The following is a 71,503-nucleotide window of genomic DNA, read 5'->3' on the forward strand; positions in this document are numbered from 1 at the left end:
GATTATCTTTTTTAGATGGAACACTGGCAGCTCTGTAGAAACTCCAGAAGGACAGCAATCTTACCCACATTGTCTGCCAATAAATCTCCAGCAGTTAGCACAAGGCCAGAGATACATAGTAAACCCTCAATATTTACTATTTACATTAATTAACCATTCTGTTCTATTCGTAGTCATGGGGAAAAGGATAAACTGAACTAATGATTGCAGTAAAGGAGAGGACAAACTTGAGACCCACTCAAAGAAAGTAGAACTCAGTGATTGTCTGGATGGGGAGATATGGAAAAAGTTAGGAATCACTTCAAGATTTGTGAGCTAGATTAATGGTTGGACTGCTGGGCCTTTAAATAGAAAGTAAACCGATTTCAAAGATAATGTTTAAGTCCATTGTGGTCACAAAGAATTTGAGGGCAGATGAGTGTTTATACCCAACAAGCAAATGGATCTGTGGGTGTGTTGCTCTCCCAAGTTTTGGCTGCTGCAGAGATCTAGGAGTTATTAGCATATGAGCACTAGACAGAACCATAAGAATAGTTTTTTAATGATAGAGAACCACTCAGGGAAAGAATGTAAAGTGAGAAGAGCAGTAGGCTGAGGATTACTGGACAGCTCTGAGGAAAATCAACATTTAAGGAAGAAAAGCCCTTAAAGAAGCCAGGAAAAGAATAATCATAATGATACAAAGAGAATTTTAAGAGTTTGGGGGTCCAAGAAGTCAAAGGCGTCCCAGACAGAGCAGGAGAAAAATGTAGAACAAAATTCAAATTCACAAAAAAAGACCAGACTTACCGGTCTGACAAAGACTGGAGGAACCCCCAGGACTATGGCGCCTGGACATTTTTGCTAAACCAGAACTGAAACTACTCCCGAAGTCCAATAACACACGTGAGGAACATGCTTCTTAGTTCAATCTAATATACAAGACCAAATAGACAACTCCTGTCTGAAAGCAAGACAAGAAGGCAGGAAGGGACAGGAACTGGACGGACGGACACAGTGAACCGGGGGTAGAAAGGGGGAACGTACCGTCACATTGTCAGATTGCAACCAATAGTCACAACATAATATGTGTATAAATTTTTGAATGAGAAATTAACTTGAGCTGTAAACTTTAACCTAAAGCACAATAAAATTAAAAAAAAAAGTCGAGAGCATAATTTTGAGGAGGAGATGATCAATAGATGGCATTCCATTTAAGTGAGTACAGTATCAGTTGCTGGATTTAGCAATCTGGTCATCCTGATGTTTTAAGTTGGCAACAGAGGTACAAACCAGACTGCTAATCATTAAAGAATGATTGAGAGGGTGGAAGAGATGAAATAGACTACTTCACATTAGGTAGCCCATCTACAGCTTGTCCAAAATAACAAGAACAAAATGGAAAGACGAGAGCCAAATACGACAGTGCTCTAGGCATAGGCATGGAACATTGGTGGAATTATATCCATTGTGAAGTCAGCAGAGATTTGCTGGGCTTGCAAATGGAAGTGGTTATAATTCCCAAAAGAATTTTTTAAGACCAGATCTGTGAAATAAAGTGTGCTATTGGATGTCCGATTAAATGAAACAAAGATTCCCCATAGGCAACCTTAGGGGCATGTTAACATTTGCTCTCAATCATAAGAATTGATAGTGAAAATGCGCTCTACATGGAGCATGACATAACGCACCATTCACCTATTTGAAAAACATCAAATACATAAATCAGTGTCCAAAAGGAGCTGTGCAAAACAGGCAGTATATGGCCAAGAAATTTGTGGGTAGCTCTGTGCCTCCAGCACTAGTTTATCCACTAACCTCAATACATTCATAAAAGATAAAACTTAGGGTCAATTAGAAGCAGCATTTCTGGGGCACAGATCGGATAATTTTATAATGTATCTGTCGTATTTGTCAGTAAAATATCCCACTGTTATTTATTAAGTACGACTTAATAATATTTCAGATTTAGTATCTTTTTCACTTAGTTTTTTAAAGCTATTTATTTGCAACAATTTATAGTAAATGTTTCCAAAAATGCAATATTACATACAGACCAAAACCCAAACCAAACCCAGTGCTGTCAATTCCGACTCATAGCGACCCTATAGGACAGAGTAGAACTGCCCCATAGAGTTTCCAAGGAGCGCCTGGTGGATTTGAATTGCCAACCCTTTGGTTAGCAGCCGTAGCACCTAACCACTACGCCACCAGGGTTTCCATTTTATATGGAAAGTTAATTACAAAATTTCGTATGGCACTTTTTCTAGTAGTTAGCAATATATATTTGAGAATAAGGAACCACTGACAATTTATCCATTCAAAAATTCATATTTACTCCTCACTATGTTTATGTGCCACTATGTGCCATATTGGAGCCCTGGTGGTGCAGTGGTTAAGAGTTCGGCTGCTATCCAAAAGGTCAGCAGTTCAAATCCACCAGCCACTTCTTGGAAACCCTATGGGGCAGTTCTACCCTGTTCTATAGGGTCACTATTTAAGTCAGAGTCAACTGAACAGCAATGGATTTGGTTGGTTTTTTTGCATGTGCCATATTAAGAAGCCTTGGTGGTGCAAGGTTAAGCGCTTAGCTGCTAACCTGAAGGTCTGTTGTTTGAACCCACCAATGGCTCTGCAGAAGAAAAGACCTGGTAATCTGCTCCTGTAAATACTACAGCCTAGGAAACCCTATGGAGAAATTCTACTCTGCCACATGGGGTCACTATGAGTCAAATATCAACTTGTCAACACCTAACAACAACATGTGCCATATTGCTATGTGCAAAAGTATACTAGATGAGCTATGGAGATACAAGGAGGAAAATGACATGTTCCTTACTATCTCGTTTATCATCTGTTGGGAAAACAGTTAAAAAATATGTTACTACATATAAAAATAGAGCAAATAATTGTGGGAGGTCAAAGGAAGAACTGAAAGAGGGGACCAAAGGAACAATGAAAAATTTTAATGATAAACATTTAAATGCTAAATACCAAAAGTGTTGGGAGAACACATGGAATTTGCTTTTTAACTGTAGAGAACATTTGTTAATTGTGCCCCCACCATTCCTATGGAGCATTCTCAGCCCTGTGTTTGGGTGGAGTTGCCTCATAAGCAGTTCCTAGGATAGGCCATGACTGGCTTAAGTATTATCTATACTCTTAAAGATTGGTTCAAGAATGAACACAAGATAGAGATGGCTGTTAGGACTTCTGGGGGGGGGGGGAAGGCTTCCTATTGTAGAGCTTCATAACAGGACTGTCTTTTCAGCTAGACAAGGATGAGAAAGGACAAAGCCCCAGGATCTGTTAGCAGCCGTCTTTCACCAAAGAGAAAAGAACTTGCCTCAAACAGGAATCAGGACTAAAGTCTCAGAGAAGAAACTATTCTGCAGGGTTAACAGCCTACAAGAGCCACTGCCTCATCTACCCTGAGACCAGAACTAGATGGTGCCCGGCCACCACTACCTACTATTCTGATAAGGGCCACAACAGATGGACCCAGACAGATCAGGAGAAAAACATGGAACAGAACTCAAATTCTTAAAAGTTCAGACTTTCTGAACCAGTTGAGAACAGAGGATTCTCTGAGACTATTGCTCCGAGATGCTCTTTAAACTTTGAACCTAACTATCCACTGAGGTCACCTTTTAGTGAAAAAACACGTTGGCATATGAAATAAAGGATACTGCCCATGAGAATGGTGCTCCATTAAAAAACCATCTATATGAGACCAAAAGGTTAACAATTGCTCTAAAGCAAAGATGAGAAGGGGGCAAGAAAACTCGAGTAGTAGAAATGGAACAACCACAATACAAAGAGAATGCTAACACATTGTGAAAAATGTAACAATTTGTATAGAAATTGTCAAATGGGAATCAACTTTGCTGTGTAAACCTTCATCAAAAAAGCAGTATTATTTGTTAAAAAGAAAAAGAAAAGGAATCAGCACTGAAGAGACAATGTAGAAAGATGGAAAGACTTGAGCCCTGGTCACATCATGGAGCCCTGAATCAAGTCATACTTCATGGTTATGTGAGCAAACAAATTCCTTTTAATCTTGCAACCTAGAGAGTAGGCCTTAGATATCTATTTAGAAATTGATATAAATAAAATCTGTTGTTGTTTTCAGGTGCCAGTGAGTTAGTTCCAACTCATAGCAACAACAGAAGGAAACACTGCACAGTCCTGCGCCATCCTCACAATTGTAGCTATGTTTCAGCCCACTATTGCAGCCACTGTGTCAATCCATCTAATCGAAGGTCTTCCTCTTTTTGGCTGACCCTCTTCCTTACCAAGCACGATGTCCCTCTCCAGGGACTGGTCCCTCCTGATAACATGTCCAAAGTACGTGAGACAAAGTCTTGTCATCCTTGCTTCCAAGAAGCACTCCAGCTGTACTTATTTCAAGACAGATTTGTTTGTTCTTTTGGAAGTCCATGGTATATTCAATATATTTTGCCAACACCATAATTCAAAGACATCAATTCTTCTTTGGTCTTCCTTATTTATTATCCAGCTTTCATATGTATATGAGGTAATTGAATACAGCATGGCTTGGATCAAGGGCACCTTAGTCCTCAAGGTGACACCTTCGCTTTTTAACACTTCAAAGAGGTCTTTTGCAGCAGTTTTGCCCAATGCAAAATTAGTTCACTAATGCCTACGATATTGATCTTTATGTGTTCCACTTCATTTTGGATGACTTCCAGTTTCCCTAGATTCATACTTTGTACATTCCATGCTTTAATTAATGGATGTTCCCAGCTGTTCCTCCTCATTTTGAGTCATGCCATTAAGGCTGACTCTACTTTGAAGAGGTAGCTCTTCCCCAGTCATATTTTGAGGGCCTCATCTTCCAGCAGTATATGAATGTTCCACTGCTATTTGTAAGATTTTCACTGGCCAATTTTTCAGAAGTAGACTGCCAGGTTCTTCTTCCTACTCTGTCTTAGTTTGGAAGATTCACTGAAACCTGTTCACCATGGGAGACCTGCTGGCATTTGATATACTGGTAGCATAGCTTCCAGCATCACAGAACATGTGAGCCAGCACAGTATGACAAACCGACAGACACATGGCGGAAATGAAACCTAGGGGAATACATTTCTCTGAACTTCTCCCCCACCCTCCAAAATAACAAGCATTTTCAAAATCAACATAAACATACCAAATGATGGGCAAGGCTATAAAATATATCCAATATCATACTACACATAGAGATGTCAAACAAAACAGTACTTCCTAGAACAAATCTAGATGTGTTTGGTAAATAGCATGAGTTAACAGTTTATCATTTAAAGGACTTAGTGCCCCAACTTTCATGTAGTTTTGTCTACTATGAGTGAAGAGAATCTGAGGAGAAGTTAACACATAATATAACAAGCTAAGGGTCAAGCCCTGAGGAGGCTTTTTAAAACAAGATACAATGAATGAAGTTACTTGATGTGAATTGACACTGACTCCAAAGTACGCAGAACAAATGAAAATTCAAGAAGGTCAATTATGAAATTATCAAATAATTGGAAATTACTAGTATTAGGATATCTTTTCATCTCTTTTAATTATAAAAATTTTCATCTTTGATTATATTATACTGTAAAAGAAAATCTGTAAGAATGCACACATAGCTTCTTGGATCAAGTAGACACATAAGACTATGTTGGCATCTCCTGTCTGGAGGGGAGATGAGGGGGCAGAGAGGGCCAAAAGCTGACCAAATGGACTCGAAAACGGAGAGTGGAGGGAAGGAGTGTGCTGTCTCGGTGAGGGGAGAGCAATTAGGAGTATATACCAAAGTGTATATAAATTTTTGTATGAGAGACTGACCTGATTTGTAAACTTTCACTTAAAGCACAATAAAGATCAATTTAAAAAAAACAAAATGAAATACATTGTTGGAACCCCCCCCCCAAAAAAAAGAATGCACATGTAGGTAACATGTGAATACTACAAAACAGCTTTCTTAGCCTAAAAGTCAACAGGCCATCACTAATGAAGATGATTTTTAAACCTGAGAATGCAGGGAGTAAGGAAAGAAAACCAAAAAAAAAAAAACAAGAACAAAAACCAAATCCTTTGCCATAGAGTCAATTCTGACTCACAGTAGTCCCATAGGGTTTCCAAGGCTATATCTCTACAGAAGTCTCTCAGAGCCACTGGTGGTTTCGAACCGATGACCTTTCAGTTAGCAGTCAACTGCTTTAATCACTGCACCACCAGGGCTCCTTAGGGAAAGAAAGTTCTACTTAATTTAGTGATCTCTTACCACAGATCTGAAAACCATTTTTGCATCAATTTTTTAAATTACTCTTTTAAATTTTGAAATGTATTTTACATGATTATAAAGATTGCAAAGATGGTATAGAGAGGTTCCTTATAACCATCACTCGATTTCTCCCAGTTGTTACATTTTATATAGTTTTGGTACAATATCAAATCCAGGAATTTTACATTGGAACAATGTATGTATACAATTCTGTGTATTTGTGTAACTACCACCAAGATCAAGATACAGAATTATTCATCAACACAAAGATGTCTCCTCTTTGATCCGTTTATGGTCACACACACCTATACATCTACACAAGTTTCCTGTAACAATACTCACACTTCCTAGTAACACGGCTGTTTTCATTTTCTATTTGCATCTGGTCTAGTCTATTCCATTTCTTGAATTGTGGTCATGACCTTCAATTTTTAAAAACACAGCAATAAAACTGAAGCTCTAGCTTATTTTCTTAATTTGAGATCTTGATTTAAAAAAAATTATTTACGGTGAATTTTCTTTTCATAGTTGCTCATTTTTGGTGATTTTCAATTTGGTTCCAGCATCCCATAGCTTTCCCTAAGGTCTCTCCCTAGTCTTCCAGGGTTTAAACTCACAGAGCGTTTTGCAGATTCTGGTAACAAATTTACTATTCCAACACAAAGGCACAGATTTGCAAACTGGGTGCTATGGATTGAATTGGGCCCCTCAAAAAATGTGCATCAACTCAGCTAGGCCATGATTCCTAGCATTGGGTAACTGTCCACCATTTTGTGATCTGATGTGATTATCCTGTGTTGTAAATCCTAACTTCTATGATGTTAATGAGGCAGGATTAGAGGCAGTTATATTAATGACTAGGATTAGAATTAAGATATATTTTGAGTCAATCTCTTTTGAGATATAAAACAAAAGAGAGCAAAGACAAGGACCAGGAGTGGAGCTCATCCTTTGGACCTGGGGTCCCTCTGCTAAGAAGTTCCTAGACCAGTGATGACTGATGACAATGGACCCTCCCCCAGACCTGACAGAGAAAGGAAGACCTCCCCTGGACTTGAAGCCCGAAATTCTGACTTCTAGCCTCACAGACTAGGAGAGAATAAACTTCTGTTAAAGCCATCACTTGTGTTACTTCTGTTACAGCAGCACTAAATAACTAAGATACTGCGATTCCATTTAATTCACCATGAGATTTATAATGGATGCATAGGGTTTTTTCAGTCAGCTGTTTACATTCTAGTAAGTCTTCTACTAAGAAAAAATACATTCATGTTGCACGGTAAATGCAAATACGAAAAAAAGGTGAAAGTCTATGACCGCTTACGTCGCCCTTCTGCACAACTGAAATGTCTACTCTTGCCCTCAGGGATCAATTCCTGCCTTTTACAATACTGAAGAACACTAACAAAATCACTACTCTCGACACCCCTCCTTTTCCAAAAACCAGAGAAGGGGGTATGTTACTTCTAACACTTGAAATTACCTCCTGAGTTAATGCTAATTTTCTTATATTCAATTCTTGTGGGATATCAGGAGGACTTTCAACTTTCAGACAATAAGTATAATTTAGCTTGGATTTTGCAAATATTTAACAACGTGGTAACAGCGTTTTTTTCTTACTCAGCGTGCCGTCCTCATTTTAGGCTGAGTCAAAAATGCAAAGTCATGAGGCTCCGCTTCCAACTTTATTCCCAGCACATACTACCTGTAATACTGTCTCTTCTGGATAGGCCCGAGCTAGTTATTAATAAACCTCGGGTATCCGATCACTTCCTGGCATCCCAACAGTTGTGGCCGTTATGCTGAATGACCTCAGGCCTAATTTGATATGAGAAAAAAACGACCACCCTTCAGCTCAGAAGAAAAACAGAATCGCTTAGAATTGAGGTTCAGCCGTGGAAACGTCACAGTCTTCCCCGTCCCCGCAGCCCGAGCCTCAGCAGCCCCGACTGGGTTTTTTCCCGGGCCGCCAGCTGCCCTGAAGTCCGCTCCATTTCCGCAGCAGGGCTGCTGGCCGACGCGGAGGGCTCCGGCCTCGCGCGCCTCACCGAGCGGCCCCGCGGCTCCGACCCGGCCCGAGGCCCGGGCTCAGCCTGAGCAGGACGCGCGCACCTCCGCGCCCACGCGCCGCGCCCAGCCGCCTCCGCCGCCCGCCGGGCCCAGCGCCGGACGCTCCACCCCCCACACGCCGGCGGCGGCCATGGCGGCCAGGCAGGTCCCGGCGTTGGCGGGCGCCGCGCTCGGGAAGCGGCCTCTCGCCGCCTTGCCATCAAAACCTCCCTGGGCCGGAGCAGGGTTCCGCCGGCACTTCGGCTTAATGCAGCGCTCCGCTTCCGAAGGAGAACGCGGCGGCGCCGGGCGCCACTCGCAGCGGAGGCCGCAGGGGGCGGTGAGGTGCCCGGCGCGGGAAGAGTTAACGGCGGAGGAGCTGCGGATCGCGGAAGTGCACGCGGCCGCTTGCGCGGTGAGCCCCCTCCTGCCCGCCCCTCGCCGCTCGACAGCAGGCGGGGCTGGTGCGCCTGCGCGTGCTCGGCGGTCCGGGGACCGGAGGCCGCCCGGCGGAGTGAGCAGAGGTTGCTCGGCGCGGGGAGAGGCCGCCCGGCGGAGGGAGCAGAGGTTGCTCGGCGCGGGGAGAGGCCGCCCGGCGGAGGGAGCAGAGGTTGACTGGCGTCGGCTCAGTCCCGCTTCCACAACTTCGTGCTCCCACCGTTTCGCTTGGAAACTGGCCGTAGTTTCGTATTCCGGAGGAAAAAAAAAAAAAAAAACCGGTTGCCGTGGAGTCAGTTCCCACTCCTAGGTTACGGATTATCTGTCCCCAGTGTGACTCGTTTCAGATCAGCGTCCGAGCTCAACTCTGCCCCTAGGGTGGGACCCCTCTTCACTCCACAGTGTGGGTGTGTTTGGGTGGGAGTGGTTAAAGAACTGATGAGGGGAAGGAGTAGCAGCTGAGACGTTTCAAGAACAATGTGTTTTGTGTTTATTTGAATTACAAGTTAAACATTTTGCCATCCGGTGATTCCACCATGAAAACAAAAACATTTATTCATAAACCATTGTCAAAGTCATTTTAATTTTTGCTTTTCACCCTGTCTTCCTTTCCTGTCCACTCAGCAGATCACGATTACAAGGGAAACTAATCAGGTGTTTACATTCTTCGCAGACACTATTGAACTATGTTTTCTAATGTTTTGTGGCTTTGACAATTGTTTATTAGCGGCAATATCTAAACTTACATATTCCTTCGCAGTTTCTAACACCCCCGACCACATTAGCTAAAAGGTAGTGTATTTTTATTTGTGTTACCTTCACAAAAGGAACAATGCAATATAAAGAGAAAAGTAAATTCAATAATATACAGAAACCGATATGAAATTAACCTATTTGATAAGGTGTGTGTGTGTGTGTGTGTGTGATACCAGTACTTGAGGACTAGTGTTACCTGGTGTGGCTTGAGCCAAAAGGGTAGAGACGAAAACCTTGGAAGTTAGTTTAAGTTGACTTGTTCTTTATTGACAGTAGGCCCTGAGAATCCACTTTCTGATCCGTTCTAGTACTTAGGAGAATAAAGATTCATCAGGAAATGACTGGCAACTTTTTCTTGCTCTCGTTTATACTCTCCTTTTTAAAACGACGTGTGTAATTAGTTTCCATACTTCACATTTGACTTTGGATATAAGCAAAAAGTTTTTGTCTTTTTGGAGCAAACAACAGCGGCACCCAGGTTCAACCAGCCTGGGAAGGGAAAGGAGCTTCCTGCTCACTCGGAGTCCACAGCGGTTTCGTCAGTGTCAGCATCACGGGTTAGATGACTGTCCAGGAGACCATAAGTAAACCCAATAACATGCTTTTTTTTTTCTTTCTCAACAAATCAGACTCCTCACAACGGTCCTTCTTCCATGCCTCGAGGCAAATCACACTCTTACTTTCTCCCTGGTGCTGATGTGCTTCACTGAACATCTTGCTCTCCAGTCAAACTTGTCAGCGCTCTAGCACATCTCTGCTGCCACCACTACAGGAGGCTCGTCTACCGAGGACAGATTAAGTTGGTGTGGGCCGCCAACAAGCTCAGAGATGCTCAGTCAACACAGAAAGCCAGAGAGTAGGCGCAAGCGCAGGAGCAATCTGTTAGGCTTTCAGGTTGCCAGATAATTGCCCTCAGAAGACTCCTAGAAGGTATGAAAGGTGAAAAGAAAGCAGCTACAGAGCTCCCAGGGTTTGTTTTTGTTTTTCTTCCAAGTTCCAAAACAGGCTTTTTAAATTAAGAAGTGAGGTCCCAACAATTGGTCATTTAATGCTCCTCTGCTTCTGTGATCCCAAAGGATTTCTGAGGCCCCTTAGCCCAGCCTTGGGACTTGCTTGCTGGGTTTCTGCTGCCCTGGTCTACCTTTGCTGAAATGCCTTTGAGTGGACCTAGACTTGAACTTTTATCTGCACTTTTGCCCCCACACTTTATTCACGAAGCATAGAAGGTTAACTCCTCAACCAGAATAAAATATCGAGCGGTTAAAAAAGACAATCTGAAGAAGTTATTCCTGGCACACACAAAAATGTGTATCAGAAGACATGCAAATTTCATCTGTATTTAAATGAAACGTTCTATACATGTGTATTTACATGAAAAGTGCATCGTAGTGATGCACGTAGTTACTGCATGGTGAACCAGTATTAAAGGCCCAGAGAAAGTTTCTGTACAAAAACTCAAGGCTAAGTAATGTCACCCGCATAGCCCAACTCTACAACGGGGGAGGCTGCGTGTTTATTTATACCTTCACACAAAGTACTTGGATACTTTTTTTTTTTTTCTAATGTAGGTAGAGCATGTTTCCTTGACATCTGAACCGATATTGTGAAAGTTACTTTTGATCAAACTTGTGAAACCAGTGTTAATATGTTAAAACAATACTTTTTTTTTTTTGGCTTAAAAACAACCAACAATACTAAAAAAAAAAATAGTATAAAATATGCAGTGGAGTAACACGTCGTGAATGTAAAGTGTTCAATAATAGCAGAGGTAATACCTTTTCTATAAGAACTGTTGTTTTCATTAGCACCTTTTCGGTAAGTTTAAATCATTATCCACATATTTTAAGTACTGAAATTGCAACTGCAACTTCTAAGTGAAAGTTCATTTTCAGCCTTTTAAGCTCTTAAAATCATTTAAGTCGCCTGTTATTAAGCTCGTTACCTGGAAACCGAATGGAAAACACCAGAGCAGTGGCTCCGTGGTTACTGGGTCTAGAGGAGTTCTTGTTTTTTCCATCAACTTCTCATTTTTCTCAAACTGTATATTTTCTCCTCCTGTCATAGGAAGTTGGATCGTGCATAGTGTCGGAGTGCATTCAGTCTTTAATTGCAAGTGCCACTAAAATTGCAGGGAATAAGTTTAATACTTTTTAAAGCAACATTTACAGTATTTTATGAGTAGAAATGTGAGGAGATATGATGACTATTGAGATTAATGAATTGTTTGATTTTATTACCCTTCAGGCTGGCCAGCTAAACTATGTGGATCCAGCTTCTGGCTACACGGTGCTCACGCAGCTCGCCCACGTGCGGAGAGGGGAGTGCTGTGGCTCCGCCTGCAGACACGTGAGTGGCGAAGTCTCGCGTCACAGCAGCGGCTGGCGGTGCCTCTGTAACTTCGTAAATACCTGTTATTTGAAAAACCAGTCAAATAAAAAAGCTAAATAGACCTGGAATGCATTTTTCACAAGCTAGTTTAGCCCAGGACAATGAAGGCCTTAGGGCCAACAGAGGACTTTTAAAGTTAATGGAATATTGTAACGTTTCACCCTGAGCATCAGTTCCTGGAAATACGATGATTTGAAATTCACGGGAGCTCTTTATTACCAGGAAACTTTTCATGAGGTTTCACTAGGCAAGCACAAAGACGGCAGGAAAAAAATTCCAAAGTGTTGCAGACTAGATCCCAGAAGGCATTTTCTTCATTGTCAGCTGGATAGAAATTTGCCAAGCATTGAGAGATGGGTGTCCTTTAGAGGATAATGATTTTCTTTGTTTTCTTCTCTATCTTCCTTTCTCTTTTTTGTAGTCTGCCTTTAAAATACCTGTGAAACTTGATTACCCCAAAATTAATGCTGCACATTTCCTAAAATGTCTATTTCAATATACACATCTCTGTATTCATTAATAAAGATGAATTAACTAATCCTTGCCTATTTTGATCAAAGAATTAATGGGAAAATATTCTTACCTATTACTTTTTTAAGGCACAGTGGTAAGGAAAATTGTTATAGGGATAAAATTATAACCATTCAACAACCTCTCTTTAAAGAGCAGTTTGACTGCTTAGGTGATTTTAAAACATAATTCCTTTTCCTGCTCCTGTGGGTAACACTGACTACCTTTTTGTAAAGGCATCTGTGAAAAGGCTTTTCTTCATCACGTTTCTAAGAATCAATCAGCAACAAGAAAGCGTATGTTTGGGGCAAGGAGAAGGTTGTTATCTCCTTTAACTGACCCACTTTATGGCTAAGAAATTGACACTAAATACATTCATTGACTGTAGGCAGTATTGGAAAAAAAAATAAGCCTTCATTTTTGTGTATGTCCTTACCTGTGCCATTAGCTGTTTCTAATCAAATACATAAGAGCTTTGCATAAATTGAGGATTTGGGGATTTTCTAAGGGTGGGTGTTTTGACAGTAAAATTCTTAAAGTTGGAAGTATGCATTTAGGAAGTGGTTCTTGAACCCTAATGAGGACCATTTGCCTGAGGTTGCCATTATTCTCTTCTTAGTCTGAAGGACTCCATAGATCAAATGATCTGTATAACATTATTAACAGTCTTTTTTCCAAGGTGATCGTTTAATAGTTCAATAATAATTTGTTTTATTTCTTCTGCAGTGCCCGTATGGTCAAGTAAATGTTAAAGATCCATCTAAAAAGAAGCAATTCAATTCATATTTTTATGTTTGACAACAGATTTCATCTCTGTCCTCTGTATAATTGAACCTGTATTTTTAAAACTTAAAACCCTGATCCAGAGCTACTCTCCATGCTGTCAGTACGTAAGCATCAGTTTGACCCTAAACACCTATGTTAAAAGAACATCAATAAAATTAAAAAGCTAGCAAGTGTTGGCGTGTTTCTAAAGTGCCACATTGATAGTTATTTCCCTTTCTTTTTGCCTCATTATCAGGCACATATGTTGAAGAAAATAACGATTGTCCCGTTAAATAAAGAGTAGCATTCAGGTCACATTAGTAGCTCCTGATTTTTCTCAGAGCCTCAGTTCTCCTACGGTTTTCTCACCAGTGTTATCAATCCAAGGGACGTTGCTGGCAACTAGAGGAGTTTGAATACATTCTTTATTTTATTTATATCTTGAGCTCTATAGAGATTGATATAATCCTATATTGTGTAGCATATGAGTGCCCAAGTAGTGCCATCCTGCGCCAAGAAATATTCTCATCTTCCATCTGTTCTCTCAATAAAAACTTTAAATCATTCTAACAAAATCACTCAGGCCACTGAAGATGCCTCATGTTGACCACTCTTCCTTCTCTCCCCCACCTTTCCCTCCTCCATTTATTTTGGTACTTCCCAGTCAAATCTGTCTTGCAGCATCTTGTTAGTGTCATCCCCACTCAGTTCACTTCAGTGATGTCCTGGGCGTCAGTCTCCAAGCCAGGTCAGGAGCTTGTGGGAACTCTTCTTTCCACAACTTCTTGGTTTCCTTCTGAGGACAGCGGTCCCCAGGGGCTGCTGTTCCACCCAGCAAACTTGTCCCTTGACAGTGGAAGCAGTTCAGTAAAACAAGCCTGCTGCCCACTTGGAAGGCTGCTTTTGCCCAGAGCTGACCCTTAGCCTTTTCCCTCAGCCGAATCCAGGAGTTCTGAACATCTCAGGGGTTTGCCCCAGGCTTTGCCCGTGGCCCAAATAAAGGCTTCAGAGATCTGAACCAATGAAAATGTCCTGTTGCCCAACTTTAATTCAAAATAAAATTCAAGGCTTCAAAATAAAAGCCTTTCTAAACCCTGAAATAAGTGAAAGCAAGCCAGTAAGGTTCTAAGTTTCCCCTTGATTGTGGCTTCTGTTTTTTTTTTTTTTTGTAATGTCAAATTGCTTCCAAAAGGCATTGGCATTTTTGGTGCTCCAGCTTTGCTGGTGCTCTAACCATGGTGCCCTAAGCAAACTGCTGGTGGGCCCTGAGGTGTTAGCAGCCTCCTTGGTTGTAAAAGAGCAGTCTCTCTGGCCTGGTATTGTCCTACCCAGAAATTATCCTGAGGAGAGAGCTAAGAGAGGAGGCTAGCATTGTGATCCTGGAGGCGGTGAGCCTTTCCAGAAAGGTGTGAGGACCCCTGGGAGCCAGTTGCCTTTCCATCTTAGGGACAAGAATCAACCCATGAGCTCCAAGTTTTCAACTGTTTGAAGGTTACCAAGGCTATTTTCTGAGTAGGGGCTGGATGGTGCTTTGTTTCACAACCCCAGGAGGAAGGAGAGAAAAAAAAGTGGTGGTGGGGGAGCTTTAACAGACCATCTTTCAGGAGAAACCAGGGGTGGAGGACAGGAAGCTTACTCTGAAATTGGGCGCCTGATGTAAGGCAGTTTCCAGAAAGTCTCTTGGCAAGTGGAAATAGCTCGTGGGATGCCTCTCAGGATTCCTAAAGGCTGCTCTTTCCTCTTCCCAGGGCACTTCTTACTGTAGGAAGGGGCCCAGGGAAAAAAGATCCCGGACATCCATCATGGAGAACCCTTGTGTGGGGGGGGAGGGTGATTGTGATTCTTCCTAGCAGAACTTCAAGCCTTGCTGGCAACAGCCGGTGGGCAAAGGAGCCACAAGAGGCGGGAAGGGCTCTGTCCTTCCTCTTTCCTGCACCTGGAGCCCCGGAGCCGAGGTCTGAAGTTCTCCGCCGCCGTGGTTCTGGACAGATGCATGTGAATCGCACGTCAGGGGTGGCTGCGGGGCGGGCGCTCCCACATTAAACACAATACGGGTATATAAATGGGCCTTGCTGCAAGAGCTTTAAGCTATATCGTCTTGGCACATTGTAAAGTAAAAATTCGGGTTTCTTACTGGGTGCGTGTATGCAAACGTATGTGGATGCCAAGAAATGGAGACTTTTCAATTTACATCAACTCTGGTGCTGCTCGACTTTAAAGATTCCTGGAGACTCCTTCTGTCCCAAGGCGCAATAAATCAAATGAGAGCTTCTAATGCAGAACCACCCAGCGGCAACTGGGGAAACTTGGTGGGGCAGGTACTTAGGGGGAAGGGAGAACCGAAGCCCGCGGTGTTGGCTCTTCCCACGGCTGGAGAAGGGCCCTGCAGCCCTAGCGGCAGGTGGATCCTGATGCACAAGTCCCTCTCTTTACAAGTCGCACCGGCCCCTCTGATTTGTGAGCAAGGAAGGCCGTTTTTCTTTCTTTTCTCTTTTTTGAGTAAAACTTGGGGTTCCAAACCGGGTGTGTTTGGGAACCGGGAAGAAGAGGCGCTTAGGGACCGCGCGCCAGTCTTTGTTCCAACGCAGCGCCCCTTTCAGGGCTTTCGCAAAGTCTGTTGCGCACTCACGGTTCTACGGCCAGGAGCCGGCGGGGGCTAGAATTCTTCTCCAGACGAGGCTGGGGGAGGGGAGAGGAAAGCTCACTACCAGACGAACAGCAGTTGGCTCGTGGCCTCCCTGCCACACAGTCCCTTGCCAGCCCGGAATTAACTTCCGACTCCATTCCTTGACATAACTGCAATTTCATCTTCTCCGCATTGGAGCAATAACCTTGAGTTTGTGGACTGGATGTCTGTCTATGGTGCAGGATTTAAAACGTGCTGCTTCTGTCTTAAGTACTATAAAACATTAAAAGGTGTTTCCCTTCCCCCAGGAAAAGAAAGTCAGTGGTCCGATATTTAAGTGTGTGTGTGTTGGGAGGGGGGGGGGGTTCAGCACCCTTTTGCAAGCCTCTGTGGGGAGCCAGATATTTGGGATAAAGCTATGGGTTGTTCCTGGGACGCCAAGCCTGCTTTGGCGTGAGGAGCGCCCCTCTGGCTTTGGGACGACTCTAGCCCACGTAAAGGGATTCGAGGTTGGGCTCGGTGAAGCAAGGCCCCTATACTCGCGTCCCTCTGTTCTGAGACTATAAGCGTAAAATAGAGTGTCAACCCAGGAATCAAGGACTGTAAAGGCCTTAGGAGATACGTGATGACCGCATCCTCTCACCCGAAATTTTTATTCTAAAGTGTGATCTTCAGTGTGCGCTTCAGTGCGCGCGCGCCAGTGTGTGTGTGTGTAATGCACGATTCTATCGAATACCTAAGATCATTCGTGATTCAAAAGAGGTTTCAAAAACCGCAACTTGGAACAGAGATAAGTGAGAGGACCCAAGCGTTTTTAAGCCGGTATCGCCGTCCATCCATTCGTTGGCCTCGAGGGCTAGCTTAGAAGCTGAACCCGAACGCTTGTCGGGTCTCGAAAAGAGAAGCAGCCAAGGAGGCCGGGATGGGAAGGGGAAAGTTAAAGGTCAGGGTGGCTAAAAGGTAAATCCGTGGGACTGGTTGGCAAAGGACTCTACCCCAGGGCTCTCTGAACCACAATCCAGGATTTGGGTGAAAAGAAGAAGCCTGCAGACTCAGATCCACAATTCCTGGTCGATTCCTGACCACCACTCAAACCTTGTAGCGCAGCTTACTGCGCCCAGAGGAGGAGGCGGCCGCCCTGTCACAGACCCGAGTCCCCCAGCCTAACCCCGTTCAGCTCTCGAAGGCCACTGGGAAGCGCGCGGCATCCGCAGCCCACAGCGCCCTCTGCCCACGCAGCCGCAGGGAGCCGCGATGATGGTGCCAGGGGGTGGGGAGGGCAGCGCCACCCCTGGGACAGGCACCCCGGAGCGGTCAGTCTCGCTGCTCACGTGCCCTTCCCCTCCACGGGTGCGGGAGCCTCCCAGTAATACCCGTCCCCCCCGACAGTGATGGGCGCACCCGGTAGGGGAGGGGGCAAATCATTGGCCAGGGGCCCGGCTACCAGTTCTCGCTTCCCTTCCCCACGGCTGACTGCGCCCGGGGCGGCTGGGGTGACGCAGCCCCTCGCAAACTCAAGACAAGGTAACGAGGCCCTTGCCGGGGCCCGGGCCCCGGGCGTCGTCTGGCTGCGACCCTTTGAACGCTCTTCTCCCAGGGTTTGAGGTTTTCTCCCAGAGGGTTAATTGCCACCCCCAAACCCACCCCCACCAAGCCACCCCACCCCACCCCACCCTGCTAACCCGACCGCTCATGGGATACAGATTGCGCCCAAAGTGAGCCCCGCACGGGAGCGCTCAGACTGCAGGCAGGACAGGGAGGGAAACGGGATGTGGCGGGTGAGCGATCGATGGCTTAGCCCAGCTCCGGGCAGGAGCTCCCGCCCATTCACCGTCTATGCTGGCACCAGCTGGCGGCAGCATCTTTAGATACGGGCTCAGGGAAGCAACGGCAGGCTGGGGGCCCGGGAGCCCAGGGCGCGCAGCGGGACTCCAGCCCCCGCGCGGCGCTCCAGCCTCAAGATAGTCTAGGCTTTATGAGGTCCACTTACAGCCGAGTCCTCCATTAACACCTCCCCTGATTATTGAGAGGCTGGAAGGGCGAGCGCAGCTCAGAGCGTGTCTCCCGGCACCGGCCCGCGTCTGGGTCCTCTGCCCAGCCCTCCCTTCTCCCCCTCCCCATTTGGAAGCAAAAAGAGAAAATAAAAGACAGGTGGAGGGAGCTGCGGGTCAGAGGTGAGGGATTCAGGTCAATTCCGACCGAGAGAAAGAGGGAGAAGGGAAAGAGAGATATTAATTTCCATCCAACGGTTATTTATCTATTGGGATTAACAGAAGGACCCTCGGTGAGACGCGGGGACCCGCACCTCTGGCCGCCGCCTCCCGCTCTCCCTTGCCGAGGACCGGGTTCTTGCGAAGGAACATCTGAACCTCAAGGTAAGATCCCTGTGGGGGATGCCTGGTCCAGCAGTCTGCTGCTCTAAGTGTCCGCTGAGACGGCTAGGCAGCCCCCGAGGAAGGTCGGGCCTCGCAGGAAGCAGCGACCCCACTGGAGACCGCCGAGGGAGGAGCGGGGCCGCTGCGTACCCCGGGCGGGAGGAGGCGCTGGGGGCTCCCAGGCCGCGCCGCCAGCCTGACGCGCGGCTTTTCCCCGCCAGTGCGGCCGGGCCACCCCCGTTACGGCACGACCAGCTCCCTGTGCTCTAAGATGCTGAACGACACCACTCTCGAGGCAGGTGAGCTATGTGCCAGGTTCCTTCTCATTTTCTCTACCATTTTTCATGGGCCGGTGCGTCTATGGGGTGTGTGTGTGCACGCGTGTGCGCGCCTTCTTTGGGTGGAACGTTCGTTGGATGTGTATCTGAAAAAAGATACCGCGCTTCCGAGGCTGGAAAATAAAGTCTGTTTAGAGTGTCCTAACAGGATTCCAGAAACGTGTGCTTCCCTCCTTTTGCCTTTCTCCTGAATGTCTTTGACCTTCCTCAGGCCCCGGGGGGCCACGGTACCGGGCAGAGGTCACCCAGCCGGTGAGCCGCGAGTTACCCGTGGCGTAAGGGGCTCGCCCCGGGATCCTTCAGGGAGCTGCTGGGGGGGGGGGGGGCGTCTCCTTGCTGGATGGGACGGGGTGGGGGGAAAGGGCACCATTTCTCGCCCGTGTGGGGCTTCACTGGAAATTGGCTTCCCTCACCTGTTTTTGTTCCATCCCAAAACCGCACTACTGTGTCTGCGCGTGATCTTGACCGCAGCGAAGCAGGAACGGTCTCTTTATTCCCAGGGCGGTTGAGCGCCGGCGACGCGGCACCTCTCAGGTAAAAGGCTTCGGCGGTCAGAAGCGCGGCGGTCTAGGCTAGGCGGCTGCTCCTTCGGAAGAGTCCTGGGTCCTGGAGGACAGGGGTTTGCAGGGGGCAAGCTGCAGGCGGCAGGCTCTGCGAGCGGAGGGTTTCCGTGGGTACCCAGCGCTTGGAAGGGCAGGGCCCCCGCCGGAAGCGCAACGTGGGGAGCCGCAAGCAAGGGGCGCAGCTGGCACACCTACCGACGCCCAGCTGCTGCCGAGCTCGCCAGGTACCAGCTCGGTTCCGTCCACTACCCCCCTCCACCCCGGTCCCGAAGGTGGCCCCCCTGGCAGGACCGAATCAGGCGTGCGCCCCGCCGCTCTGGTCCTGACAACTTCGTGGTGGCGGAAGGTTTGACTATAGAGAATCCCAGTCTTCAGGAAAAACCCGGGTGTGCCTCTGGGCCATCCGCTCAACTCGCACCTAGCGCACCCGGGGCCAGGAGAGGCTGCGCTGAGCTCGTGGCTTCCAGCTCCAGGACGCTGCTGACTTCCCTAGGGCCCTGGGGGTGCTCATTACAGTGCCAGAGCTGGTCACTGGTCCAAGAGGTGCACCTTTCAGAACCAGAGGGCTTTGCAACCAGCTTAATAGGTTTTGGAGGAAAGGCGACCTTACCCCTTTAAGGGTAAACCCGGGGGCATAGGGTCATGATCTCCAAAATTCGGGTCTAAAGAGACCTTGAAATCACCTATGCTTTCCAGGTTGCACTCCTGGTTTCTTCCCCTCTCTCAAGCTTAAAGCCTTTGCTGCCCTCTGGGCAAGGCCATGCATTCCCTTACTTTCCTTCTCCTCCCTTCTGGGGAGTTTCCTGGGCCTGGACCCTTTCCCCAGGTGGGTCTGCCAGAGTTCCAGGTTGCTTTGTTTTCCCCTCCAAGACCCCAAACCATCAATCTCAACTCCTCTGCCCCATAAAACCCAGGTGCCTGCTTTCTTGAAAGTGGCAACAATAACTGAGTGGGGGTTGGCAAGCAAAGAGAAAGGAGAGCTTAATGAATTTCATGTGCCCAATTGTGAGAGAGGGCAGTGCGTGGCCATGGGTCTGTCCCTATGCGCCTAGTAGAGCCCTTGAGTTCAGAGAGGAGACTCAAGACCCTCTCCTCCAGGTCTCAGGCTAAGGAGAGCCTCTTGCACCTGCCCCATTGAGTGAGGTGGGGGCTGAGCTCCAGGAACTGAGAAAGCCAGCACTCCAAATTTTATAGAGCACTGGAGGCCCATTCAGAGCTGGGAGTGGGGGGGAGTGCTTCCAGTCTGCAGGCCACTGGCCCCAGCCTCACCCACCCCAACCCCTAGGAGAGGTGAGAGAAGACAGAGTCACAAAGACACTCTCCCATTAAAATGTTTATCATCTTTTGAGAGTGAGGAGTAGAGAGGGGTCCCCTCGTAGGCATTTTCTCAGAGCTTCAGGAAGAAAAGTTTAGGACACCCCAGGTCACAAACCCAATTCTTGAGGCAGCCCCCCACCCCCCCCCCCCCCCCCGCCCCACAGCTTCCTCTTTATGAACTGTGAGAGGAGGCAGGGCTAGACCGATGGCGAGCGATTTCCACAGGACTAACTAGGACCTCCCAACCTCCAGCAACAACTCTTCCCCTGCCCCCCCACCCCCCCCCCCCGTGTTCTGCAGACTCCCTGCAGTTGCTGAGAACGAAGAATCCTGGCAGTTCCGTCTTTATGGGAAGTAGCAGATCCCATCGGGCGCAGGAACTTATAACCTGTGTGTTATAAGAAAGAGCAGGCGTAGCTAGGATTTGATCTGGCCGCTGATTGCAGAAGAGACTGTATCCGATAGATGATTAACAGATATGTGTTGAATAGATGGATGAATGATTCCAGGGTTTACAGGACATCTGTGCTTGGCTACCCTGGAGAGCACCCTGGAGACGCCTCACAAGCTTCACCACGGAGTTTTTGTTAAACTATTTCTTCATGAACAGTCTCCAGAGTTTTTTGCAAGCAAGGAGCGTGCTCTGGGATTCTTTGTTGTTTATGCTGAAGTGGACAAAAATCCAGTAACAGCCTAACCCAATCCCAAATACCCCCATTTGAGAAAGAGGGTTCAACATAGAAACTAAATGATTCGGGGGTGGCCTATTTAGTTTTTCTTTGGGGCTTCTTTGGGTTCATTGAATGATGTTCTTTTGGAGACCCCTCCGCTTTCTGCTCCTGCTCCTCAGCTCTGAGCCGGCTTAGCCGCTGGCTTGCTTCAAGGCAATCTGCCCCTTTGTGAGAGGACCTGCTGTCTCTGAAAGGCCCTCTTGCCCCCACCCCCTCCTCAGGAGCCCTCCGATGTGTGTGCCCTGAGCACAGGTTTGAAAAGCTCATTGATTTCCATCCAAAAGGGCTAATTACGTTACTTATAGTAAATAGCAACCCTGCTGTCCATAGGGCTTCCAAAGGGGGCTGGGGGGGGGGGCGGGGTGTGCTCCAGCTTAGTTCACTTGATTGGCTTCATTTCTGTGTGAAATTGTGTTTTATGATCTGTATTCTGGCACCCAGAGGACCTAAGAGCATCCAGTCTGCAAATAACATTATTTTCGATCCTGAGAAAAAAAGCTAGGGGGAAGCGTTAGGGTCTTGGGTTTCATGGAAAAAGCGACCCCAGCAGTCTCACAGGCTGCTGCTCTGGGACAGGAAGTCAGGCTGCTGCACTAGGGATGGCTTCCTCCCTCCTTCCACTCCTCCTTCCATCCTCCCCCCCCCAGTCCTTCCTTCCTCACTCGTTCTCATTCTCATTCTCTCTTTTCCTTTCCTCCTCCTTCCTCCCGGCCTTCCTCCCTTGCTTCTTCCCTCTCTTCATTCTTCGAGGTTTGGCCATGGTTCCCTGTCGGGCTCCCCGGGGCGGGCAGAGGGAGGCGGGTCTGCCCTGAGGTCTCCAGGCTGCGTCCCGGCAGGGGAAAGCCAGCGGGCACCGGTGGGAAACCGAGGCAGGCCAAAGGGGAAGAAAGGCGCGGAGCGCGGTCCGGGCTTCCTCCTCTCCCATGTTAAAGCCAGGCTGGTTCCCCCCGCCGCTCCCCGCTTGGGGCCCCTAGGAGGCCTCTGGCCGTTTGAATGAATCGACAATATCAGAGGGTTGTGGACACTTTTCAACGGGGCCGGGGAGGAGCCGCCGCTAACGGGAACAGAGGGCGACAGAACCATCCCGCCTCTTGTGAGGCGCAGGTCTGCCTTTCCGCTTGTCAGCTCTCACCTTCCCCTCCTCCACAGCGAGGAGCCCTTTTCGCACCCTCCTGAGAGTGGGGACGCCCCTGCAAGGGCAGTGGGACCAGCACGCCATGCCGCGCGCGCCTAGTGCCGCCGAGGCGGCGCGGGCGGAGCTCACCCGACTCCCGGAGCCGCTGCCCACCTTGACAAGTTTCAGGCTGGACCCTAGAAATGCCTTCAAGTCTGAATTGGGTAAGGGAATAAATCAGCCTATGGCCACAGCATGGTTATACACTCCGCGCCTACAAGTCCACGACTTGTTCCCTAAATCGGACTTTGTCAAAGAAAAACATTTTTTCCCCCCCTAAAAGTAACCTGGAGAAACATAGGCTCTCCAAGCGCGCTTTTCACTTTGGGCGACGGTCCAGCGCCTCATAGGGTCGCGGGCCTTCTGAGAGGTGAGGCGAAGACATGAACTGGCAGACAGCTGCTTTTAAGTGACTTGAGGAAAACGGGATGTGGAGGAGAGGAACGAGCACTATCTCGACTTCAGTGATGTGCTGGAATTTTTGCCCAATATTTACTTATTTGAGGGTGTCAATCTGGGTCGACTGGGGACCAGAAAGTCGAGGAAGAGTGAACCCAAAGTTGGAGCTAACATTGTGTGCCCTGCGGCCGGGTCTGGTCTTGAACTCGGACTTTGGAGGCTGGCTTTCTGCATCCTGCACCGGGGCGGGGACAATAAGAACTCCTTTTCCCCTTTACAACGTGACCACTGGGAACCCTTGGAAGGATGTGTGTGTGTGTGTGTGTGTGTGTGTGTGTGTGTGTGTGTGTGTGTGTGTTGGGGGGAGGTAAAGACCCGTACTATCCCCTCCCGGATCTCCTCGCTCCCCCCCCCCTTTGTAATGTTTGTCCCCACTTGCCCATCACCAGGGGGTTGAGAGGAGTATGACAGGTCTTTGTTGTCTGAATAAAAATCCATGGCAGCTCCGGGGAGAGAACTCCTCCTACTAAATTATCAAAAATGGGCTGGCTTTAGTCTCTGAACAAATTGGACACAGCTCCGGCAGGAGCAGTCCCCAACCCAACCTACAGGCACTGGGAACTCGCAAGCAGCCAGGGACCGCTGAAAATAGCCACTGCTTTTTCTTTCTTTGCGTTCAAAACGATTTTCTTTCTTCACCAGATTCGGTTTTTCTCCCCCAGCTGCAGTTGTTCCCCATTAGTAACCCGATCTCCCGGAGCAGTAAGATTCGCCTTCTTCGCTCTCAGCCCCTGTTTGTTTGTTTTCTGCACATTTCCTTCTGCGAGCCGCTGGGCCTTTTTTTTTTTTTTGGTCAATTTGCGAGCAGCCCAATTTCCACTCTATCTGCCTCTTCCTTCTTCTCTCTCTCTCTTCGCACCCTCTCGCCCTCTGTCGCCGAGAGTCTCGGCGCTCCCCCACCGCGCAGCCCTCTGCAGTCCCTTCGCTCCTTCGAATGAGCTGAGAGCCCGGGGCGTGTGTATATGGAAATAGTAGGGTGCCGAGCAGAAGACAAGTCGTGTCCCTTCCGTCCCCCAGCCATGCTCTTCCACGGGATCTCCGGAGGCCACATCCAAGGCATCATGGAAGAGATGGAGCGCAGATCCAAGACCGAGGCCCGCCTGGCCAAAGGCGCCCAGCTCAACGGTCGCGACGCGGTAAGGAAGTGCCCCGCGGTGGCGCAGCGCGGGGCCCGGCGCGCTGGGTTAAGACCAGCCTAGGGTTCCTGGTCCACTGGGGCTGGGGACGACGGATGGTCAGGACACCCACTCCAGGCTGGCGGGTGGGTCTTCTCCAGTCCTCCTAGGGCTGTGAAGCTGAGAAGGGGCCCCCTTTCTGACTTGAAATGTTAAGAGCTCGCTATCTCCTGCCGCAGTCGTTCCCCAGTGAACAGGGCGAGCCGAGTAGGAGGAGGTCTTCCCTGTAGACCTCAAACTTCGGTCTCCCGTGTGCCGCTTGGCTCCCGACCGTCTTCCCAGCCAGAATCGGTCGCTCTGAGAGCGAGCTGGGCGCGGGCAATGGGCCGACGGCGCGCGGCCAAGGCTCAGGGTCTAGCAGGCACTTGGCGGGGGGGGGGGGGGGGGGGGCGGCCCTAGTCTCTGGATCTGATGACCAGACTTTCAGAGTGGACTCGGGCGCAACTGAGCCACCTTCGATTTTCCTTACAGTTGGTGCTCAGCACCCCTAAATCCAGAGATTCTCGGGGTCTCTGGCAACCCTCCAGCGAGACGGGAGTGCATTTAGCTCCCGGGTCCAGAGGGTGTGTTTGTAGAGGGAAATCAAATTAGAAAATCCGGAGGAGCACATACCCAGCCCAAGTGTGAGAACTTTTTCTAAGCCTTTAACTGTGTAATCAACTACTGTTACTACTACTATTATTCATAATCAAAAAAAGCCATGTCTGCTTAATAAAGAAAACCGATTAGTAATCTAAGTGCTTCTCTTCCCAATTACGAGCTGGAAGGGGAAAACTACAAAAGTCTCCAGAAATGATTCCAGCCAAACAGCAGTGGAGCTCTTCTGGCATCACATCGGGAATTGTAGGTCAAACTAACCCGGGTGCCTGCTCTAGACCGGTCAGCCGTGTTTTGTGGTCCCACCAAATTGGGGAGTTGGTGAATGTGTCCACATTCGCAGCAGTAATGGAGTGCTGGGCCCTGGTCGGAGGAAAGGGCAAACTTGCCTTCACTTTTCCCGGCCTGCCAAAGTGTCCTGGGGAAGTCCGACCCATTGCTGCTAGTCTTGAGGGAAATCTCCATCAGCTCTTTTTCTCTTTTGTGGTTATCCTGTTGAAAAACAAAAAGCAACAACCGAAGCCCGTATTTCCTGGCTGGGCTCCGTCACAGTGAGGTTTTCCCATCCTGGGCCTTGCCTGTGGGGACCCAAGTGGGAAGCTTGACTTGGGCACTAAACAAATATTCTGGACAAAAATCTCGTGGGTATATCGATGCCACAGCAAGAGGGACTGTGCAGAGGGGCCCCGACAACGAATCATTTCTGGGGAACAGCCACTTCACAACATTCCTAGGAAAAGAACCAATATCCCTGAAAATTAGGGAACACCAGGGTATGCCAAATGTGTCCCAATCAAAACATTGTCGACTAAATTATGAGCACAGGTATAGTAATCCTCTTATTTCAAGGTTGCCTACAAGAATGTAGAGAAATAGAATTATAATAGTGTTTGGGTTTAAAACAATCTTTGCTTGTTCGAATCTCCTTTCATTCCCCAATAACAATCCCCATTGTTTCCTTCCATGTGCATTGAAAGCCACAGTTTTGGGGTTGTAATGACTCAAATTCCAGACCCCCTATCAAAGTACAGTTAATAAGTTCCCAGTTCATTTACGGAGGTTAGGAATGGCAGGGATAGCTTTAGGTTAGCCGTTGGGGTGGACGCGAACGCGGGTTCAGACAGGCACCACAGAAAGGGAGAGAGCCACAAGCTTCAAACCTTTCTCCGACGTTTGCCGCTGCGCTGGGGCCCCGTGCCGGCGCTGCAGGGAAGCCCGCGTTGTGGGGCGCGGAGCGCTCTCCTCAGCGGTGCCCTGTGATTATCTTGCAGGGTATGCCCCCGCTGAGCCCGGAGAAGCCGGCTCTGTGCGCCGGCTGCGGGGGCAAGATCTCCGACAGGTACTACTTGCTGGCGGTGGACAAGCAGTGGCACCTAAGGTGCCTGAAGTGCTGTGAATGTAAGCTGGCCCTCGAGTCCGAGCTCACCTGCTTTGCCAAGGACGGCAGCATTTACTGCAAGGAGGATTACTACAGGTACTCCCGCCCCTACCCCTCTCGCCCTGGCACACCTGGCGGGGCCACCTGTCCGAGTCCGGGATCCCCTCCTCGTGTGTTGTCCCTTCGGGGTGTAGTCGTTGGCCTTGAACCAAGGAAAGTGTATCGCGGCCTCTGCACACGTTTTCAAGCTGCGACCCTCTGAACAGGCGCTGAGACTGAGTGGAAGAGACACCCAAGGGTTCTCAGAGAATGCCTTGCGCTCAGGAACTTCGCAGCTCGCTTGGGGAACCTGGGGAAATCCACAGAGGAGTAAACGGACGTGTCTCTTCTGAGACTTGAGCGGTTTGTTTCCGCTTCCTATGACCTGGACAGGGTCGGAGCCTCTGAACTGAGCCGGTGGCCCGGCCGGTAGCCCCTGGGTGTCAGGTTTTCGCGCGGGTGGTGGGAGACTGTAAGTGACCACAATAGGGAATAAAAACCGTTGCCAAAATCCAGCCACTCAGTTCTGAGCTCCCGTTACCGTTAGCTAGAACCCTGCCCACCAGACTGGAGAGAAAACCCAGAGGCGAGCATGCTTATTGATCCTTCCATTTGTGCGTACTGGGAAAGGCAGAACTAGCTCCGCTCTCAGCCGAAGCGAGAGAGACAGGTAAAAAAAGAAGACTCTTTCCTCTACAAAATCGCCTTTTCTGCGCTGTATCTGTCTGAATGCTTTCAGGTACACTCGCACATCCAGGAATAATAATGCTATCCTGCATTCGGAGAATATTTTGTCATCTATGAAGAGTTTTTACTTGGCATAGCAGTTTCATATCGAGTTTGCTAGTGCCGGTTTTTTGTTGTTATTGTTCTGTTTTAAATCTCCACTTTACACAGAAGGAAACTGAAGCTCAGTTACTCCATTCTTCTGATTTGAATGCACAGGTTCTTTGTCCTGGTTCACCAGAACAGGCCACTAAGCAAATAAAACTAATGTCAAAGTGGGCCCATATACTGTCCTCCGGAGACCGTCCTGGTCTCAGTCTCTGTGGGCTGCAGACCAAACTCCAGGCGCTGTGCGTGGGAGACCGCCCAGCCTTGCCTTAACCAGTGCCCTGACTCGTCTTTTTCCTTCCAGAAGGTTCTCTGTGCAGAGATGTGCCCGCTGCCACCTTGGCATCTCCGCCTCCGAGATGGTCATGCGCGCCCGCGACTCTGTGTACCACCTGAGCTGCTTCACCTGCTCCACCTGCAACAAGACTCTGACCACGGGCGACCATTTCGGCATGAAGGACAGTCTGGTGTACTGCCGCGCCCACTTCGAGACCCTTTTGCAAGGAGAGTATCCCCCGCAGCTGAGCTACACGGAGCTGGCGGCCAAGAGCGGAGGCTTGGCCTTACCTTACTTCAACGGCACGGGCACCGTGCAGAAAGGGCGGCCCCGGAAGCGGAAGAGCCCAGCGCTGGGAGTGGACATGGTCAATTACAACTCAGGTGGGTCCCCTACCCCCACCCCCGCGCAGTCCGGGCCTCCAGCTGCCCTGAGGAGGGTCCCATAGAGTTATTTCCCCATCCAAGATCTGGCTGCAAGAGGGTGCTTTGCCCAATATACCCCTTTTCTCTCACACAGAAGGAAGGGAAGGAGGGAGAGAGGGAAGGAGGGAGGGAGGAGGGAAAGAGGGAGAGAGAGAAACCTTTATTTAGGTTGTGGCAAAAAACAAAACAAAAGCAACAACAAAACAAACCCCAAAACCAAACCGAACAAGCAAACAAAAATAACAAAGAACACATCCATAACCATGGGGCTGCAGTGACTTACCCCAAGCAGGCAGAGCCAAATCCTTGTTGCCCATTAGTTAATGAGCCCATTAGTTTCTGGCTCCCACTTGGAGCAAAACAGCCCCAGGGCAATTCCTTTGTGGACGGCAAATTATGGATCCTGGAGGAGGTTTTCCTAAATACTGGGGGAAAAAAAAATCTGAAGAGCCCAACCCCAGCCTGTCTAGAGAGAGTAAAGGCTGTGGTGACCAGCCCAGAGTTAATCAGGAACACAGTTGGCAGGAGTGTCGAAAAACTGATTCCCTGATCTTGGCAACAAGCTGCTTTAGGGGTGGAAATAATTCTCCACAGTTGAGCTGGTCTGAGCCTTCCCAAGCAGGTCAGGGTCTTCATCTAATCAGCTCTTCTCTGTGTCACAGACCCTCCAGACTGGGAGAACCTCCAGGTCAGGCCCACTGAGGAGGGTTAGTGGTGGCTCAGGCTGTTTTTCTGTCCTCCACCAGCTGTCCCTCTTAAAAACAAAATGTAGGCAACAGGCCAGGGAGCACACTTTCTTGATCCACATTGGGGGATGCACCCACCATTTATCTCTCTTACTCAAGCATCAATTGTAGGAAGCCTGATACCCTACTTGCTAGGCTGGTATTTCTTGTTCTAAAGGTTGGTAAAAGTGGCAATTGTAATGGGCCTTACTAACATAACTTAACCCTGAGCAGGATCCAAGCTCTTCTTCTGAGTCCCAGCCACTAGGAAGACGTTCTAGAAAGTGCTGGTTAACTTGGTGAAAGGACAGGCCTGGCAGCTGTGGCTTCCCCCACCCTGACCCTGCTCTGGCTGGAAATCTCAGCAGGCAGAAGACTCAGGTGAAGAAAGACCATTAGGCTATGCAAGTAAGGGACTTTGGGGACCTCATTGTGGCACCCTTACTGTGCTACCATGAGTACCCCAGGAGCCTAGCCAAACGAAGCAAGTGTATCCTAGAGCAGGGGTCTTGCCTGTTTTTCTCTTCTAGTGCCCAGTGCCTGCTACGGCACCTGACATTCAATTGATGCTCAATAGCAAAGGAAAGGTGCCGAACCAGATAAGTGACCTGCCCAATGTCACACAGCCAGTGTGAACGAGTGGGAACTAAGAGTCCTGCTCTGAGTTGAAGTTTTCAGAGGAAGCCACGCGGGCCAGTGGTTGCTCCCCAGCCCTCTCCTCTGCTCCCTCCGGATTTAGCTGAAGAGCAGAGTCACAGCGCGGTGCACGCGCAGTAGGCGGCATCTCCGAGAGAGTAGGGGCCCCGAAAGCCCAGAGAGGCTGCAGTTGTCCCTAGAGGGTCGCTAGATGATGGAAAACGGCCGGCCGGTTCACTACAGACCCCACCAGGATTGGTTTGTGTGAGGACAGAGGGCGCAGCCCCGGGGTTTTGCCAACCGCCAGCCGAGGGCCGCGCCCTCGCCGCCCTCCTCCCCGCAGAGCTCGGTAGGGGGCTTTGGTTCGAGGCCACTTTGCCCAGCGCGCTTACTTCATCTCCTTTGATGCGTGGTCTCCGCGGCAGGACAGGCAGGGCACTAATTGTTCTTTATTAATAGAAGATGACATTGGAATCTCAAGTCATTCCTTAGGGCCCTAGTAAGAGAGACAGAGAAAGAGAGGATGAGAAAGAGAGACAGAGAGAGAAGGAGAGGAAGAGAGAATGGGAGAGAGACAATGAGAGAGAGGGAGACACAGACTGACTGAGGACCCACAACCAGCAAGCTCTCTGGAGAGGGGGAAAGTCCAGAAGGGGTAGAGATTTTTAGCCAAACTGTGGCAAGCCTGGCATTTTGCCTGTTCATTTCATCTAATTAGTGGAATTTGATCTCTCCTTGGATCGTATTTTATATTAGAAAGATATGGCAAATTTTAAAGACAGCAGAATTCAGCTTCTACTTCTCCGAAGAGAACTAGAGATTACACACTTACATTTTAAAAAGAACAAGGATCTTTCCCTGAGCTACCTTGGTCTTTCCTTGGCAAATTAGTGCTGCTCTAAGGTTACTGAGAAAGTTGGTGCTGCCTTGTTCATGAAGGAGGGGAAGGTTGGGGAGGCCCCTCCTAACCGGAATGAGTTCGTACATCAGGCCACTACATTGGGGATGCCTCTCAATTAATATCCACTTCATCCTTTCTGAACGCTCTCCAGAGATACTGTACATAGTATGTTGTTCTCTGAAGTCCGATGAAAATAACCTGGAGCAAATAGTTTAAAGGTGCTTTACTAGAAATCAACCCACCATTTAAAAACAGCGTTTACAAACCTACTGCCAGTTTGTCACAAGACTAGCCAAAGAAGCCTTTCGGTGAATTAAAAGCATGTTAAAATATAGAAAATAAAATGGACTCATAGCTCTAGCTCATTATTTTAGCCTTCCTTGGATTTTACATTGATTGCGATGTCCGCTTAAATACAGTCTCATAAAGGGTAACATCGATACTAATAAAACAATTACAATGTACACATTCATATATTTTCAAAAACATGTACATAAAACATGTTTATGATTTAAAGATTGTCAGAGAAGATGTAAAAACTTGGCAAAGGTCAGTCAATGCCTTTTAATGAGAATAGTGCTAAAGTAGGTTTTACCTCTTTGTGCCTTTAATCAGGCAGATACTTTAGAAAGAGACGAAGAATCCTGAATTGAAATAAAGCCCTCCAGGGGTGGGAAGAAAATTTTAGTTCTAGGATAAGCAGCTCTTACTTGGGTAATTTAGCATTAATTTAGAGACTAAAGTTTTGCCACTTCTCTAAATCTCCCTTCTTTAGGTCCCTTCTATCCATCCAAACTTTTAAAGGGCCTGGTAGCTGTTAAATAAGTCAGCCTGGCACTGACCCCTAGTGGTCTCCCAGGGATTAGTTGGCTCACAGGAGGTCACACACCTTCGTAAGAACCACTTTCGGAGAGGTGACTGTTTCATAAGTGATTGGAAAATGGAGTATTTAGATCTTTTCATTAATGTTATAAGGCTGAATGTATTTACAGGCAGATGTTTAAGACAGTTTTAAGAGAGTTGCATTTTCATCTCATAATTCAGGCAAAAGAAACCTACAGTTACAGAAGTAGACCCTAGGGAAACACAGTCCCTTGCAAGTTTACATAACGTACTGTGGTTACACATAAGTAATTTAGGATAATGCACTAGTTACAGTTTGAAAGAAATAAATTGCTCTATTAAGTTGCATAATATAGGTGATAAAATAGTCACAGGAAAATTATATACCATAGTATGTCTTTAATCAGGAGATAACTTCACCTATTGCTTTATACAGTCAATTGTATTCTGTGTACAAAAAGCCCCATAATTTTGTTTAATGCACTAATATGTTCTGCTGAGTTTTTAATCAGCAATAATGGATATAGAATGTATATTCAGGAAAGCACTTTTATCAAGCCTTACTGTAATTATTTTTCTTAAACTTTATTAAAAAACCAACTAATGATTATATAGTTAGGTTAGGAATAATATTCATTTCTCAGAAATATTACCTTGGGGCGGGGGAAATGGTTCAGGGCATTATTTAAACACCAACTTAAGTCTTCTATCCCGAGTGTAATATTCAATTTGATGTGTTATTCAGGAAAAGTTACATGTTATACATGATAGGAATGAAATCTTATTTGAAGAAGCCTCCAATGACTAAGGGGTGCCTCTTTGACCATTTTGTTGTGGGTGCCTTTATAATCTGTCTGTGAAACATGGCTCAGTTTACTGGAGATAAGTGTAGTTTTATGGTGGGTCCTAAGATACTGTTTCATTCATTTGAGGATAGGAAAGTGCAATTCTGTAGAATATTTGAACTTGACATATCCCTCTTGGGCTGAAATAAGATAAAACATAAAATATATTCTCTGTGCTATGTCTGCGTCTATGTTACCCTTTCTGGTGGAGCTTAAGAAGTCTATGTTCACCATTCGAATGTGCATATCTGACTTGGATTCTATTTCACATTGATTTGGTTTTGCATTAATATTCACTTATCATTTTATTGATGAACAAAGGGTTAAAAAATCTTGATTGAATGACTTTTGAGCTCCTGGCTTTGCTAGGCTCTGAGGATCCAAAAGTGAATATGATATAGTCCTTTCCCTCAACGAACTCACCTGCACTTTTGCCAAATACACTCTACTACTTATATATCTTCCGGAAATATAAACCAAGGCGACATTAGTTCATGCCTACTTGTGCTATACTAGGGAGAATTTCTTGTTAAATGGGTTTTATAATGCAACTGACCTCTTGTTGATGACTGCAAAGCTTCTGTGTTTCCCTCTATATACTGACTTACTGAAAACATTTTTAAAAAGTAATTCTATCCAGAGCAAAGCAAGCAGATGACATTTTAGTAAGCAGAATTAAAGAGCTAATATTAACAGATGCCAGAACTTTCTTCAAGATTCAGGTTTATTTTCACCCTAGGTGACAAGATAAAGTTGGTTTTAGGTATTCTATTATAATGCAGCAAAATGCAGGATGAACAAATCTAAATAAACATCAGATAAATATCTGAAATAAGGATTTCAAGAAAAAAAAAAATTGCCGTGCCCTTTAAATTGTGAAGTTGACTGAATCTGTAAATATTTAGCAAACTCTTTTCATTTTGCAGATCATATTTACTATGCAGAGCCAGTAGGTTATTGAAGATGACCTTTTAAATGTGCAGCTTTACATCCTGGGGATAATGGCTTTCAGGCTGGGTTCAAAGGCTGGGTTGTTATCCCCCAGTGCTGAAGAGGGCTTTGCAAGGGGAGAGAAGACGCTGCTGCTCTCTGCTAGGGTCCTCAGCCCTCAGCCAGGGGTACAGCTCGCATCACCTGACATCCAGAGCAAATGGGGTCAAGATCTGAGCCTAGAAATAAGCACCCTCAGTGGCTGGAGGAGTGCTTCAGGCATCAACGGAGTGAAGAGAAATCTGGGCTCATTCTCTTGCAGAAATATTTATCAAAATAACTCCTAGGGAAAGATCTTTTCTTCCGGGCATAGCCCTATGTTATGTTAACCAGTTATGGCTTTTAGCCCTCAAAAATAATATTCTTATATATTACATAAGAAATCTGCAAACTTGTATTTCTTAACTTTGGTAGAAATTAGAATTAATTTCTCTACTGCAGACTTCTTTTCCTAAATATGATGTTGGGAGGAGATAGATGAAATTGCTCTCCCTTCTCCAGCTACTTTTTAACTTTGTCCTCATTGGGAATGCTCTAGAGATTTAGAAACAGCTAAAAATTAGAACTGACTTTGATTCTTCCTAGATGGTAGACTTTCAGAAACTTTGAGAGATCAGAAATACTTGTTTGCCACATCCCTCATGACAAAAAGCAATGCCTTCAGGTAGTATGTCTCACTCTACAAGTGTAAACAAAATGAGGAATCTCTAAAAACTGTGTGTGGAGAGGGGGTTGGGGTGGGGTGCTGATATTAAATATATTTATTGGAGAAGGTTGTTTTCTTTTTACTGTTGGGTTTGTTTCACTCCTACTTTACTGTCCTCAGTTGCCAATTGAGTTGATTCTAACTCATGGCAACTGTAGGTGTGTCAGAGTAGAACTGAGCTCCATTGGGTTTTCACTTTTTGGAAGCAGATCACCAGGTCTCTAAGGTGCCTCTGGTTGGTGGGTTTGAACTGTCAATCTTTTAGCTAGTAGTCTAGCGCTTAACCCTTTGTGTCATCCAGGGACTCCTTCCCACTCTACATGTTTGTGCCATGGAGTCAATTCTGACTCTTAGTAACCCTACAGATCAGGGTAGAACTGCCTGAAATTTTTACAGGAGCAGATCTCCGGGACTTTTCTCAGCTCAGCGGCTGGTGGGTTCGAACTACGTACCTTTCAGCTTAGCAGCAGAGTACTTAACCATTGCTCCACCGGGGTTCCTTTTCCATTCCATTATTTAGGGCTTATTTATCTTCCCCAGCTTTTCTAGCAACCGTTAAGCAAAAGAGATGACTTATGTATTATTTTTCTATTGTATAAACTATGGTTTTGTCCACACAAATAGGCTAGTTTGGCTGACTTTGGCAATTGACCTCTTGCTTTTTGTCCAGACGCTGCTCATAATTGAATCGACGGCCTTTTTTCACTGTTGCTTTATTACCCTAGCATTATCATACAGCCTGCAACCATTTCAGCTAATGAGGGCATTTCCCCTGAGCAGTTGTTTGTTCACTGTTACGGCAATAGGTTGTAACGAGAACGAGGCAGACCACTTGGACCGGGACCAGCAGCCTTACCCACCCTCTCAGAAGACTAAGCGCATGCGGACCTCCTTCAAGCACCACCAGCTTCGGACCATGAAATCCTACTTTGCCATCAACCACAACCCGGATGCCAAGGACCTCAAGCAGCTTGCCCAGAAAACAGGCCTGACCAAAAGAGTTTTGCAGGTAAGAACCTCCATCCTTGGCTGTGCGTACATCTCCCTTCCCCCGCCGATGAAAACAGTTCTCTTCCCTGTTTAGAGCGATACAGATATTTGCTATACTGCTGCTCATTAGTTTATCTTAGTTATCTCCCTAGAGGGTGTACTGAGATTTTGTGGGGGCTTTTACCAGAGGGTGCCCAAAGAGAGACCCAGGGTCTTCTGAAATGCAGCAGTCTCCCTACAGATGGGGAGACCGGCCCACCAACACCAGCATAGCTTGTCTCCCGGCTCTGCAAATATGGATGATGTTATTTGTACAAGTTGTGGCTCTCGAAATTTACATTCACGTTAGGCTCAATGCATAGGCTTGTGGGGGGGACCTGATGTTGCTGTCTTCAGCAAACTCTTGGCAGTCTCACTCACGTGTTATGACCTTCCAAATTCAGGTTGACCCCTTTTTTCAACTCCTGAAAAGCCAAAAGTATGGTTAGTGTGTCAGCAACCAATTGGGGCAAGTATTTTCCCATCCTAAGAAACCACATTTAAATATCGATATGTAAGACTTAGTTCTGCTGCTCAATTGCTTCCCTAAACTCATCACGGCATCTCTATAAGAAGGTACGAGGAACAAAATTAAAGTAGGTTACTGTGGGTCACCTGTGATCCTCTCCCACTTTTCAGGGACAACTAATAAGCATTTTAATTCTGCTAACCCGTTTAGGGATGCCTGTACTTTGCGGCTCCGGAAGAATTTTTACTCAAAGAATACTACTTATTGCATGTCAGCTTGAAGTCTGTCTCAGTGAGGTTTATTTCACATGGGTGATTCTTACTTTGAGATACTTTCAATGACCCTGTCTCTCCCCCATTCTCAAAGGACATCGATTGAGGAGGCAGGGTGTATTTTCCCCTCTTTCTCTCTGTGCCTGTCCATGCTATCTCCACGTAATCACCAGTTGCCCCAAGTGGCACTTGTTAATGCTGGGGGGAAATATGTGCAGCTGAGAGAGAATAAATCTGTAGTATTACTTGAATTACTTTTTTAGAAAGCAAAAAACAAAAACAAAAAACCCCAAAACATAGCCCCCTTTCTCTCTAGGAAAAAATAAACAATTATATTTAAAAAGAGAAAAATATATCCCAAAAAGAGAGAGAGAGAGTGAAAAAAGAAATATAAAAACAAACATCGGTAAAGCAATCAATTGGGATTGGTTTGCAGGTTTGGTTCCAAAACGCACGAGCCAAATTCAGAAGGAACCTTTTGCGGCAGGAGAATGGGGGTGTTGATAAAGCTGATGGCACGTCGATTCCGGCCCCGCCCTCAGCAGACAGCGGCGCTCTCACTCCACCCGGCACTGCGACCACTTTAACAGACCTGACCAATCCCACTATCACTGTAGTGACATCCGTGACCTCTAACATGGACAGCCACGAATCCGGAAGCCCCTCACAAACTACCTTAACGAACCTTTTCTAACATTGGATTTTTTTTTTAAATTCTTCCTCTTCTTTTTATTATTATTCTAATTATTATTATTTTATTATTTACAAGACTTTTTTTTTTTTCTAAACCCACGAGATATTTGGGAAATAAAAACACAACAGCTTGGTGTGTAGCATCTGCAGCCATTTGGCAAATGAGTTTCAGTGAACATATTTTGTCTGCAAACTGTATTTGGATTTTTTTTTTCTTTAATTAGGAATTTCAGTCGGTAAGGAGAGTTTTTGAATTATTCTAATAAGTGCCTCTTAAAATTGTATGTTACTTATTTCCAGAATCTCGAAGAAAAAAAAAAAAACCAAAAAAACCAAACCTGTATTATGATGGACAAATAGTCATATTCCCAGTTAAATTACTAGGTAAATAATCAGATAATTAATTAGTTACTTTTAAAACCTTGTTATTGTATGTGTACTTATGGAATTTTGCAAACTTCACATTTAAAAATAATTAAAAGTGAAAAGTGTTGGTTAGTTCCCATTTCTTACACGAATTGTCAATTCAAATGAGGAATATGATTAAACCAAAGTATTATTAACTCTAGCAATTTTAAATATTAATGATTAATTGGGTAAGAAATCTCTTGCAGGAATGTGACTTTTCCTTCTTTTAGGGCTGTAAAACCCAACAAAACTTTTTATGTAGTTGTTTTTCAATATTTGAAAAAATAAACTTCCTGAGTATCCCTGAAAACTCTACATAGAATTTTGAAATTCTCTACTTCTAATCTCCAGAAGCTAAAAATGAAAATTGTGAAACCATTCTTTCTACATTATTTTTTTTCCCCCAGGGAAAATGGAAATAAGCAAAATATAATTTTTTAAGAAGTTTGAAAAATTGGTTTAGTATAGTAGCTTTATTCATTGGCTTCAGATGTACCATAAGATTGTATCTGAAATTCTATATGAATAATGTTTAAAAGCAAACAAACTTAGTAGACTAATATCAACGGTGATAATTCTTTGGTTTTGTTTTGCTTTGTTTTACTTTGGCACAGGATGATACATGTGTAGAAGAAAAATTTTTCTGGCATTAAAGATTTGAAGTTATTAGTCTTAAAGTAGATAAACTCAGAAGCCTTGTGGGTGCTGATCTGAATATATTTCCTCGTTTACAGTAGCATTTTTTCCCCTTTTAATTTAATCTAAAAATCTTAATGGTCTGGGCAGTGGTGAATGTTCAACTATATGCTTCTGTTGTAGTTAAATACCAATTAGATTGTGGATTTCCTAAAAAAATAAAAAAGAAGTCAAGATATATGTCTTGCTTTAGTGGATTGTTAACAATAACTTTGCACATATTCTCCACTTTTTGGACCCCTTAAATCTCCTCTGGTGGTCGAAGTGGTTATTTAATAGATTTTAAAGGTGTCCTTCCGGCTGTATAAATGTGTGGTTAAATATTGACAGTTCACTGCCCACATTAAAGTGCATTATTGTAACTTTTGCTCAGGGTCTTTAGAAAATTAGCACAGAAAGTAGCTTATTTTTAAAAAAAAGATGATGGAAGAGAAGTTAACACTGTAACAGAAGAAAGGTGTGATTGCCATTATATATTTAGCAAGTGTGGTTATCATCTTATATGGAGCTTAAATCTTGACTTTTCATATTTCTATTACATTTTGGGCATTTACCACTGACCAGACCAAACAACCTTGGTAAGGCTGAGATCTTATTAATACACTTTTACAGGTAAAATATTGATACTTACAAATTTTGTTCTTTGACAGAACAATATATGGTACTATAGATCTACTTTATTAAGTAGACTAATTATAACTCAGTTCTCCTATGTGCCTTATGATATAACTTGGAAGTAAGTTTGTGAAAAATCAGGATATGTGTGTTGTTTGTTAAATTAACTGTTTTAAGCCCTTTTGACACCTCACTAGTTTTGTACTGTTTTACCTCTTATTTCTGAAACTCTTTTTATGGTGTATCCTGTTAGAGGGGACAAACATGTCATAGAAAGCAGTTGTGCACTCTTTCAAATATAGTTGATAAATTCAATAATCTTACATATTGAGCTTCGTGTTTATAGTACAGTAAGTGGTCTAGCAAAATTGTCCATGTTTCTTTGTTTATTGATAAATGCATTGTATAGAAACTATTGCCCCTAAATATTTATGGACCAAACAATTGTGATATATCCTATTAAATTTGTGTGAATAAACCATTTTGAATCTAAGGAGTTTTATTTCCCATCAATTTTATTTAAGGTTTAACTGTGCTAGTGTATATCCAGTATCTATATCTGAAAGATATTAAAATGGTGATACAAAAAATTTTTTAATACTCAAACATACAAATAGATTTTAGATTTCCAAACTTCTGATTCATATATTAAATGTACACACCATTGCATCTGCAATGTAATTCTACCTAGAATTACCTTTAAAATATATTTGCTTATAATAAAAGTAATGCCCCACTGATTTGACTCAGTTCAATTTTTAGAATAAAAAAAAAGATAATCAGCAGATAAAGTAATTGCATGAGAAGAAACCTTAAATTTGATTAAGATTTGATGCTAGGTCTATTGAGCACAAATGGATATTTGTAAATCTAAATAGAAATTGCAGACCCCTAAAAGCCAAGCTGCTCTGTAGTTAATAAATTGTCACTATGATTTTTTTCAGGGAGAACAAATCTTGGGGCATTACAGCCAAACATCCCGACGTTTGAAAATTCCCTAAAGTATTAAAAGAAGGGGAAAAGTTTGATCGGAAATCCACTGCAGTGAAGACAAAGAGAATCTTAGGTTATGATAATCATACATTTAAAAATCTGTTGAGCCAAAAAAAAAAAGAGAGAGAGACAGATTTAAATGTCATTGACTGAATGTTAACAAAACAAAACTTTTGTTCTTTATGGTGTCTGACACAAATGAAGGCTTAAAATTACGTGGTTCGAAACAAAATTAGATAAATTGTGTATCAGTCAGAGCAATCTGGCTGTGATACACTCACCCATACTTGAAGAAAATTATTATTGAAAAAAACTCCACACATTTGTCAAGCACAAGTAGCTGTAAAATAAAAGTCCAAAAACATTCATTCCACTTGCTTGCTAATGTATATTAGTACTATCTGTTAACGGCATTTTTCAATTGTAAATTCAAAGAAGAGCGATCACTCCTTTAAGAGTTATAGGGATCAAAACCCAGTCATTTTAGTCTTATTGTTTATTCTTTTTCAAACAGAAAACTCTGCATGTATTTTTACATCTGTCATCTCTAGTGTACATCTCTGTATGATGACTTCCCTTTGCTGTTTCTTGTATGATAAATAGCTTTCATTAATAAACATTTTATTTGATGCAAACATAGTTAACTTTATGTTAAACACACACTGTTGAACTTAACTTTAAACACTGTTCTAAGAGGCAGCATGGTACATTTCCAACTTGTTATACTTAGGAAAAAGTCCAAACAGTGTAATGAGGTTAAAGGCTGGTAGTCTAGGATGAAATTATGGAAACCCTGGTGGCATAGTGGTTAAGTGCTATAGCTGCTAACCAAAAGGTCATTAGTTAAAATCTACCAGGTGCTCCTTGGAAGCCCTATGAGGCAGTTCTACTCTGTCCTATAGGGTCACTATGAGTTGGAATTGACTCCAAGAGAGTGGGTTGGGTTGGGATGAAATTACTTCCTTGGCTTTTAGTTTTCCATGACTTATTTTCATGTTATATCTAATTGACACATGTATTAAATATATATATTAAAAAGCAAAGAAAACCCAAATTATAACAAAAATAAACCTCAGAATAAATTGTCATGTACAATTTCAGCAACACTTTTAGATTATTAGGGTAAAATTGATGGATCCTTTATAAGTTTACATGTTAGCTATGCAATGAGCAAATTTATTGACATATACAAATATATTCTGAACTATGAAAAGACTGATCTTTGCCTAGTTCCAGTTACATATGATATAAGCAAAGGAGCAAGTGGAAAGAAAAATATTTAGGAATGAGGTTTTTAAATTGTTAAAGGGAGTATTTGAAGAATTTTTTAAACTCTTCCTATTTAGCTGTATATCCAAAGCATATGTTAAACAAATTAACATATAAATACTTTCCAGAAAATTTTTCATTATGATGAAATTTTTATTATATACAAATGAATCCTATGTAAATGATGTAAGCTTTATGAATGACAGACATTAAATATTTCACTTACATGTATTCTCAGAATTTTGAATGTTTTCTTAAATGCTTTCGCTTCCTGAATACTAAAAATATATATATATATATATAAAAAGGGAGAATGCAACTTAGGACTACTAATAAAAAAAGCAAGGCACAGTGACAAGTAGCCTATTTCGAGTGATCATGAAACATGTTGGTTTTGTCAGTAACTTGAATGTTTATGCCTCATTGAAACCTCATCCATGGCTACAGCAACTTAAGTAGATTTTCCAATACATTTCCAGCCAGTTAATTCAAATCTCTGTCCTACAGCTTTGCCTTCTTTCCATGTTCTGTCACCTATGGCAGTTCGGTTTAGAAAAATTTTGGAACTTCGCCTGGTTTTACAGACCTTTAAACATTTGTCTGGTATGTGAAATGTGGGAAAAGACCAAGGGGGGAAAGAACATAACTGAAATTAGACATCTGAAAAAAATAATACAAATTTGAAACAGGCACATTTTTAAAAAAGTAAAAGCAAGAAGCACTAATTATATGAGGGGGCGGGGATGGAAAAAAGCCGGCAACGTAGAGCAGGAGGTCGATCTCGCTTTCCCGTGATGCACCTCGGTCTTGGAGTCTGGGCAACGGCTGCTTATTGTTTGGCGTGGGGTGGAGGAACGTGGGCTTCTTAACTGGGAGCCGGGTACTAGATTTTTATAGCTCTACCGCCCAAATGCCTGGGCTACTCTAACTCCTGGCAAATTGATGTTGGGCAAAAAAAGCTTTATTGAGAGTTAGCGTCTGATAGCTCTGGGTGAGAGTACCCACCCACCTTAATGCTGACTCACATAGTGGGTAGGTTTTTGATACCTCAAATAAGGATAAAACTCCATCAAAAAAGGATCCAAAGCAAATGCTTTTGAAACCTCCTGATTTTTTTTTTTTTTAAGTCACCTAAAAAGTATATAGCTTTACTGGATAAAACCCCAATGGAACCCAGTTTAGCAATGTAACTGCACATTCTTTACAATAACCTTTCTTCAGTCAAAACGTTTTATAAGCCAAATATAAATATCATCCTCTTCTCTGTTGCAATGTGCCTGTAAGGGGTTTCATGGGGTAAGCGTTAGAGGTGGAAAGTTCTGGAGTGGAAAACCTGGAGTCATGTCATTCTAGGCTCTTAAGGAGGATATTAGAATATCCTTGTTATAAAAATACATATATAAGCACCAAATTTTGCATAGAGTTTTGCTACTTAATTTTCAGCTGTTGTAGTCAATGCTAGCTTAACTTGTAGAGAGATTGTGTATTCTTGAGGTGGTTTAATACCTTTTACATTTTATATTCTCTAGACACCAGAATAAAATAAGAACATTAGGACTTAGTCCAAATTGGAGAAATTGCATGCTATTTTCTTTGAAACTACACTATAGGTGAACTCTGGATTGGCCTTTTGGATCTATTTTATATTTTAATAACTGAGAGCCAACTCTGAATATTCAAATAAATAAAAACTCTCTGACGTAAAGCCACAGTCCTTTGTTTTACAGCCAGTGTCAAATATAGGGAATTATTTTCTTTATGGTGTGCTGTTGGTTTTAAAGCATTTTTACAAACTCTAATCGGCCTTATAACTTTCTTTCAAAATAAAATGATCATTTACCTTATTTTCAAAATCAGTTGTATCTCCAAGTTAATGTATTATTTTTAATGCCCTCTGGGAAAATTTCAATTTTATCTGTTTCCATAGCAAAAAAAAAAAAAAAGGAAAGTTCAGAAATGTGCATGGTAGTCTCAGGAAAGTCTGTGACTATGATGTGAGTAGCAATATAATCACCACGACTAAATTTCTTCTTAACTGTATTGCAAAATGGTTGCTGTTTTTATCTAATGTCACTCCCCGCTTCCAGCATTTCTTTGTGAATATGAATATAGTAGTGGTTCCCTTATGATGCATCACAACAAGTTTTATTCCCTTGGATTATCATTTTTGCTTCTTTGCACTACATTTTATCTTGTGCTAAAAAGCAGGCAAGAAGAAAGATCCAGGTATTAGTCATATGTAGAAAGTTCCTGGTGTGCATTTCTGTGTCCTTTTTCCTCACATAATTGTCAGGAATGATTTTTTTCTTTTGGAGCTTCGTGTTTACATTTTGCATGATCTTATAAATTAATGTGAAGAGTAACTGGATACCTTTTATGGCTATTTGAAAATAAAATTTGGTACAAATAAGATGCTCCAATCTGTGTTGCCTCATATTATGCATGAATATTTTAATTATTTCTGGGCTTTCCCATTGAGCCAGAAAATATTAACCTTAAAGGATATCTCAGTTGTTATTTATGACAAATAGACAAAGATGAAGAAATTCAAAGGTGAGTTTGCCTTTACTTAATCATTCTTATTCTCCTTTTTTTATTTTTCCAAGGCAACAAAAAATCATGACGGGCTATTAGCTGTAACTTTGACATTCAAGGATTTTGACAGCTTGCATCACATAAAGTATACATTTATTATTCAGTAAACTTAAATTCTATAGAATAAATGCCCTTTCTGAAACGTGATTTTTGAAAAGCACAAAGGTATTTCAGGATTTCAAGGAGCTACAAACAAGTAAAGAGAGGGTTTCCAGAAGGAAAATAGAGTGGAAAGTCGTTTTTTAAGTGGTATTTGTGGTATTTACCTGATTGGACCTAGATGCTTTATAGGAATTCTAAAAACTATAAAAAACACTTAGAATGTTTCGATATAAATGATTAAACCATAATATTCTTCTGTGATATAAATTGAGAAGCTTATTTTATAAGTACAATCATATTATTTATTTATATTAAATTATATATACTAATTATATGTTATTCTAATTATATTATTGTTTGATTTTGTAGATCTAAGGTCTCTGACCCAGATGTTTTAATGACAAGGAGATGTTTATGTTTCAAAGAGTTCTAATATAGTTCTGTATTTAGTTTTTTTAAATTCAGCATCGTGAAGCGTGTGAGCGTGTTATTTTGAATGTATAAAAGACATTCTTAAGAAGGAGGAATCATGTCTTCTAAACCCAATTTTTAATTAAAAAAAAAAAGAAATAAAAATAATGGAATTTTCCTTCAGTTGGAGATGTCATAATAGGCCTACTTTTTGTTAGCCTGACACAAAGCACCATTCCTGAAAGCCTTCCCGCTGATCTAAGTTCTGGGTAGGCTACTGTCTTCATTGGGATTGGTTGTAACTACTTTTTACTGGAATTACATTTCTGTTTGGGTAATGTTCAACCACGTTTGACTAATGCTTATAATTCAACATAAACAGCCACACAAAAAATACAGTTTTTGTTGGGATAAATAGTTAAATTTGCTTCTTCTATTAAAAGAGGCACAGTAGACACAAAAGTTTCCTTCACAATTCAAAGAGGATGTTTTGGTTTGAATTGGGCATTATCAGTTAAGGTAGCTGGACCTCAATGAGTTCCTTAGCGCACGTTAAGTATAAATTTGTCAAACTATCCATATAAACATACACATAAGTATACATCATGACATGCTAAATGTGCATATTATCTATAGATAGAACTAGGATGAGAGGTTTACCCAGAGACATGTTACCACATACACAACGTCAACAGCCTGAGTACCTAATTATTAAGTGTTAGATTATGAAGAATTTGGAATCAGCTTCGATGTTTATTTTCCTAAAGGACCTGGTGTTGAAAATATCACCAGAAAAAATGATCACCGTGAGCTTTGTTTTTATTTTCACTGACTCAGATATGGATAAACTCCTGGAATCACTCTGCGTACTGGAAAGAGTCTTACTAGATTGTCTGGTTCAAATATGCATTCTTTTGCAGGTGAAACAGAAACCCCTCAAACAGATGTGTGTTGTTACCAGTTCAGAGACAATTTCAGGCCTTTCTCAAAAAAATATGGGTATCAGTAGTTTCAGTTTAGTCTTTGCAGTTTTATTCTTTTTTACCATTGCTGAAATAACCTATTGCAGCAATGTATCTACCACTAATACCTCTTATTTATTGCTTCTGTATTGTTACTGCAGTTTATATTCTATTTATAAAGATTGCAATTATATTGCTTCTCGGCCTTTTGGCTAAAATCAAGTGTAGAAAGATTACAATTATTATAAAAAATGACAGTTATTACTGGATAGCATTTTTTTTTAATTCATTTATTGAGCTTTAGGAGAAAGTTCACAAATCAAGTCAGTCTGTCATACAAAAAGCCATACATGCCCCGCCGTGCGCTCCCAGCTGCTCTCCCCTTAATGAGACAACACATTTCTCCTCTCTACCCTGTATTCCCCGTGTCCATTCAACCAGCTCCTGTCCCCCTCTTCCTTCTCATCTCACCACTAGACAGGAGTCGCCCACATAGTCTCATGTGTCTGCTTGAGCCACGAAGTTCACTCCTCCCCAGCATCATTGTCTATCTTATAGTCCAGGCCAATCCCTGTCTGCAGAGTTGGTTTGAGGAATGGTTCCAATCTTGGGCTATCAAAGGGTCTGGGGACCATGACTGTCAGGGTCCCTCTGGTCTCAGTCAGATCATTAAGCCTGGTCTTTTTATTAGAATTTAAGATCTGCATCCCACTGTTCTCCTGCTCCATCAGGGATTCTCTGCTGTGTTCGCTGTCAGGGCAGTGATGGGTGGTAGCTGTTGATAGCATCTTTTATAGATGTTCACAGCGACTCTTCGGCTCATCAATTGCTCACCATCATTCCTCTTAAATTCTCTTTCCCCTCACTTCCTTTCCCATGATACGATTGAACCACTGTCTTTAAAGCTATTAATGATCTTTCTTACCCACATCATGGCATTTCCACTGTCCCTATTCACATTTACTTTTGTGCTGGATTTTGTACCACTTTTCAGTTGCTTCTCTTTAAAACTCTTCCCCAGATTCACAGGCAACGAACGCACCTGCTGCCTCTTTCTCTGTTCTGCTGACTCAGAGCCAGTACATCACAGTCCAGCCCCTGGGATCTCCTCTCTGCTCAGCTCCACATGCTTCCCTGGAAGCAGTATTTATTCTTAAAGTTTCAACTTTTTAGTGATGACTCCAAATATATTTCTTGGGACATTTCCACCTGGCTGGTCTTTTACTGAGGAGCCCAGGTGGCTCAGTGGTTAAGCACCCAGCTGCTAACTGAAAGGTTGGTAGTTTGTACCTACCAGCCATTCCGTGGAAGAAAGATGTGGCAGTCTGCTTCTGTAAAGATTTACAACCTTGGAAACCGTATGGGATAATCCTACTCAGTCCTACTCTGAGTCAGAAATCGACTCAATGGCAGTGGTTTTGGTTTTGTTTTTTGATTTTGCTACCACTTGAAGTGCAGCAGAAATGAAATAGAACTCACTTTTTCTCTTCAGAAAACTTAACTTTTTGACTTTCTTATTTTTATTAATAGCATTACTCTTTTCCCTGTCACTCATACTGGGAGTCATCAATTTCTTCATCGCCTTTTTTTTTTTTTTTAAAGTATCTTGTACTATTCTGTTACCAACTCCTATTTTCTTTATTCCATGTTTTTGGTTTACCCTCTTGATCTCCCCCTCCCTTTCCCCCTATGCCCCGTACCACTATGCACACTAGAACTAATCAGTAATCAGTTGCCATTGAGTCGGTTCTGATTCATGGCGACTCCATGTGTGCAGAGCAGAACTGCTCCGTAGGGTTTTCAAGGCTGTGACCTTTCTGAAGTAGATGGCCAGGCCTATTTTCTGAAGCACCTATGGGTGGGTCTGAACCACAGACCTTTTGGTTAGTAGTCGAGCTCTTAACCATTGCACCACCAGGGCTCCTTGGAGAAGAATACTTGGCACTAATTTTACTTGATAAAAATAATTTAAAATATTAATTTTGTATTAAAACCAAGAGGACACACAATAGATAAAATAGTGCTAGAATTGTAAAGATAAAATCTCCTGTTTTAAAGGCAGTTTTGATTTACAGGTGGACTCCCTAGGGTTGTCGCAGGTCTCCAGGAACACTTTAATGAAGAAGTTGAGAAGTAATGGAGTAGACCATCTACAAGGTTCTTCCTGGTTCCAGCCACAGGTAACAGGTTGAGCATTGGACATATAGGCCTGAGTTCAGATTCCACCTCTTCCACGGAGACTCTAGCCTATGCCCATTTGCTCACATCTCCTACGAAGTATTGGAGTAATGAAGAACCGCACTTAGGCCATCTGTGTTTTTCTTTTTTTTTTTTCACATCTTATCACTAGTAACACACACTACATACAATGTTGTGGCGTGCAATTTACTGATGTCCTTCTATCTGTAAGTTTATATTTAACGTTCCCAACCCCCAAAGACAAATAAAGATTGGATTTATAAAGATACTACTAATAAAAGGCAATAAAAATTGAAACTAAAAAAATAAAAAATATTCTACTTATGTCAGAACTGACTTATGGTGGCGTCATCTGAATGGAAGGCCATCATAAATTGGAGGACTACCTCTACTGGCATCACATCTTCATGGATCCCCTTACTTCTAATCTCTCTCCACTTACATCCTTATAGCTACAACAAGGAGGGCAGTGGTGGTTTAGGGGTATAATTCTTACCTTCTACGCAGGTGATCCAGGTTTGATTTCCAGCCAGTGTACCTCAGGTACAACCACCACCCATCTGTCAGTGCAGACTTGTGTATTGCTGTGATGCCAGACAGATCTCAGCAGAGCTGCCAGACTAAGGTGGACTAGGAAGAAAAACCTGGAGGTCTGTCTCTGAAAATCAGCCAGTGAAAACCCTGTGGATCACAAACGTCCAGGGTTGCCATGAGTCAGGGGCCTACTCGATGGCAGCTAACAACAACAGTATGTTACAACAGGAGTAACCTTTCTGAACCTCGTCTTTCAGCTACACGTCCTTCCTCAGGAACCTTAGTGGATTCCTACTGTGTATGTGATTAAATATGAACTTCTCTCTAAGACGTTCAAGGCCTTCCCAACACTAACCCCTGATTGTCCGCGTTGTATTGATTCTCACTGTCATGTTTTTGCACACACAATCTTCTCTAATTGTAAAACATGTTTTATTATTTATCTCCCTAAATCTTACATTTTTTTGTTACTTTTTACACACGATTGTCTAAAATAGACAACTTTTAACCCAGTACAAACCAGTGCCGTCGAGTCGATTCTGAGACAACTTTTAGGGGACGTAAGATCATCCAGTCCCAAAACCACCATGTATTAACTATATATATTTTTCAAAGTCCTTTTTCAGTTCTTGTATTTTTTTTTTACATAATTATAATAATTTTGTTAAAGCTATTGAATGAATGCTAGTTGAATTTGAATCTCAAAACTGGCAATCCTTTAAATTATTCTGATTGTATCTCCATGAAAATTGTCTCCATTAAGATTGTCAGAATGAATGCCTTCCTTCTAAACCACACTACAACTTTTGCTGCATGCCCCACACACTGGAAATGTATCATATTAGGCTTTTATTATATACATATCACCACAAGTCTCATCATTTCCTAAGTCTCTCCCAAATATTATAAGTTTCTTGAGAAAAAGCATAGTGTCATATACTTCCATTGTCTTTCTAAAAGTACGAGGAAAAGAGTAATTGTTCAATAGGTATTAAAAAAAAATTGAGTTGAGAAGCAAGAATTCTTTCAAAGAGTAGTAAGACTTTTTGACTAGAACACTAGGCAAGAGAGAAACTTGCATTATGAAGAACTACTGCTGGCACTTATCATTCTTCATGATGTAGGCCAGGGGAAAGGCTACAAATCCAGATGAAGCCGGCCTTGCTGAAGTCTTATTTTCCTTCTCTTAGGCCAGTAAGGGCTTCCTGAGATAAACCTCTCCAGAATGAAAGTAAGAGCACTAACAATTGTTATTCCACTTTGTACCACATAACACCCATCATCATTATAAATATCCGAGATAGAAAGTAATATAGGGACCAGTCCTGGTGCCTTGACTGGGAAGTGCAGGATCTCCTTACCTGAAGCCTTTTGGTTACTGTTATGGATTGAATTATGTCCCCTCAAATACGTGTTGGAATTCTGACCCTGATACCTGTGGATGTAATCCTATTTGGAGATAGCGTTTTCTTTATTATGTTAATGAGACATTATCAGCAACGTGTGTATCCTAAACCTAATCACTTCTGAGTGGTATAAAGGGCAGCATGAATGCAGAGACAAGCCAGCACAAATGGGGGAAGATAGATGCCACATAAAGACCACCAAGGAACCAAGGAATGCTAGAAGAGACATGGATCTTCCCCCAGAGCCGACAGAGTCTTCACCAAGAGCCATTACCCTGAATATGGGCATCTAGCCTCCTAAACTTTGAGAAAATATATTTCTGTTCTTTATAGCCACCCACTTGTTGTATTTCTGTTACAGCATAGGAAACCAAGACAGTTATGTTATTGTAGAGTTCTTTCCATTTTGTTAAGAACACTTACCATTACTAGAATTTTTGAAGATACCTTGGAAAAGAATTAAAAGACTCAAAGGAGTACTAAACAAGTCACTAATGATGATCACACAATTGCTACTACTAAATCATAATGGCTTACAGTAGTGATAAAGACTGTTCACTTGTCTACCCTTTAATTCTGAGTCTTGGTTTGAGAAAGACTGCTTACTGCCCTGACCAGACTTTCTTATATATTCACGTGGTAAAACCTCACATTTAGGTTGCTATTGTTGTTAGGTGCCATTGAATTGGTTCTGACTTATAGAGACCCTACATACAACAGAACAAAGCACTGCCAGAGCCATCACCACCCTCACAATCGTTTCTATGTTTGAGCCCATTGTTTCAGCCACTGTGTCAATCCATCTTATTGAAGGTCTTCCTCTTTTTTGCTGACCCTCTACCTTATCAAGCATAATGTCCTTCTCCAGGGACTGGTCCCTCCTGATAACATGTCCAAAGTATATGGGATGAAGTCTCTCCATCCTCGTTTCCAAGGAGTGCTCTGACTGTACTTCTTCCAAGACAGATTTATTTGTTCTTCTGGTAGTTCATGGTATATTCAATATTCTTCACCAACACCATAATTCAAAGGCATCAATTATTCTTTGGTCTTCCTTATTCATTGTCCAGCTTTCACATGCATATGAGGCAATTGAAAATATTATGGCTTGGGTCAGGTCCACCTTAATCGACATAGTGACATCTTTGCTTTTCAGCTTTAAATAAGTATTTTGCGGAAGATTTGCCCAGTGCAATACACCATATGATCTCTTGACTGCTACTTCTATGGGCGTTGATTGTGAATCCAAGTGAAATGAAATCCTTGATAACTTCAATTGTTTTTTCCATTTATCGTGATGTTGCTTATTGGTCCAGCTGTGGGAATTTTTGTTTTCTTCATGTTGAGGTATAATCCATACTGAAGACTGTAGTCTTTGATCTCCATCAGTAGGTGCTTCACGTCCTCTTCACTTTCAGCATATTGCAGGTTTTTAATGAGTCTTCCTCCAATCCTGATGCCCCATTCTTCTTCATATAATCCAGCTTCTCTGATTATTTTCTCAGCACACAAATTAAATAAGTATTTAATTTGAGAGGATACAACACTTCCACACACCTTTCCTGACTTTAAACCACGAAGTACCCACTATTCTGCACTTGGTTAACACGTTCAGCTGCTAACCAAAAGGCTGAAGGTTAGAGTTCACCCAGAGGCACCTTGGAACAAAGGCCTGGCAAGAAGTCCCCAGAAAAATAACTCCTACAAACCTGCTCCTCTCAGGCCTACCCAGTTTCCTGGATATGGTCAGATATTTGAATCTCAACTTGAGCTCAAGGTGGGAGAAACACTATATATAGTTATGTGAATTGATAGCAGATTTGAAAAATCAATCCTGGAGAGTACCAATTAATGAATTAATATACCCTGTGGGAGGTGTCTAGGGGCTTATTTATGGACTCTGTTCTTTTCAATATTTTTATTAGTGAATTAGTTTGAGGACAGAGCTGTCAAGCTAATCACACCTGCAGACGGCACAAAGCTGGGAGAGGCAGAAAACACACTGAATGGCAAAATCAGAACTGAATAGGCACTAAGAAGTTAGAACGATGATTTGAACCTAAGATACAACATTTAGCAGGAAGAAAATGTAAAGCTACACGCAGGCCCTAAAAATCACCTGCAAACAGAAGCTAAGGCAATGATTTTTAAATTTATTTTGCCATGGAATACTTTATTCAGTAAAATCTTATCAAAATTCTCATATGTAAAAAAAAAAAGTAAGTAAGATAAAATCTGTTCTGACTGAAGGGGGCATGAAGGAACTCGGGGCCCCTCCCTACTCCTCCTCACCCCTTTCTCTGGCTCCTGAGGTTGTTCTGTGAAACAGTTTGAAAATCCTGGGATCTGGGATGCTGGCGGAAGTGAGTGTGGGAAGGGAGAAAGAAGTGGAAGGACATATCACCTAGGCAAGGCAGATAGAAGCTGGTTTCAACCTCTACTCCAGTGTAGGCATCATTATAGGGGACAAGATGCCTTTTATCAATGCCACAGGCAGAACGTAGGCCCTTTCATTCCCAATCAGGTCACCAGTAATGAGATCCTGGAACCTTTCCCCAGGGTCAGCCCCTGATGTTGAAGTCAGGCTCACGGCAATTTGGGCTCATCAGATGGAATATTTAAAGAGGGGAGGTGACAGCCAAAATCCTAAGCAAATGCTGCAATAGTTAGATGAGGGCTGCCTTCAAGCAAGGTTAGAAGAAGCACTGGAAGGTTACTGAAATACAATCAGATGTAATATGGTCTGGCTATGATTGTTTTTGTTTGCGATTTTTCAAGGGATGAAGTTTAAAACCCATATATAAAAATAATCAAAGGACTAAGTTCAAAATATGGAGCCCTGGTGGCACAATGATTAAGCACTTGGCTGCTAACAGACAGGTCAGCAGTTTGAACCTACAAACTATCCTGCTGGAAAAAACCTGGAAATCTGCTCCCATAAAGATTACAGTCTAGGACACCCTATGGGGAAGTTCTACTCTGTTACATTGGGTTGTTATGAGTCAGAATTGACTTGATACCACATAACAAGTTTAGAATATTTGTGGAACAGAATTCACTCATCATTTAGTCATTCATTCATTCATCTACTCATTCCGTACTTTTGATAATACTCGAAGCTGTCTCACTCCATCTTTTCATCACATTTGAGTGACAAATACTGAAACTTGGATGAGCCTGACTATCTGCTTTCTCCAGGACCAAAGTGATGTAGCCAAATCCTACTGGAGAAATTTACATAAGAGGCCAGATAGGTATCTTGATAAATTTACAACATTAATCTCAATAGTTCCTGGCAATCCTACTATTTTCTGATCAAATCACTCTCTTCCCCTCTGCAACAACTCTTCAGGTCTGCTCCACTGTTTTCAAGCTTCTGGTACCACCTCCTCTCTGGTACTACCCAACCCTACATTCCACTTGTCATAAGCCAATGACCTGACATGTTTCTCAGGAAATGGGATCCCTTAGATGGGAACTGTATCAGCTGCCCGCTAAAAAATGTACCAACGGTCTTAGTTATTTGGTGCAGCTATAACAGAAATACCACAAGGGAATGGCTTTAACAAACATAAACTTATTCTTCCATAGTTTAGGAGGCTAGAAGTCCGAATTCAGGGCACTAGCTCTAGGGGAGGCTTTCTTCCTCTTTTGGTTCTGGCCTTGTCTCCTTTCAAGATCTGTGGGCATGGTGTTGCTTAGAGATCTCCGTGTGTCTTGATATCTAGGAGATTCTCAGCGCAGGGACCCAGAGTCCAAGGGACGTGCTCAACTCCTAGTTCTTCTTCTCGGCACTACTGAGGTCCCTCTCCTCTCTGCTCGCTTCTCTCTCATTTTATCTCTTGTGAGATAAAAGGTGTGATTCAAGCTACTGTGTTGCTTGAGTAAGGGTGTGAATGGGGTTAGGGTGTGACTTGAGTAAGGATATCACTTGAATGAGACCATCTTGTAAGGCAGTGACTCAAGATACACCCCACACTGATCCTGCCTCATTAGCATACAGAGGTTAGGATTTACAACACATCACAAGATGGAGGATAATTACATCAGATCACAAAATGGAGGACAACCACACAATGCTGGGACTCATGGCCTAGCCAAGTTGACACATATTTTGGGAGGACACAATTCAAGCCATGACATCAACTTAGTTACAACATGATGCAGCCTTTCCTCCCTCCCATCACAAGAGAGGAGGTTTCTTTCTTAGCTGTGGACTCATATCCTCTAGTGTTTTTCAGGAGCATTACATAATAATTCATTCACCTCTTAACCTGTATTTTTACAGATCTCCTGATCATACTCAAGGTTAGTTCCTACCCGATGATTTTTAGTTTAGGTGATGGCACCATCATTTATCCATTATGCAAACCAGGAACCCTGGAGTCATCCTTGACACTCTTACTTTCCTTTATCTCTCACATCTGGTCTCTCATTACAGTCTGTCAATTTTACCTCCTAAATGTTTTTCAAATCTACCCTGCTCTTTCTTTACAACTTCTGTGGTCTGAACCTGCGTGTTTCTATTTTCAGACTATCCCAAGAGCTTTTAACTGGTTCTGCAGCCACTGCTGCCCTCTTCAATGCATCTTCCATTCTGTGTGATCTTTTCAAAACACAGCTCTAATCAGGTAACCATCCCAGCCCACTCCTGCTCTCCTAATTTTAGGAATCATTTTAGGAAGAAGAGCACAATGGTTAACTTTGGAGAGAAGGCCCATTTTTCATTCTGCTCCTCCTAATATGCGGCGCCCCAGCCCTGTTGGCCACGTTTTCCCTCAACATGGGCCTTTTTGCACATGCTGTTCCTTCCTCCTGGAATATACTTTGGTTCCTCCTGACATATTAAACACCCACTCGCCCTTTATTTTCAGCTCAAGCAATGCTTTTTCAGAGGCATATCTCAGACAAGAACAATTCCCCACTAGAAGGTCTCATCATGTGCCTTTTCTTTATTGGACTCCTGAGAATGGCCATCTGATACCGATGTGTGGGATTACTTAATTAATATCTGTCTCCTTCACTAGCCTGTGAACTTATTTCTGCTTTTTACACTGTGTTGCTAATATAAAGCCTGGCATGTAGCAGGCACTCCGTAAATATTTGTTGAATGAATGTGGATTGAATAAATAACAGTATGTTCAGGGCACTGTTTTAGATGTTCTAGGGCACTGGTTCTTAAAGTTAGCATCAGAATCGCCGGAAAACTTGTTAAAGTGTAGGTTGCTGGACCCCACTCCCAGAATTCCTGATTCAGTGGGTCTTGGACATGGCACAAGAATTTACATTTCTAACAAGTCCCAAGATAATGCTGATGCTGCTGGACCAGGGACAACAATTTGAGAACCAGCAATTTAGGGAATTAAAATACACAGTTATGATATAATCACTATCTTCAAGAAATTTACTATTGGATGACAATGGGAACCCTGTTGGCATAGTGGTTAAGTGCTACGGCTGTTAACCAAAAGGTCAGCAGTTCGAGTCCACCAGGTGCTCCTTGGAAACCCTATGAGGCAGTTCTACTCTGTCCTATAGGGTTTTTATAAGTCAGAATTGACGGCAATGGGTTTGGTTTTTTTTGGTACTGGATGTAAGTAGTTGACAAGAGAAATTTGAGTACAAAATATAGTACTTAAGAATTGTGGAAGCCAGAAATGAAAAAGACGTGCCATGATCTTATCTCGTCTATTGTTGATGCATGCAATTGATTGCTACATCAATTTTATGGTCAGTAATTACTATTGGTGTTAGTGGATTAGAAAGATCGCTTCAGAAGGGAATGATTATAGGGATGGCTCCTAGGATTAAAGTGAGTCTTAAAGGCAAGTTATGAAGGGTTGAGGGGTTGAATTCCAGGGATGGAATAGGATAGGAAAATACATGAAATACAAACAAAGAAATAGTAGAGAGAAGGGAACAAATGAACTACCTGGGCATATTGGGAGTAAGCTAACTGAGTTGAAACCCAGGATTCATGTAAAGGGGGAAATGTAGAATTAGGCAGGAAGTCAACAGAGAAGAGGAAGACTTTGAGCAATGAGGGCAGTAATATAGGAAAAGGTGGGTTAGTAACTTTTTTTTTTTGTGGAGCCAAATTATATTTACATTAATTTTTTTTGCTCCCTAACCACCACCTGCTTCTTTTATAGAACAATGGTCCTAGGAAAAACCAAAGGATCCTTCTGTAGGGCAGTAGGTATTCTGACCTCATATGTACTCCATTTTTATCACTGCTGCCTTGAGTATGATGCTGACAGACCAAAATAGAAGGACCAAGAATGTCAACATTTTTATAACATCTGGTTTTTTGGTGATAAAAGCAGATTCTGGCACAAGTTATCTCTAGCTCTTTAAGATTCTACTTTTTGGTTAAAGTTGCTTAAAATATCACTGTTGTCTGTATAAATTCCATAGCTATTATTTCAGGTCATGGTCAGAGATAAATTGTGAAACACTCAGGGCTACTGTAGAACAGGGCAATTGTGCTCAGGACATGACTTAAGTCATAAGTAAGTACTGTGCCTGGAAGAATAAGAGACAAATTTCTCTCATCCTCACACTAAGTGGTTGAGAGTAACACCCTCAAATCTGAAACATTCTGTTGTCATTGTTGTTCTTGTTAGGTGCTGTCGAGTTGGTTCCTACTCATAGAGACTCCGTGTACAATGAAACGAAACACTGCTGGGTCCTTCGCCATCCTCATGATTGTTGTTATGCTTGAGCCCATTGTTGCAACCACTGTGTCAATCGATCTCATTGACAGTCTTCCTTTTGCGCTGACCCTCTACTTTACCAAGCATGATGTCCTTCTCCAGAGACTGATCCCTCCTGATAACGTGTCCAAAGTATGCAAGTCGAAGTCTCGCCATCCTTGCTTCTAAGAAGCGTTCTGGCTGTAGTTCTTCCAAGAAAGATTTGTTTGTTCTTTTGACAGTCCACGGTATGTATATTCAGTATTCTTGGCCAATATTATAATTCAATCTTCCTTTTTTAAATTGTCCATAATTGATTAACTTATTCATTAACCACCAGAAAACACACAAAAACACAGCCCTTGGACTTACGTGTAGGAAAAACTCTTGGTTTTAGAATATATCACTTCCTAAACCTGATATTTTGGAATATATATAATGGAATGACAAAATTTTGGATTATCTCCTTTGTGTGATAAACACTCAATAAGTGCACAATCAAATTCTGTAGAATTGAGTTAAATAAATCTAGGGCTCTTTTTATATGACTAGATAATTTTAGGCATATGGAACACTTTCATGCAGGCTACACAATAAATATTATGCTATGGAATTTGCCAAATGTTTTGTACTCATTGCTCTTTTTATATGACTAGATAATTTTAGGCATATGGAACACTTTCATGCAGGCTACACAATAAATATCATGCTATGGAATTTGCCAAATGTTTTGTACTCATTTCAGTAAGTTACCCAGTTGCTGTCAAGTTGATTCTGACCCATGACAACCTCATGTGTGTTGGCATAGAACTGCTCCATAGGGTTTTTCAATTACTGATTTTTTGGAAGTAGATCACCAGGCCTTTCTTTCAAGGTGGTTCTGGGAAGACTTGAAATTTTTTGTGAGTAGTCGAGTGCATTAGCCATTTGCACTTCCCAGGGCTTCCTCCAGTAAATTAGTTAGGAGGAAAAAAAAAATTTTATCCCCCCGAAAGATCTCAAAACTCCATTGTCCATTCACAACTATGAAAGCAGTATTTAAAGAAAAATTCTGCCCTCCCCCGACACATCTGCTCTGCAAGACAACAGTTTGTCTAATGTGTAAATTCCCTTTGGTAACTGACAATTTTGTCCAGATTTAAAAAGCAATACATGGGTAACCAAAGGAAATGATTCTTACCAGTATCCATCCTTTTCCTTCTCTCCTTTACATTCTATCAGTGTCAGAAGAGGCATTACCTCTGATGGGGGATGTTTCTCTTCTGATCAGGACACTGTCCTGTTTGTTTCCTTCTGAAATTTGCATGGCATATTTGATCAGATTTCGCTGGGATTAAAAACCAACAAACAAAAAAAAAACACTATTTTCCTACTTAGAAAGTTCACCCAGAAACTTTATTTAGGCCAAGTTGCACAGAGAACTTCTAATGTTCTACAGCACGTATTGTCTGTGACACTTTATGGGGTTTAGAATTTAACTTTACCCAAAGTAATTTGGTCTTTGACCTTGTTTCCTGAGAGATAACTCTAAAACCTTGTAATTTCCTGAGTAATTGAGGTGCCTAAAAAAAAAAAAAAAAAATTTTTTTTATGTGTCCAAATTGACTCAATGACAACGGGTTTGGATTGTTTTGGTTGTTATCTAAACCACAGCTGAGGGCTTGTGCTTAATAGTAGGGGCTGTTCAAACCACAAAGACCACCTAGTAGCCTGATACCAGCTGACCTCAGGGAGGGAGGGGAGCATGATCCAATCAACGATGTCAATGCAATGAGGCCTCAACAGAAAAGAATGGAAAGGAAGCCAATGAGGCAGGAGGGGGAGAGCCATAGGAGATGAACACAGAGCCTTAATTGGTGAAGGGGAAGCCAATAATTTAGAGTCTTGTAAGATATTCATGCGACTCTAGCTTTAACTCTGTGGGAGATGGGAAGCCATTGGAGGGTTTGCAGCAGAGGTATGACATGATATGTCTACTGTTTTAACACGATCATTTGGGCTGTTGTATTAATAAGGGCTTGATGGGGGAGCTAAGAGAACTGTTAGAAACTATTGTAATAGTCCAGGTGAGAAGTGATGGTGGATTTAACCAGGCTAGAGTAATGGATATCACTTTGAGGACTAAGGTGTGCCTGACCCAAGCCATGGTATTTTAATCACCTCATATGCATGCAAAAGTTGGACAATGAATAAGGAAGACCAAAGAAGAATTGGTGCCTCTGAATTATGGTGTTGGCAAAGAATATTGAATATACCTTGGACTGCCAGAAGAGTGAATAAGTTTGTCTTGGAGGAAGTACAGCTACAATGCTCCTTGAATCAAGGATGGCTAGACTTTATCTCAAGTACTTTGGACATGTTATTAGGAGGGACCAGTCCTTGGAGAAAGACATCATGCTTGGTAAAGTAGAGGGTTGGTGAAAAAGAGGAAGACCTTCGACAAGATGAATTGACACAGTGGCTGTAACAATGGGCTGAAACGTAGCAACGATTGTGAGGATGGCACAGGAACAGGCAATGTTTCAGTCTTTTACACATAGGGTTGCTACGAGTTGGAACCAACTTGACAACACCTAAAAACAACAGAGCAATGGAGATGTAAGAAGTAATTCGATTTTGGAAATATTTTGAAGGTAAAGTTAAAAGGATTTGTTGACAGATTGGATATGCGATGTGAAAAAAAAACTGTTAAGAATTATTCTAAAAACTTTAATCTCAGCAACTAGTTGTCATCAACTGAATCGGGTAAACTGTAGGAAGAGAGGTATGGGGCATCAGGAGATTGGTTTTAGACAAGTTAAGCTTGAGGTATCTATCAGACATTCAAGTGGAGATGATGAGTAAGCAGTTAAGCAGTAGTTAAGATGGAATAAATAACATTAAGTGTGTAGGAAAGATGTCTTGTTGTTAGTTGCCATTGAATCAATTCTGACTCATAGCAACCCAGCTCCATAGGGTTTTCCTGGCTGTAACCTCTTGGAAGCAGATTGTCAGGCTTGTCTTCCAAGGTACCTATAAAAAAAAAAAAGTTCAAACCACCAACCGTTGGGCTAGTAGTTCAGTGCTTAACTGTTTGAGCCACCCAAAAACCCAAAAAACTAAACCGGTTGCCAACTCATAGTGACCCTAAAGGGCAGAGTAGAACTGCCTCATAAGGTTTGTAAGAAGCAGCTGGTGGATTCAAACTGCCAATCTTTTGGTTAACAGCTGAGTTCTTAACCACTGTGCCACCCAGTGTCTCCTAAAAATTGGAAAACTGATAACGGGGTGTGTGTGGGGGGGGCGGTTTGCTGGACTGACGGTCTCCAATAGATGAGAGAGGATGGAACCTGGGGCCCAAAAGGAACATAGTTCATTCACCATAACAGGAATAAGGCAGAGCATATGATGCAGATGTGGGGATGGGTAAATGTGGTAGTGGGAGCTGGTGGAAATTCTCTACTGATTATTTTAACATTCTCAGTGAAAAAGGAAGTGAGGGGGCCAGCTGAGAGGAAGGATAGGTGAGAAGGTGCTGGGAGTCTGAGGGAAAAAAGATATGAAACAGTGGTCTAGGAAAGGAGAATATGTGGACTAGTGAATCATAATAGAATTGCCTGCCCACCAGAAGGGCCCCTTTAAGGTTATGGTCATGAATTTAAACAGAGACCAGCCTGTCTCCAGGCGCATTCAGCTGAGCAGGTGCAGGCGTGGATTAGGCAGGGAGCTGGAGCTTTGCCAAGGCGAGGAAGACAAAGTGAGAGAGGGTACAGAGAGTGAAGGGTCTAACCAAGGGAGCAATTATCATGATGGACTACGAAAGCTAAGCTGTTAAAAAAGAAGAGTGATGACAGGAGAAGGCTGAGGGGCTTTGAAAAGGTGGCAGGATCAAGGGATTGAGGTTCCCTGGACCGGCAAAGGATTGTGGGAGTTTTGGTACCAGAGGAAGTGAGCTGGCGTAAGAGAAGGTAGGGTCCAAGAGTGAGATCCCTAAAATGGAGATTGTGCCCATTATATCCTGAGTCCTCAAATCCAATTTACAGAAAGGCCTGTGACTAATGGACAAAATCCGTTAATTAATATGTGTTTAAATAAAGCCTAAAAGTGCCCTTGTTACTGGTTACTTGTTACTATTTGTTACTGCTTCCACAAACAGAGGGCAGGCTAATAAAATATTAAGGCATGCCTGGGAATTGTTAATAATAAAACCACATGCCTGGAAGCAACTTCAAGAGGTCCTAGACCAGGTTACCTCACATTCTTCCACCAATTCTAAACACCTCAGAGAAGAAAATGCCACCACCAAGCTGAGTCAGTCATTTGCTCTGGAAGTCCTTATCAGAGTTGTAGTTTTTGTAAAACTCTTTCTCTGAATTTAAAGCGTATGTACTTTTTTTGTTGTTGTTCAGAGGAGAGAGAAGTACAGGTTAATGGTGTCCATTCAATAACTCTTAACAGACTGGAAGGCAATTTTTAGTCCGGGCTTGGTGTGTATATAGTGACATATGAACATGTTCACCTGACATTTACTGGGCGGGCGGAAGAAGCAGCAGAGAGGTAGAGAAAGACCACTCATGGCAAAGGGCAGAGAATTCACCATGAGGCACTGAGATGGAAATGTTTACCCCCCATATTCCAAGGAAACGTGACCTTATGAGCTTTGCGTGCATTTACAATGGCAAGAAATCTCACCTGGGATAATGGTGAGTCACTCTCTAAATAAAAGCGAGGTAAGGTTCAAATTTTCCAAAACTCTGGTGAAAATATATTTTTTAAAAATCCACACTGTGTCTAGGGTTGGAACGGTCTTCTGTATGATTCTTTGCCTTGGCTTGAACAGTACTTGGAACTCTCTGGTTGCCTGCTTAGGAACACAATTCTCCGTTCTGATTTTGTCGAGATTTGCAGTGGGAGAGCTTGTTAGGGGACTTGCTACAACTGAACCAGCTGGCTCAGGTGATCTTGAGGGGAAGATTGTTTGGAGGAGAAACTCTGTTATCATAAGCCTTATTAGGGTTTTTGAGCCTTGGGCTTTTTTGACAGGTCAATGTGCTAAATCATTAAAAAACATGGAAAGCCAGATAGAAGATCTTTTCTTTTTATTTTTTGAGGGCTGGAAACAAGCACACCAGACAGACTAACCAGAAATCAAAAGGAAAGGAAAAGTAACTGCTTTGTAAGCAGTTGTTGCTGAGGCGGTTATTGTCGGGATCCTTGGTTGTATGTTTCTGGTACGCAGCCTTAAAAGGAATTTTTTTTTTTTTTTAAATAAAGAGACCTAAAAGTCCCAACGTCAAGCAAGAAGTGAGAACAAAGACTGATGATTTCAAGCTTGTCTTATTTACTGCAGCAGTAGACACCCAGAGCAACATTTTCAAAGAATTCTAACTGAGAAGTATTAGAAGGAAGTGGTTGGAAAGAACAAAGACACAATTTCATATGTTTCATGTAAGGAGCCCTGGTGGTGCAATGGTTAAGCACTCGGCTGCTAACCGAAAGGTCAGCAGTTGGAACTCACCAGTTGCTCTGTGGGAGAAAGGTGTGGCAGTTGGCTTCCCTAAAGATTTCAGACTTGAAAATCCTATGGGCAGATCTACTCTGTCCTATAAAGTAGCTATAAGTCAGAATTCAGTCTAAAGCAGCTGGGGAAAAAAAGTTTCATGTGGTGGGAAGAACTTAGGAAATGATTAGATATCTAAAAGAGGAAGGTAAGAAGAACTATAATAGACTAAGTTGTAGAACTCACTTAAATAGCTTAAGGGAAAAATGCAGCCGTTGTTGACTCAGGGAAAACCAAACCAGGAGAAATAAATACAATGGAATCTGAGGGACTAGAAATAGGGACTGGAGCAGTACTGAGAACCAGGTAGTATTTCTCTTTTTTCCTCTCCGCCCTTCCCCAGCCCCACATAGTCTTCTGCCTCAGCTTCCCTCTACATTTTTTCTTTCTCTCTGCAGTAGTTTTTTGTCTTTTGCTTTTTTTTTTTTTGCCGCTTTGTTGCTCATGTGATCAACATAACTGCCACACATTTCTGTATGCGGAGCCCTGGTGGCGCAGTGGTTAAGAGTCACAGCTGCTAACCAAAAGGTTGGAAGTTTGAATCCACCAGCCGCTCCTTGGAAACCCTATGGGGCAGTTCTACTCTGCCCTACAGAGTCACTGGGAGTCGAAGCGACTCCTTGGCAGCGGGTTTTCCTGCGTGTGTATGTACTGAATCAAGACCAGCATTGCTTACTGAGGAAACCCTGGTGGTGTAGTAGTTAAGAGCTATGGCTGCTAACCAACAGGTTTGTAGTTCCAATCCACCAGGTGTTCCTTAGAAACTCTATGGGGGCAGTTCTACCCTGTCCTATAGGGTCACTATGAGTTGGAATGGACTTGGCAGCATCGTTTTTTTTTTTTTTTTTTAATCGCTTACTGACTTGTCTCTCTCACAATTCTAATATCCTGGGAGAGATTCTGAGAGGCTCCGTTGTGAACAGAGCCACACCAGGGAGGCAGGGTCACGTGGTACAAACCAGAAGGCTGAATTTTATCTCCATAGGTGGGTGGGGGAGTTCCTGGGTGGTGTAAAATATTAATGTGTTGGCTGCTAATCCAAAGGTTGGAGGTTAGGGCCCACCCAGAGAAGCCTTGGAAGAAAGGCCTGCGAATCTACTTTGAAAAAAGCCACTGAACACCTGATGGAGTATAGTTCTACTGTGACACACATGAGGTTGCCAGGAGCCATGAGTTGGATTGGCTCTACTACAACCCCTTTTTTTTTTTTTTTTTTTAGGTGGGTAGGTGATCAATTTCTCTGAGAGGACCATGGGTTAGGGTAACATCCCAGGAGTGATGCGTGTGCAAGACTTTATGTCACTAAACCCAAACAAAACCCACAGTGCACTAGATTGATTTAAGGGAGACTTTGGCAGATGTTTGCATACTGGTCTGTTTTTTTTTTTTCCCCCACAATTGTATTCCTTTTGACATGTTGAGCAATCTCTCCTGAGACTTGGGAGGCTTTTGGGAATATCATATATCACAGTTAATTGCTAGTTCAGGTGGGCTTATTTTTGCCAGTGCATCGTCATTCTGCCATGTTCAACAGTCTAGGGTGGTGTGGAGTGAATGTTTAGAGCTCACTGCTAATAAACAAGGGTCTATTTGACTTTTTCTGGAGTTCTCTCTCTCTTGAATGCAATGAATTGGAATCACGGTGGTACTAAGGCAGGGTTCATTTTTCTTTTATCTCTGAACACATTAACACTAATTTGGTAAATATGTATTTAAATGTTTTGATTTCATTGCATTGTTAAATATTGGAAGAAATTGCAGCACAGAATATTTTCAGTACATTTGACTACAGCCCCATTTAGTAACACATTTCTATGCTGGGAATATGATAAACTAAAAAAAAAAAAAAAAAAAATGAGCATTTTTAGGGAAGATTTTTGAATTTCATAAGTAACTTAGAAGCTCTTTACTGAATGAGTGGTTGTGTATTTCTGCATCCATTTGGACTAGGATTCTAGCAAATGTGTGAAACCATGTTGTCTGCTGTGAGTCAAATATTGCTCTCTGGGGGTTGCAATAATTCACACATTCTCCTTTTTGAGAAGAAAAAGAGGAGGGGAAGTGTCTCTCCCTCTTCTTAATAGAATATGTGTTTTCGTTGATCAGATTTTGGAAATAAAATTTAGGGCTTGTTTTTCTTCTCCAAGTTTTGCATACCACATGTGTTTTAGCTCATATATTGATCTTGCCAAGAAGCTTTTAAAAATGGAATAGCCCTATTTTGAGATACTGTCTTCAGCCGAGATGTAAACTGTGAAATTCTCTATAATTTTGATTTTAAAACACTTGGAAGGCATTTAGTTTGTGCTTGCTGTTGTTGGTATGACTATATTTAAAAAATAACATGCTAAGTTTCATCTTCATTTCGCTAACTTTAAAATCTCTTGTGGCTGAGTTGTCAGAACCATCTTAGTGAGGACCAGAGTGCAAAGGCAGTGGATAGCCCCTTCTTTACTTTATTAGTCAGGTTTTAGGAAGCATGGGAGACTGAACAGTGGCCAAGACTAATATACCAGATAGGCATTATCGATATAGTAATCTTTCTTACTACTGGCCTACTAGCAATAGTGAATAATATTTTATAGAGGAAAATGACCTTATATATGAAAATGGATTTGAGATAATATCAGCATCTGTAAAGTCTTTTACAGTGAATACAGAAGGTAGCTCTCTTAGTCATCTAGCGCTGCTATAACAGAAATACCACAAGTGGATGGCTTTAACAAAGAGAAGCTTATTCTCTCACAGTCTAGTAGGCTACAAATCCAAATTCAGGGCGCCAGCTCTAGGGAAGACTTTCTCTGTCGGCTCTGGAGGAAGGTCCTTGTGATGCATCAGCCAACACTTGGCCTGGGAGCATCTCAGCACAGGAACCCCAGGGCCAAGGAACAGGCTCTGTTCCTGGCACTGCTTCTTGGTGGTATGAGGTTCCCAATTCTCTGCTTGCTTCCCTTTCCTTTTCTTTTTTTTTTTTTTTGGACTACAAGAAGTTTTTTGGAAGTTTACAATATACTGATATAGGAAGCTTCTCCCTGCTCTCAGATTCCCAACACTGGATGGACCCCAGTATGCTGTCTCTCACATCGTCAGCAAAAAGAGATTACACAAAGAATTGGCCAATTTCAATTGCTCAGAGGATCATTTCAGGGATAAAGATGAACCTGAATGAACTCTTGTGCCATCCAGCTTCCATGTGCTAACATGTGTGTGTAGAGAAAATACTCACGCCCCTGTTTCATTTTCCATGACTGAGAGTTTATTTCTAAAGCAATCCTCCCAGCCTCAGGTATGATCACAGCCAGAGCTGGGATGGTGACTAATCATGTTGTTGTTAGGTGCTGTCGAGACAGTTCCAACTCAAAGTGATCCTGTGCACAACAGAACGAAACACTGCCCGGTCCTGAGACATCCTTACAATCTTTGCCACGCTTCAACTCATTGCTGCAGCCACCATGTCAATCCATCTCGTTGAAGGTCTTCCTCTTTCCTGCTGACCCTGTACTCTTCCAAGCATGATGTCCTTCTCCAGGGACTGATCCCTCCTGATAACATGTCCAAAGTATGTAAGATGCAGTCTCACCATCCTTGCATGTAAGGAGCATTCTGGTTGTACTTCTTCTAAGACAGATTTGTTCATTCTTTTGGAAGTCCATGGTATATTCAATATTCTTCGCCAACACCACAATTCAAAGGCATCAGTTCTTCCTCGGTCTTCCTTATTCATTGTCCAGCTTTGACATGCATATGAGACAATTGAAAATATTATGGCCTGGGTCAGGTGCACCTTAGTCTTCAAGGTGACATCTTTGCTCTTCAACACTTTAAAGAGGTCCTTTGCAGCAGATTTGCCCAATGCAATGTGTCTTTTGATTTCTTGACTGCTGCTTTCATGGGCATTGATTGTGGATCCAAGTAAAATGAAATCCTTGACAACTTCAATCTTTTCTCCGTTTATCATGATGTTACTCATTGATCTAGTTGTGAGGATTTTTGTTTTCTTTACGTTGAGGTACAATCCATACTGAAGGCTGTGGTCTTTTTTTTTTTTTTATATATTAACTTTTATTGAGCTTCAAGTGAACGTTTACAAATCAAGTCAGACTGTCATATATAAGTTTATATACATCTTACTCCATACACCCACTTGCTCTCCCCCTAATGAGTCAGCCCTTTCAGTCTCTCCTTTCGTGACATTTTTGCCAGCTTCCAACTCTCTCTATCCTCCCATCCCCCCTCCAGACAGGAGATGCCAACACAGTCTCAAGTGTCCGCCTGATATAATTAGCTCGCTCTTCCTCAGCATCTCTCTCCTACCCACTGTCCAGTCCCTTTCATGTCTGATGAGTTGTCTTCGGGGATGGTTCCTGTCCTGTGCCAACAGAAGGTTTGGGGACCATGACCACCGGGATTCCTCTAGTCTCAGTCAGACCATTAACTTTGGTCTTTTTATGAGAATTTGGGGTCTGCATCCCACTGATCTCCTGCTCCCTCAGGGGTTCTCTGTTGTGCTCCCTGTCAGGGCAGTCATCGATTGTGGCCAGGCACCAACTAGTTCTTCTGGTCTCAGGATGATGTAGGTCTCTGGTTCCTGTGGCCCTTTCTGTCTCTTGGGCTCTTAGTTATTGTGTGACCTTGGTGTTCTTCATTCTCCTTTGATCCAGGTGGGTTGAGACCAATTGATGCATCTTAGATGGCCGCTTGTTAGCATTTAAGACCCCAGACGCCACATTTCAAAGTGGGATGCAGAGTGTTTTCATAACAGAATTATTTTGCCAATTGACTTAGAAGTCCCCTTAAACCATGGTCCCCAAACCCCCGCCCTTGCTCCGCTGACCTTTGAAGCATTCAGTTTATCCAGGAAACTTCTTTGCTTTTGGTCCAGTCCAGTTGAGCTGACCTTCCATGTATTGAATGTTGTCCCTCCCTTCACCTAAAGCTGTTCTTATCTACTAATTCATCAGTAAAAAACCCTCTCCCTCCCTCCCTTCCTCCCCTCCTTGTAACCACAAAAGTATGTGTTCTTCTGAGTTTATACTGTTTCTCAAGATCTTATAATAGTGGTCTTATACAATATTTGTCCTTTTGCCTCTGATTAATTTAACTCAGCATAATGCCTTCCAGGTTCCTCCATGTTATGAAATGTTTCACAGATTCGTCACTGTTCTTTATCGATGCGTAGTATTCCATTGTGTGAATATACCACAATTTATTTACCCATTCATCCGTTGAAGGCTGTGGTCTTTGATCTTCATTAGTAAGTGCTTCAAGTCCTCTTCACCTTCAGCAAGCAAGGCTGTGTCATCTGGATAATGCAGGTTTTTATATTTTTTTAATCTTTATTGTGCTTTAAGTGAAAGTTTACAAATCAAGTCAGTCTCTCACATAAAAACTTATATGCATCTTGCTTCATACTCCCAATTGCTCTCCCCCTAATGAAATAACCTGCTCCCTCCCTCCACTTTCTCTTTTTGTGTCCATTTTGCCAGCTGCTAACCCTCTCTACCCTTTCATCTCCCCTCCAGGGAGGAGATGCCAACACAGTCTCAAGTGTTCACCTGATCCAAGAAGCTCACTCCTCACCAGCATCCCTCTCCAACCCATTGTCCAGTCCAATCCATGTCTGAAAAGTTGGCTTCGGGAGTGGTTCCTGTCCTGGGCCAACAGAAGGTCTGGGGGCCATGATCACTGGGGTCCTTCTAGTCTCAGTCAGACCATTAAGCCTGGTCTTTTTACGAGAATTTAGGGTCTGTGTCCCACTGCTCTCCTACTCCCTCAGGGGTTCTCTGTTGTGTTCCCTGACAGGGCAGTCATCGGTTGTAGCTGGGCACCATCTAGTTCTTCTGGTGTCAGGGCGATGTAGTCTCTAGTTCATGTGTCCCTTTCTGTCTCTTGGGCTCGTAATTACATTATGTCCTTGGTGTTCTTCATTCTCTTTTGATCCAGGTGCGCTGAGACCAATTGATGCATCGTAGGTGGCTGCTTGCTAGCGTTTAAGACCCCAGACGCCTCTCTCCAAGGTGAGATGCAGAATGTTTTCTTAATAGATTTTATTATGCCAATTGACTTATATGTCCTCTGAAACCATGGTCCCCAAACCCCTGCCCTTGCCAAACTGGCCTTTGAAGCATTCAGTTTATGCCAGAAACTAATTTGCTTTTGGTTTAGTCCAGTTGTGTTGACCTCGCCTGTAATGTGTGTTGTCTTTCTCATCACCTAAAGTAGTTCTTATCTACTGTCTAATTAGTGAATACCCCTGTCCCACCCTCCCTCCCCCCTCTCATAACCATCAAAGAATATTTTCTTCTCTGTTTAAACTATTTCTTGAGTTCTTATAATAGTGGTCTTATGCAATATTTGTCCTTTTTCAACTGACTAATTTCACTCAGCATAATGCGTTCCAGATTCCTGCATGTTATGAAATGCTTCACAGATTCATCACTGTTCTTTATTGATGTGTAGTATTCCACTGTGTGAATATACCATAATTTATTTATCCATTCATCTGTTGATGGGCACCTTGGTTGCTTCCATTTTTTGCTATTGTAAACAGTGTTCCCTTTCCTTTTATGTCTTGTAAGACAAAAGGTGGTGCAGGCCACACCCCAGGGAAACTCCCTTTACATTGGATAAGGGATATGGTCTGAGCAAGAGTATTACATCCCACCCTAATCCTCTTTAACCACAGGCAGAGATTATGATTATAACACAGGAAAATCACAAAATGGAGGACAACCATGCATGCCCTAAGTTGACACATATTTTGGGGGGACACAATTCAATCCATTACAGTAGCTCTAAGGATTTTCATCCTTACATTGTTTCTACCTTGAAGCATGGAATTCAGCAAGATATTTAACCTTATTTTGAGGTTCTTCTCTTTCTTTTTTCTTTGTAATATTAGCCACACTTTTTATTTAAAACTTTGTTTTCTGTACCCGGTAAGGCCTATAACCATTTATTTCTTGTATTTGTGTATTTGTATGTGGCATACAGTGACACAGACAAAGACGAGATAACACAGTGTCTTAGTAATCTAGTGCTGCCATAACAGAACTACCACAAGTGGATGACTTTAACAAAGAAAAACTTATTTTCTCACAGTCCAGTAGTTACGAGTCCAAATTCAGGACATCAGCTCCAGGGGAAGGCTTTCTCTCTCTGCCGGGTCTGGAGGAAGGTCCTTGTCCTCAATCTTCCTATGGTCGAGGAACTTCTCAGGTGCAGGGACCCCAGGCCCAAAGGACGCGCTCTGCTCCTGATGCTGCCTTCTTGGTGGTATGAGATCCCCAACTCTCTGCTTGCTTCCCTTTCCTTTTATCTTTAGAGATAAAAGGTGGTGCAGGCCACACCCCAGGGAAACTCCCCTTTCTTTGGACGAGGGATGTGACCTGGGTAAGGGTGGTGATACAATCCCACCTTAATCCTCTCAACATAAAATAAAAATCACAAAATGGAGAACATCCACACATGGCCTAACTAAACTGATACACACATTTTTTGAGAGACAGAGTTCAATTCATGACACATAGTTACTTATATTTTTTCTTAAACATATTAATTTGCATCTTAAGAATTCATTGGATATGCCAGATAACCTTAGTATCTAAAATCTGTGAAAAAAAAAAAACTGAACAAAATAAATGTAGAAGAGGTATCCTGTGGAAAAACATAAAAGAGAAACACCGTGTTTAAAAAAAAGGAGAATGCCTTCTTCCTCTTTTTTCTCAAGGATTATCAAGGCCAGTTGGCAGTGTTAAAGTGCTGGTTTTCTTTCTTGATAAACACCTATGAGCAAGAACCAAGTGACATGAGGCAATGTCAGGGTGAAGAAGCTTTCAGTTACCAAAGAAGTGAAAGATGATCCTATATACCTCTGTATGGGCTAAAACAGAAATTAATAATAAGAAGATTATTAGCAAAGGTGAAAAATGAAGGCTGTTTTGAAAGGTATATTTTTGTTGTTCTTGTTAGCTGCCGTCAAGTTGGTTCTAACTGATAGCGAATGAAAACAGAATGAAACACTCTGTGGTCCTGCCCCACCCTCACATTGGTGCTATGTTTGAGCCTATTGTTTCAGCCACTGTGTCAATCCATCACATTGAGAGTCTTTCTCTTTTTTGCTGACCCTCTACCAATCATGATGTCCTTCTCTAGGGACTGATCCCTTCTGATAACATGTCCAAAGTACCTGAGTTAAAGTCTCGCCATATTTGCTTCTAAGGAGCATCCTGGCAGGGCTTCTTCCAAGACAGACTTGTTTGTTTTTCTGGCAGTTCAATATCCTACGTCATTCTCTGGCATTAGTTGTTGGTACGTAAACTTGAATAATAGTCGGATTAACTGGTCTTTCTTGTAGGCGTATGGGTATTATCCTATCAGTGACAGCACTGTACTTCAGGGTAGATCTTGAAATGTTCCTCTTGGTGATGAACGGATACCATTCCTCTTGATCATATGATTGTCTGATTCAAAATGGCCAATACCGATACCAATCCATTTCAGCTCACTAATGCCTAGGATATCAATCTTTATGTGTTCCGTTTCATTTCTGATGACTTCCAGTTTTCCTAGATTAATACTTCATATATTCCACCTTCCTATTATTAATGGATATTTGCAGCTGTTTCTTCTCATTTTGATTCTTGCTATTCATAAGGTTTTCACTGGCCAATTTTTTCAGAAGTAGACTGCCAGGTTCTTCTTCTTAGTCTGTTTTAGTCTGGAAACTCTGCTGAAATCTGTCCACCAGGGGTGACCCTGCTGGTATTTGAACTGGTGGCAAAGTTTCTAGTATCACAGCAACACGCAAGCCACCACAGTATGACGAACTGACAGATGCAGGGTGGAAGTGGGTCATAGTTCAGGGCCATTGAGGGTTTACATCCTGCATTTGTTCTCTTTTTCTCTTTAATCTTATTAAACAAGGTTGATTCACCTTTGTTTAGAGATATCTATAAAAATTGCCATCCATACCTTGTGCCATGTATTTATATACATTGCCTAATTTAATCATTAACAAATTCTGAAAAGTGTCTCCTTAAACCATTTTACGGTTGCAATTTTGAAGGATTCTATTTTTTTTTTTCCTATGGGCAAAATATTTAATGACGCAGGAAGAATCAAAAGAAGATGGAAGGAATACACAGAGTCAATGCACCAAAAAGAATCGGTTGACGTGCAACCATTTTAGGAGGTAGCATATGATCAAGAACCAATGATATTAGAGTCCAAGCTGCACTGAAGGCACTGGTGAAAAACAAGGCTCCAGAAATTAACAGAATACCAATTGAGATGTTTCAACAAATGGATGCAGTGCTAGAGGTGCTCATTTGTCTATACCAAATAATTTGGAAGACAGCTTCCTGGCCAACTGACTGGAGGAGATCCATATCTGTGCCCATTCCAAAGAAAGATGATCCAATAGAATGCAGAAATTATCAAACAATATCATTAATATCACACACAAGTAAAATTTTGCTGAAGATCATTCAAAGGTAGTTGCAGAAGTATATTGACAGAGCACTGCCAGAAGTTCAAGCTGGATTCTGAAGAGGATGTAGAACCAGGGATATCATTGCTGATGTCAGATGGATCCTGCCTGAAAGCAGAGAATACCAGAAAGATGTTTACCTGTGTTTTATTGACTATGCTACGGCATTCAACTGTGTGGATCATAACAAATTATAGATAACATTGCAGAGAATGGGAATTCCAGAACACTTAATTGTGCTCATGAGGAAACTGTACATAGATCAAGAAACAGTCATTCTAACGGAACAAGGGGATACTGCATGGTTTAAAGTCAGGAAAGGTGTGCGTCAGGATTGTATCCTTTTACCATATCTATTCAGTCTTTATGCTGAGCAAATAATCCGAGAGGCTGGACTGTATGAAGAAGAATAGGGCACCAGGATTGGAAGAAGATTCATTAACAATCTGCAATATGCAGATGACACAATCTTGCTTGCTGAAAGTGAAAAGGACTTGAAGCAGTTACCGATGAAAATCAAGGACCACAGCCTTCAGTGTGGATTACACCTCAACACAAAAATCCTCACAACTGGACTAATAAGCAACATCATGATAAACAGAAAATATTGAAGTTGTCAAGGATTTCATTTTACTTGGATCCACAATCAACACCCATGGAAGTGGCAGTCAAGAAATCAAAAGACACATTGCATTAGGCAAATTTGCTGCAAAGGACCTCTTTAAAGGGTTGAAAAGCAAAAATTTCACCTTGAAGACTAAGGTGAGCCTGACCCAAACCATGGCGTTTTCAATCACCTCATATGCATGTGAAAGCTGGACAATGAATAAGGAAGACCGGAAGAAGAATTGACACCCTTGAATTGTGGTGTTGGCCAAGAATGTTGCATATACCACAGACTGCCAAAAGAATGAATAAATCTGTTCTTGGAAGAAATACAACCAGAATGGTCTTCAGAAGCAAGAATGGTGAGACTATGTCTCACATACTTTGGACATGTTATCAGAAGGGATCAGTCCCTGGAGAAGGACATCATGCTTGGTAAAGTAGAGGTCCAGTGAAAAAGAAGACCCTCAATGAGATGGATTGACACAGTGGCTGCAACAGTGGGCTCAAGCATAACAACTATTGTGAGAGTGGTGCAGGATCAGGCAGTGTTTTGTTCTGTTGTACATAGGGTTGCCATGAGTCGGAACCAACTTGATGGCACCTAACAATGACAATAACAACATGACTCACCTCTTGAGTGACACTTAACCTATCCTTCTACCTGTTCATTTCCTGTAAAATTGATGGTAGATTTGAAGTCTTAATTAGATTCATGTGCAACCTGTTTTGAAACAACAAGAATTTCACAGTGTAGAAAAATAATTTAATCATCCTCAAGGTATTTTTTTTCTACTAGGAATCAACGATTATGAATTTTCTGTAGTGATTTTATTACAAATCCCATTACCAATACCCACCTGTCTACTAGTTCCTTTTTCCTGTTCCAAAAACTGCTTAGTTTTTTTTTTTTTGCAATGTGTGATGTGTAACTGGATCAGATTTAAACAAAACTGTAGGTTTGAACAAAACCACATTGTGTCAGCCCTCTTCCTCTTTCCCTGTCCACCCTGGGCTTCCCCTGACCATTCGTCCAGTTTTCCTGTCTCTTCTTGCCTCCTCGTCTTTGTTTTTGGTCAGGTGTTGCCTGTTCGGTCTCATATACTTGATTGAACTAAGAAGCACATCCCTCATATCTGTTATTTTTGTTTTATAGGCCTGGGTAATCTTTGGCTGAAAGGTAGACTTCGGGAGTGGCTTCATTTCTGAGTTAGCAGGGTGTCTCAGGGGTTCCTCCAATCTTTGTCAGGCCAGGAATTCTGGTCTTTTTTTGTGAATTTGAATTTCATTCTATATTTTTCTCCTGCTCTATCAGGGACCCTCTATTGTGGTCCTTGTCAGAGTGGGTCGGTGGGGGTAACCAGGCACCATCTAGTTCTTTTGGGCTCAGGCTGGTGGAGTTTATGGCTCATG

General features: G+C 42.9%; 2 protein-coding genes across 8 annotated transcripts; both read left to right on the top strand.

Annotated features, from left to right (window-relative positions):
* Window positions 1–8,420: 8,420 nt before the first annotated feature.
* On the top strand, window positions 8,421–13,440 carry C18H1orf53 (chromosome 18 C1orf53 homolog). Of its 2 annotated transcripts, XM_049857713.1 has the most exons (3): window positions 8,421–8,711; window positions 11,735–11,836; window positions 13,115–13,440. In XM_049857713.1, the coding sequence occupies exons 1-3, from the start codon at window positions 8,448–8,450 to the stop codon at window positions 13,184–13,186; spliced, it is 438 nt and encodes a 145-aa protein (XP_049713670.1). In that variant the 5' UTR covers window positions 8,421–8,447; the 3' UTR covers window positions 13,187–13,440. The 2 variants fall into 2 exon arrangements, with proteins under 2 accessions (XP_049713670.1, XP_049713669.1); XM_049857712.1 differs by lacking the exon at window positions 13,115–13,440 and having other exon boundaries at window positions 11,735–13,104.
* Window positions 13,441–17,124: 3,684 nt separating this feature from the next.
* Window positions 17,125–39,621, top strand: LHX9 (LIM homeobox 9). Of its 6 annotated transcripts, none has more exons than XM_049857706.1 (8): window positions 17,125–17,303; window positions 18,053–18,154; window positions 18,376–18,453; window positions 23,754–23,872; window positions 25,780–25,982; window positions 27,064–27,419; window positions 33,914–34,116; window positions 38,234–39,621. In XM_049857706.1, exons 1-8 carry the CDS (start codon window positions 17,171–17,173, stop codon window positions 38,288–38,290), a joined length of 1,251 nt encoding a protein of 416 aa, XP_049713663.1. In that variant the 5' UTR covers window positions 17,125–17,170; the 3' UTR covers window positions 38,291–39,621. The 6 variants fall into 6 exon arrangements, with proteins under 6 accessions (XP_049713663.1, XP_049713661.1, XP_049713662.1 ...); XM_049857704.1 differs by lacking the exon at window positions 38,234–39,621 and adding an exon at window positions 35,314–35,984; XM_049857707.1 differs by lacking the exons at window positions 17,125–17,303; window positions 38,234–39,621 and adding exons at window positions 17,502–17,557; window positions 35,314–35,984.
* Window positions 39,622–71,503: the final 31,882 nt, after the last annotated feature.

The sequence above is a fragment of the Elephas maximus genome, chromosome 18 (assembly GCF_024166365.1).
Source record: "Elephas maximus indicus isolate mEleMax1 chromosome 18, mEleMax1 primary haplotype, whole genome shotgun sequence".
Lineage (NCBI taxonomy): Eukaryota > Metazoa > Chordata > Mammalia > Proboscidea > Elephantidae > Elephas > Elephas maximus.

Excerpts from the sequence above, each read along its gene's own strand:
- C18H1orf53 (XM_049857712.1), top strand. The coding sequence starts at position 8,448 with ATGGCGGCCAGGCAGGTCCCGGCGTTGGCGGGCGCCGCGCTCGGGAAG. Across the intron at positions 8,712-11,734 it reads TGCACGCGGCCGCTTGCGCG|GCTGGCCAGCTAAACTATGT; the intron begins GTGAGCCCCCTC and ends ATTACCCTTCAG.
- LHX9 (XM_049857704.1), top strand. The coding sequence starts at position 17,171 with ATGGGCGCACCCGGTAGGGGAGGGGGCAAATCATTGGCCAGGGGCCCG. Across the intron at positions 23,873-25,779 it reads AGCTCAACGGTCGCGACGCG|GGTATGCCCCCGCTGAGCCC; the intron begins GTAAGGAAGTGC and ends ATTATCTTGCAG. Across the intron at positions 25,983-27,063 it reads TGCAAGGAGGATTACTACAG|AAGGTTCTCTGTGCAGAGAT; the intron begins GTACTCCCGCCC and ends TTTTCCTTCCAG.